Here is a 72,089-nt window from a genome sequence, read left to right as displayed (position 1 = left end):
GATAGATGTTGGTAGGACTCGGGGGTACACTATGGGCCCTCGAAACCGATGCCCTCATCTTCAAGGGGTACTCCTTAGGTCATAAAAGAAAGAAAAAGGGTCTGTCGCCCTTGAGATACTTAGCGGTCTTTAGATTCTCTTGGCGGAGGTCTCTTGGCCATTGCTCGGGTCTCATGGGGATAGAAACTTAATCTTTATCACCTTCTACACACATATTTAAAAATAATAATATAAAAAAGAAAAAAAGAAAAAAAGAAAAAAAAAACAACAAGAGAGAGCTCCAATCACCTTTGCTCATATTTAGGAGTAGGTTTGCCACTTAGGAATAACTTAAGTACTGGAAGGACATTGAGACTGCGGTCATAACCGGCGGTGTACTAAGCACATTTGCCTTTGCATAGCATTATCTACTACCTAAGTCTCACTTTGACTAGTTTTTACTCACCTTTTTTAGTATTCATTAAAACTTTAATCAGCCTTGCACTTGTATGCTCACGTGTGTAATTATTATTGCTGATTTTGCTTTTCTTTTCTTTTTATCAATAAAGGACTTTACTCGTATCAATTGTTTTTTGTTGCAGCTCTTGCTACTACCGCGCTCGAGGACGTGCGCAAAATAGGAAGGGGGGAGTGTTGCTTGCAAATGAAGATCAATACCAGGATGCAACAAAAACGATACACTTAGGGCTCTTGAAAAGAGTTCCACTTTGTAGATGAATGTGGGAGAGGGTTTGATAATAATCCCACATGGGGACTTATGGGAGTCCTAGAATTTTTGTATAAAAGGTGGCTCATTTGAGAGCTTAGACACACTTTGGGCTTAGTTCATGCAAGAGCTCCTTTGAGAGACCTACTCTCCCTCTTCTCCATAGAGGTGAAGACTCTTCTCTCACCCCATCTACATCATTGTATGAGGTTAATCTCTTCATTGAATCATTAGCAATGTCATGAGTCTTTCTCATCCTCTTCTCTAATCATTTTACTCTTATGCATGCTTTTAGTATTTCATTTTTGAGTACATGGATTGATTTGAAGCTTTCATGGAAGCTTGATGCTTGAATGTATGCATGCTTGTAGGAAGATAGGAGTGGAGTGAGGTCTTTCTCTTTGCTTGAGTGCATAGTGATTGTATTCCTCTTGCTAGTATTTGTGAATGAATGGGTGTGTAGGAATGAGGACAAGTTGAGCTTGTGTGCATGCTTAGTCTAGTGTCAAGTGATGGTAGCCATGAGCATTCTCTCCATTTGTGGATAAGCTTTTGTGCACCGGTACGGGTCGAATCCCTAGCTCCGAAAGGGATGCAAATCCCATTGGATTGAGCTTAGTGTGGATCGTACTCCTCTTGCTACAAGAGAGAGGGTTTTCCGTCTCTCCAGTGCTCGATGCTGAGTTTACTGATGACACGGGCTTATTTTTGCATGGCCAGGAGGCCAATCTTCATCGGGCAGAGCAGTCGCTTCAGGTTTTTAGTGCAGCTTCAGAAGCATTGATCAATTGGTGCAACACAATGGCCTTTTGGATCAGTAGCGCTCCCACTCCGGCATGGAGTCCAGACCCAGGATTTAGATGGATTCCTCCTGGCACAACAGTGCGATATTTGGGATGCCAGATTGGACTAGATTTGTCACCTGAGCAACAGATCACCCCGCTTCTTCTGAGAATTCGGAAAAAGATTTTGTATTGGAGTACAGCTCGGCTATCCTTGGCAGGGAGGGTAGTGGTGTGCTTTTAGGGACCATGTCGTATATTACGTCCTGTTGGATCTTCTTGAGCTCTTGCATCAGCCAAGTACAGAGGCTGATCAGGAACTTTCTTTGGTCTGGGCGCGATGGTCAGCCAGCCCGGGCGAAGGTTGCTTGGGTAGTCATTACAGTTTCGCTGGCCCAGGGAGGCTTGGGCATTATAGATCCAGTCGATCAGAGTAGAGCCTTATTGGGGAAGTTTATTATTCGGGGGCTGCTTCCAGGCACTGAGCCTTAGAAAGAGCTTCTTTTGCAGCGGCTGCAGGCTCGGGCTCCCCCAGCAGGGGGCACTTGGGCACCGGGGATCTTCATAGAGATGAGGAGGACAGGCCTTAGTAGAGGATGGGAGGACAGATTTGCCTTGAGTATCCTGAGAGCTTGGGAGTTTCTGAGACCGGGGCTCTCTCAGAGACCTCCTGCTTGTGTTGAGGAGCGGGCCAGAGAGCCGCTCAGCACCATGGTGGATGGGAGCCTTTACACAGATGGAGATCCTGATTGCTATCCGAGCTTGTACACTGAGGATGGCAGATGCCTCTACTATGAGATCCAGGATGAGGGCAGACTTCAGAGAGTGGAGGTGGAGTCGCCTTTGGTTGCAGAGTGCATCTTTTAGAGGATACGGGTGGCCGCCGCTTCTCAGAAGTGGCATATTGACCCAGACCCTGCAGATGTGCTTCCTGATTGGCGCATATGGGAATATGCAGCAAGCCCTAGTGGGGCCCTGGTGAGTACGAGTGGCATGATCCTTATGCATCCCAAGGCCACGGAGATCACCTTTTCCTAGTATACTGTTCGGTTGGGGCAACATATTTTGACGGCCGAGGAGGATGGTCTCTCCAGCTGCATCGGGGCACTGGCGGCTCTACAGGGACTCTCACAGGAGTTCCTGGAGGATTTTTGGACTCAGCTCTAGGCTAGTCGATAGGCATGCAGGATCTCGACTTTCCAGGCTGGCCGCCCACCCCACAGAGGGGCTCGCAATTGGCACCTGGCTTGTCTACAGCGGTCTTCCGACGGCCTGCGTCCGATGCGGCCACCCTCTAGAGACACAGAGACATTGCCTTTGGGACTGCTACCCTTAGGCGCAGCAGATTTGGCTGTGGATGCTACACATTCTGGCCCTCCTCTCTCTAGAGGGTATGTATACGTGGGGAGCCGCTGCTTGGTCGACTTTGTCAGGGCCTGCTATAGGCTATGAGATGGAGCAGGACAGCCAGGCCATCAGATTCATTAGGAGCCAGCCTCGCCTTGTTCCTTCACCGGATTTCTCGTCCGCCCACAGCTGGACACAAGAGAGGGATTTACGATGGGAGCTCCTCTTCAGCAGCCTCACCATCTGGTTCACCTGGAGGGCCCAGTTTTGAGGGGAGACTGGAGCCACCAGCAGAGACTGTTCGGGGGATTTGGCAAGAGTTGATCCACACCCTGCGAGGACAGTATGACCGCATCCGCCGGGGCGGATGAGGCAATCTTGCAGCGCCAGGCTTTTCACACCACTTGGCGCAGCGGCCCCTTCTACACCCTGCATGCGGGGTCCCCCCGTTGGCATTACAGGCCACCTGTTTGGCTCTTTCCCCCTCCTATTGAATGATATAGCCCCTCAGTTTTTTGTACTATTACTTGTACTTTTCAGCACCTAGGGAGAGTCTCCCTGGCTGCCTTGTTTTGTTCTCTGCTCTGCTCTCTTATGAGCAGGAGAGGATCTTTTGTAGCCCTACGGGCGTTTTTATATAACTAAATGAAAGGATCTTTTTTTGAAAAAAAAAGTCATGAACTGCACAACGCGGCTAGTTCACGACATGAAAGGTCCTTCGACAAAAAAAGGGGCTCTGGAAAACACCCTTGCTCGGAGGCTCATATCTCCTAAACTGTGAATCCGATGAAGGCACTTTAGGACTCATCGAAAAGTTAACATCGAGCTCTTCAACTTTGGTCTTGGTCGTCCGAAGTCAAAATCGATCGTTTTGACCTCCGACTAGCAGCCTCAAAATTCGACCCAAAAATCGAGGTAAAAAAACAACTCGAAAAGCACGCAAAATCGTACAAAACAACACGAAAATGACTTTGAACTATATTCAAGCTACTTTTTGAGGGTCTAAATGACAAAAGCATGAATGACTCAAGGAGACAAAGTTATAGAACTCCAAAAATACTACAACTCTCTCATATAGAGTTTTTTCAAATTCCTTTTGGAACACCCTCAAAAACGTGCTACAAAACAAGAAAAAATTATGAGATTTTTTTTGTCTCAGAGTGATGGAAAATAGGTTTTAGGACCTCCTCTTCCATCTAGGAAGTTACTAGTGTGCAATTTTTTTGGAAAAATTGGTCACGTGCATGTAGCATCTAAGCTAATTAGGACAAATTGACACTCGTTTAACCCAAAAAAGAGTACGCCAGGCCTTTTGAGGCTATGTGTTGTGAGAAAATATAAAATGCAAAAATAATATTTAAAAAAAACACCTGTGCTTGCTCATAAGGAGCAATTAGGCAACTAGACATGGCAACGATAGAGGGACTACGTGGGCCGACACCCTCACTGAACCCAATGACTAATATCTTCAAGCCATTGAGATCTATGTCCTAAATGCACCTCCTAATACCATTGGCCATGCCTATAACAAGCGTGTCATCAGGTTTTACACTCCTTGTCACTTCAATCCCACCGACCTTTGGTCCTTTCCTAACGTGCCCACCAATCTTATAGGTACCAACCCTTCGTAACCCCTAGATTCCCACACCTTAGACATATTGACTACTCTAAGAAAGGGGGTTGCCAAAGGACTCACTGAGTCCCTACCCCCACAAAAGCACTCACATATGGCCTCAGCAACTCATATAGAAATGCGAACGTAAAGATGTCCACAATCATGGGCAAATACGACGGAACAACAAATCCTATTCAATTCATTCAAATGTTCGAATAGAGATGTGAAGCCTTAGGAAATCCAAACTACCCCACCAAGGTATATGCGTTGAACTTATGCTTAGAGGGAAAAGCTAGTCGATGGCTCATCACATTGATGTCAATGACATCAAAACCAGCTTCTTCAGATCCTTGAAAACAGCCTTTATCCACGGTTTTTCAAGACAAGGTGATCGATGGAGTGCAGCAAAAGAACTCTATTCCAAAACCATTAGAGACTTTATCTTTCAGATAAAACTCTTGGACTCACGATGTGTCATGGTAAAAATTAAATGATTCTCAGTTGAAGAGATGTTTCATGATGGGCTTAAAGAATAACAACTTATAGAACTTGATCATTGTATCCAACCTGGAAACACATTAATCAATGTTGTAAAGAAGCAGTACGTTTAGATAACATGCTAGAAGATGATCATGCTATGAGATGTTCCTCATCTAAATCAAGTGAAGCAATGGAAAAAGAAATATTAATCTCAGAATTTTCATTCCCTGAATTCTATGCAGCCTTGCTTAAAAGCTTACAACCAACATCTCTAAGAGAGGATGTGATCCTTCAAAATCAGCCATCCTTAATGCCCCTATAAGTGAGGAGCGAAATGCCTTATGTTCAATGCAATTACTAAGACCATCCCAATCCACATTGTGCATACAAGGCACTTTCTATACTACATATATTGTAAATCCTTTGGTCAAGTGTCCCGATTCATCAACAATTGGCTCAAAACCCCCATCTCCCATGCACCAAACAGAAATAGTCCAAAGGGTAGAAACTGCTCAAGAAGAAGTCAATTGAACCTTTGCAGCCCATGTGTGAACAATGTGGCATTGATCACATGTTCCAAGATTGCCCACCAAGACCAGTTTCTTCAATGCAACTTGTCTCACAAAATACTACTCTTAACCTCCTTAGTGTTGTACAAAACGGACAATTGTCCATGGTACCCTTGAATGTGCTTACACATTTACAAGCTAAGGCACGAGAAACAGTAAAAAAGAACACAAAAGACAATACCTCAACATGGATAGAAGAACCTGCTTTAAAGAAGAACCCAAAAGAGAAAACAAAACCTTCTAAACCCAAGAAAAACAAGGGACAAGAAACTATCGAAACTAAGGTTGAATTAAAGGACGAGGAAAAGGATCCGGTGGTGTTGTGGACATAAACCTAAAAGAGCCAAAAGATACACATAATGCAGAAGCATCCACCTCAAAGGCCACAACATAAATAATAACACCCACATGTGCGACACCAGATACAAAAACCAAAATTTGATCTTGTTGCATAGGCAAACATAATGAAAAACTGATCATCCAATGAAAGTCAAAAAATGAAACAATTCTAGTATGACACTAAGTGGGGATGAAACAAGTTTTGATTCATCACTAAGTGCACTAAATAGAGCAATCAAGAAACTAGAACCCTCCCAACCACCCCAAATTGAAAATCATGATCATACGACATATGTAAAACGCAAAAAACAAGCTCAAGAGAGCATGCTTAGCATGGTTGAGTGTCTTACAGGAGCACTAGTTGTGATTGAAGCTCATAATGCCAATCCTAAAAAAGAAACCAAAATACAAAACCAAGAGGAGTACCACTTCCCCTTTCAAGAGGAAGACATACTCTCTACAGAAGAGTCATTAGAGACAGATTGCACGAATTATGCGATTCGGAAAGCACATGAGGAATTTGATGAATCCCTTACAAAATTAAAGCAATCTCTCAAAACCTCATTTGGAGGAATGATCTTCTCTCATGGTGAAGCCAACATAACATCAGCACTTGCATCTTTAAGGGCTCAACATGAGTTACACAAAGACATAAAGAGCTCCATAGAATGAGACTGTGAGGATTCACATGTTTCCAAATAGAACTCATTTACAATTGTCAGAGGACCAAGTGTGCCATTGAAAAAGATGAGAGCCAAAAAGAGGATGAAAGCGAATGGGAATATGAAACTGAAACATCCATGGCTCCTCTTGAAGATTCTATCATGATATGGTTGGATTTCTCTACAGGCAATGATGTTAAGTAAAAATGCGCATTTATTAGCCCTCAAGCTACTCATAACACCATGATAATAGGCACTTGGGTGTCATTTAGGACAACCTAAACTAATCCCTACAGACAATGGTCTTGCAAAAGGAGCCAATGGATAAAATATTAAAGTTCCCGGTTACTTTAGCTATGCTACTTAAACAATCAGTGGTGGAGATGTGGAATTTAACTTCCATGTTACCCTAGATTCCCTTGAGTATAATGTCTTCCTTGGGTGTAACTTGGATATGTGACTCATTGTATTCAATAGATGAATCCATGCAAACAGTAACCCTAAACACTCTTGCAGGCATTGTACAATTGCTATTATGGGAGGAACAGACCTTGAAGGAGCTAGAACTTCCAACATATCTTACTGAAACTCTACACAATGACCTACCATCTGCATCAATGGACTGACTCCAAAAAAGCATCTACTTCTTCAACCCCATCCTCACCAACGAAGTTCAATGCCAATACCTCGCAATCAATAGCTATTCCTGTGAAGAAGTTCCCACAGTGCAACCATCTATATCTAACAAGGAACTCAAAGGAAAAGCCCCGGAGCTTATGCCTCTTCATCGACAAATCTAACCAAAGGAGAAAATTGCATGCTCGAAAGCCTCATCATTGACAGCAGTCCACAAGAGACTCTACCCTCATCATCTTCAAAAATATCCATGAGTGTCAAACCTACAACAACCTGAGTGTGCCAACCAATGTCAAGGAGGGCCCCAAATTTTTTGCATCAACCAAAAGGAAAAGTCTACCAAGACAACTAAAATCAAGGTATCTTAATGGTATCAAGATGTGGGTGGAGAAGTAGCTACTCTCAAAAGGTGCCAATCAAATTTGGGTGCCACCACAATCAAAGCCTCTTCCTCAATGCAGCACTCAGAGGCCAAAGAAAAATAAAAGTACTCCACAAACTCGTCCACAAAAGCCTATGCAAGTTCCTCAAAGAACTCTATTAAGTCAACAAGTTTTGGTTGTTGATAGAGAGAGAGAGACGAGACAAGAGACACCACATATGCTCCACAAGAATAAATCATATTAGTCACAAGTCACATATATATAGGCAAGACCTAGAGTGATTTAGGGCTAGCTATATATAGCTCCAACACCCCCACTCAAATAAAGGTCTCCAGCTACGAGTAAAAAAACCCTTGGGAGCACAAGGGAAAAACCCGAGCTCCTACATATAAATGTACAATTCCACCTTAAAGTCCATGTGCAATGTGCTTCTATATACAAAGTACAAATAATAAATGTGCATGATGTGAAGTAATGTATGAAGTGTCCAAAAGTCTATAGGCTATGTACAAGTCTAGACAAAATTGACATGATGTGAGATGTGCTAATCTCCAAAATTGACATGATGTGAGATGTGCTAATCTCCAAAAAGAGAGGCCGCCGCAACTCCAAGTTCTGATCCGCAAAAGTCTAAACCGAGCTTCTTGGAGTCCTTTGGTGAGAATGTCTACAATCATTTGATCAGTTGGACAATTTTCTACCATTATTTCTCCTTTCCATACTTCATGTCGAACATAGTGATAATGAACTGCAATATGCTTGGACTTGCTATGTTGCACGTAGTCCTTGGTTAGACTAATAGCACTTTGGTTGTCACATCTAAGAGGAGTGCTTGAGGAAGGAGAATTGTAAGATTCCTCCCTAGCCTCTCAAGATGTCCATCATCTTCCCTTGTAATCAAATCCCTCTTCAGAAATATAAAAGATCTTGTTTCTACCTATTTTGGCCTAGAGTGAGAAAATATTCTAGAGAGAGATTATTTAGATTTTAAATATTTTTGGACACAAAAATATCTCTTCTTATTAAAATAAGTTCCCCCGAAATAGAAGTTCAAAAAGATTTTCATAAGGTGCATTAGAAATCAAGTATAATCTGTTCAAGAGGCCTTACCCTAGGGGTCTAGATTTTCAAAAAAATTAAATTAAGTATAATCTGTTCAAGAGGCCTTACCCTAGGGGTCTAGATTTTCAAATCAAGTATAATATGTTCAAGAGGCCTTACCCTAGGGGTCTAGATTTTCAAAAAAAATTAAATTAAGGTTTTGAGGGGCCAATCGGATTCATCCAAATGTGTGGAGAAGATAAATAGAAGAAATAAAGAAAATCCCCTCCAAAGATGAGTAAATGCTCACATAAGATGAAGAGTGGAATAAGGACCAAAGGAAGTCTAAAAAAAATAGATTTTTGACACCTCACAATAGGGATTCCCCCCCTCATCAATGAGGCACCTACTTCACACATGTGGTGGAGTTTTAAATAATAAAAAATTGAGATATTTCATCTCTCCTCTCTCCTAATTCAAGTCTAGTTCCAAAAAGTAAGCTAAACGGACCTAAAAATGGTCAAAAATTGACCAAACTAAACTGGAAAATTCTAGAATCAGTTTGCTTGGTTAGGAGCTCACTTTTTCCTACAAATAGAAGCCTCCCTCTTTATTGAAGCTTAATAGTGTTTTATGCAATGTTACTCTACTCCTCCCAAGAGCCAAGAACTGTGAATTTCTTATTCACTAGTTTTTGACCATTCCCTCTTCTAAAGATTTGGTGGCCACTCTTGTTGCAAACAAGAGTAGAACCCTCAAACCATCAAGCCAAAGGAAAGCTCCCAAAATTCATGTAAGTTAGAAATCTTATATTTTTCTTTGCTCTTTTAATGGTTTTCTAATTTTTGTTTTGTTGAAATGATAATCTGATGCTATGCCTTCTTGGAAAGGCTTTCCCCCTCTCTCATTCTTAAAATCAGCCCTTCTTTATCCTAGTTAGGTGATCTAATAATTGGAGTTAAACTTTTCATATTATTTCTCTCTTAAAAGTGAAAATTGATTAGTTTAGAATGCCTTGGGGATAATTCCTAAGTAAATTAAGATTAGAAAAATTAAAAAATAGTCAGCCATACAAAGGAGATTATGGTAAAATTTTTTACAAATTTGTGAGATAAATTTCATCTTTTATTAATAAAAAAGAGTAATCCCCATCGTTTGTGTATTCTAAAAGTGTCATTTTCATTCATGCATAGAAAGATGCATATTGATTTTTTTTTATAAAAGAGTGATTTTTAATAGAATTAAGTTCTATGCATAGAAAGATGCATATTGATTATTTTTTTTTATAAAAGAGTGATTTTTAATAGAATTAATTTCTATGCATAGAAAGATGCATATTTATTATTTTGTTATAAAAGAGTGATTTTTATTAGATTTATTATCTATGCATAAAAAGATGCATATTGATTTTTTGTTTTATTTTAAAAGAGTGACTTTCATCAATATTGATTTTTATGCCTAAATAGATGCATAAAAGAATATTTTTTATTATAAAAGTGTTACTTTCATCAATATTAATTTTTATGCATAAATAGATGCATAAAATATTATTTTTTTATTATAAAAGTGTTACTTTCATCAATATTGATTTTTATCCATAAATAAATACACAAAAGGATATTTTTTTATTATAAAAGTGTTACTTTCATCAATATTGATTTTTATGCATAAATAGATACATAAAATCATATTTTTTTATTATAAAAGTGTTACTTTCATCAATATTGATTTTTATGCATAAATAGATGCATATAAGAGTCTTTTTTAATTATTGAAGTGTTACTTTCATCAATACTGATTTTTATGCATAAATAGTTGCATAAAAGAATATTTTTTTATTATAAAAGTGTTACTTTTATCATTATGGATTTTTATGCATAAATAGTTGCATAAAAGAATATTTTTTTAATTATAAAAGTGTTACTTTTATCATTATGGTTTTTTATGCATAAATAGTTACATAAAAGAATATTTTTTTAATTATAAAAGTGTTACTTTTATCATTATGGTTTTTTATGCATAAATAGTTGCATAAAAGAATTTTTTTTAAATTACAAAAGTGTTACTTTTATCATTATGGATGTTTATGCATAAATAGCTGCATAAAAGAATATTTTTTTATTATAAAAGTGTTACTTTTATCATTATGGATTTTTATGCATAAATAGTTGCATAGAAGAATATTTTTTATATTATAAAAGTGTTACTTTTATTGTTATGGATTTTTATGCATAAATAGTTGCATAGAAGAATTTTTTTAAATTATAAAAGTGTTACTTTTATCATTATGGATTTTTATGCATAAATAGTTGCATAAAGATATTTTTTATAATTATAAAAGTGTTACTTTTATCATTATGGATTTTTATGCATAAAATGATGCATAAAAGAATTTTTTATCAAAATAAAAGTTCACTTTAATCCTATGTTTAAATCCCATGAATATTAGAAAAATGAATAAGTAAATACTCAGTGAAGGAAAATTATACCGTTTCATATTCTATAGGATGGTAATGAAAAAAAAATTTTGAAAAAAAAACTATCGAAGTTGGAATTTTAGAAAAATGACTAATTTATTCCTCATAGGAATTCATGTTTAGTTATGAATTAAGTAAAGTGGTAATTGAAATATTACTATTACCTTCGAGAAAGATAGTTCAGAGAGAACCTTTCCAGACTCAAACCGTGAATCAAACTATGACGAAGACGTAACTCCTTCGTCAGTTTCAAGAAATGACGATGTGACCAGTTCAGTAATCTACACTAAGATCATCCACCGACGAAAATTGAAATTAAGTTGAGATCTTTGATTTTGATTTGAGGATCAAGAATTCAGAGTTCGAGAAATTCTGCTTCGGAATCCAGACCTGTGATCTAGAAGTCTTGGGATACGGAATTAAGATATACTCATTGTATTCAATAGAAAATCAAAACTGAAAACTTGCATAGAAACCTTGCTTTCTTAAAGAACTGTCTTACGCCAGAATCCTAGAGGGAGCATTTGGTATATGTGTGTTCTAAGGGAAGTTTGGTTGCAACAGCTGGCGAGGAGTGTTCAAAGGACGGCTCACGCGGCAAAGCCAGGTCTTGACCAGCCTCGGTATGGTAAAAATGGTGTGCTTTCGGTGGTACGATGGATGAGGGCAGACGTAGCGGTGTCTGAGTGAAGTACCAGGACACCTAGGGAGGATCCTAGACGGTTCTGACCAAGCGATGCACGGGCTCGCGGTGCCGAGGACACCCATGTGTATGTCGTGGAAGATATATATATATGGTGACGAGAAACTTATTGTAATCTGTTTACTGGATCTCGTTGTTGACCTACTGGTCTCAATGGAGAGTCCAGAGTGATACTGTTTTGTGAGAAACAAGGATTGAATGGAAATTTTGAGTTGTGACATCTGTACCCAGTAATTGTTTGTCAATGGATTGCTTTATAAATTAAAGTTTAAAGAGGAGTGTGTGAGTATCTGTTTTCTACAGCAAAAGTTAAGAAAGGCTTTCAATTATGGGTGGGTGAGTACTTGTCTGGTTCTACTATTCCAGTGGTTGGGTGGTGGCTAACCCATGGGCTGGATGGGGTTAGGCTAGAATCAGTAGAGTTTTAATAATAAAATTGATTAATAGGATTATGCTTAGAACTCGACTAGTTACTTAAAGGCTTGAAGACTTCTCAAATGAATAGATCAACGGTTGTGCCTAGTTCAATTAGGAAAAAAACGTTGATTCCTTCAAGTGAAGTCTGTTATAGTTTCCCTTCTATCTGGTTTATTCAGATCAAGGTTAGATCAGCCTTGACTTCGTTATAAAAATTCGTTAAGAAATTCAAATTGATGGAATCGTCCCCGCTTTTCAGGCATGGGAAATTTTCCCGGTTTTGGTTTTTGGAATGACCACCAGCTTAGTCTCGTGCCCGGACATTCGAAGGCGAGCCCGCGAAAGAGGGAGCTGCTTCCGCTGCTACCATCCGAGAATCCGTGCGCAGAGGGGGCAGTGGGATCTCACAAGAATGACCAATATCAGCAAGCAATTGTGGAAGCCAAACCAATTCATGAGCACTGGTGGATCGCATGGACAAGTTAGAGCTTGCCCAATCAGCATTTGAATAACCCAAAAGATTAAGAGAAGTTGATGAAGATATGTCTTCTTAACGGCGATATACAAGTCCGAAATCTGCAGTGCCCTTCAAGTACTTCAAGACACATTTAGCTTGAGACCAATGTCTTGTAGATGGAGAAGACAAGTATTGTCAAAAGAGATTTGCTACAAACAGAATATCAAGACGAGTGCTCATGCCCACAAATTGAAGACAACTAACAAGATTAGCATAGGGTTGATTTAAAGCTAATGATTCAGCCTCAATATTTTCAGAAGTACTCTTAGTAGAGCTTGCAAGACAAGGAGTGTTTGCCGAATGTGCAGTATAGCCAATCCAAACTTTTGAACAATATCTTGGATAAACATTGTTTGACGAAGAAGCAAAATACCATTGTGATGATACCTTTGAACTTAAATACCAAGGCATGAATGGATGTCGCCAAGATCCACCATATCAAAGGCTGAGGATAAAACCTTTTTTACTTATTGCATGAAAGATAGATTATTAGACACAAGTATAGTGTCATCAAGGGCCAATATCACAAAATTGTTATCCACATTGCGCTTGATATAAAGATTTGGATCAGAGAACCAAGAAACAAACCCCTGAGATGTGAGAAATTGATCAATCTTGATGTACCATGATCGTGAAGCTTGTTTTAGTCCATACAAAGCACGGTGGTGTTGGCATACAAGATGTTCCTTTCCGAGAATTGTAATTCCTTTAGGTTGCTCCATATATATTTCCTCCTTTAAGTCTCCATTAAGAAAAACCGTTGTCAGGTAAAAATCTGAGAGGTGTTTTGGGTCTGTGTACATATGGTGTGCGTGGTGTGTGAATAAACTTTGCTCTGAATGCCCTAGCAATTGTACAGAGCGGGTGGTTTTGCAGTGAGCTCGTATATGCACGTGTTTTTTTTGGAAACAGATGCTGGAGATTTGGAAGTTTTTATTGCAACAGTATGGTGTGCGGGTGGTTGCTAAATGCAGGGCACCGACTAGGAAATGGTCAGGTTTTGGTAAGTTATGAAGACTGATGGAAGGCCGTGGGTAGCTCTGGCACTGGAAGGAAGGTTATGGGTGCGGCGTGATGATCCGAAGCATAAGGCAGGAGGGGCTCTTTTAGCATTAGTGTGTGGCCATCATTGAGGCTTGGGGAAAAAATAAAAAAATATCATTAAATAGTATGGCAAGATTACGTGGAGGCCTTATTGGGGCTGCCAGCGTGCAACATCTCGAAGGTTGGTGAAGGCATGGAAGATGGGTGAGCGAGTGGAAAAGGAAGAGGTGGCCGCCTAGAGGAAGCGGCCCCGAGTTCTGCAGACAGGCGAACAGTGAGAAGTGTTGCCACCTTGTGTTGCTGGTGGCTGGCAAGAGAGAGGCGTTGCTGGTGGGGTGCCCTTTGGAGAGTGCAGAGACCGAGAGATAGAGTCTTGGTTGTCAGACGCAAGGGTGAATTCCCTTGGCAGTAAATCCTGGCCAGAGTCCTGGTTTTTGGTGTAAATGTTGTCTATCGTGGTTTTGAGCTATCTTTCTGGTGTGGGTGGGTGGTGAATTGTGGAAAGTGTTCCAGCCGGTGGTGGCTGGTGGTGCCTCCATTGTGTTTGTATTTCCAAGTTTGGGAGGTGAAGGGCTATAGAGGCAGTGGTTCTTTTTTCTTTTTTTCACCTCACATTCTTCTGGTGCCCCCACTGAGGATAGCTCAGGGATTTCTCTTACGAGGGTTTATGCCCCAAAGTGAGAGATTGAAGGAAGGTGTTTCTGGTTTTTCTTCGGATTTGAGCTGAAGCTTGGGGATCAAGATGATGTCGTATCCAGAGTTTTTTGGTGGTCCAAATGAAGATGTGGCAGATTTTCTTGAAAGGATGGAGGTTGCATGCATAAGCAACCACATCAATGAGCCGGCGCACAGGTATTACAGTTGTTGCTGAATATCTGCTTGAAGGGGGATGCAAGGATTTGGTAGAGAGCTTATGAGGAGTCGTTAAAGGATGCTGAGCCACGCATTCCAATGATTGAGGATGGATTGAAGAGACTGCACTTTTGAACAGGTTCAAGAAGATTGAGGATCCAGATAGAGTTTGGCATGAAGTGCAGGGATTGATACAGGGTGAATTGGAGCCAATTGATGATTATGTGAAGAAATTCTCTTTGTTGTGGGAGACCTTATGCAGGGCTTTGGAAGATGATCAGGTACCTCCGGACATGATGAAGAAGGATCGTTTTATTGCACGATTGAAGGGAGGCATTCGCTGGAAGGTTAAATTAAAGAAGCCCAGATCTTATAAGGATGTAGTGGAGATAGCCAAATCAAAGGATTGGAAATTGCAACGGATGAACCAGCTGGGGATGGTTCCAGTGGGGCAGTGAGGCCTGAAATGAGAAGGGTAGAAGCGGTACCGATGAGAACCGTGCTGGAAAGAGTGCAACTGACAGAAGCTCAGGTGAATAATGCCATACCACAGGGGACAAAGGTAGCACCCACAGCTGTTACAGCTTCTGATGAAGGGCTTAAACACGATATGAGGCAAATGGTGGATTGTATGAAGAATCTGAGTTTGAAGATGATGGGGAACACAGGTGGTGGATGTGGCCGAGGTAGAGGATATAACCAAGAAGGGGTTGAAGGTCAGACAAGCTATGGAAGTGGCCGTGGTTTTGGTAAAGGCAGACGGTTTATTCCTACATGTTGAAATTGTGGTGAACTTGGACATCTAAGTACATGACTGTGATAAGCCTCAGCGAATGGGGGGTGATATGTACCCCTTACCCTCTCAGATTCCCAACAGGGCAAATGATTATGGAATTGAAATTAAAGATGAAGCAGGGACCAGTGGATTAACAAATGAGGAGAATGGTAAAACCTTAGGTGATAGATGTGGTTACCCTTGAGAAGACAAAGGAAACAGAAGCTGATGTGATGCCTTTGGGGAAACGGATGCCACAGGAAAGGGAAAGCAGGGATGCTGCAGGGCCTAGCAAGAAGAAAGGTAAAGTGAAGGAAGGAGGGGATGTAAAGGTCAAGCAGAAGCGGAAGTCTCGTAGGAAGTTTCAGGTGACTGATTTTCCTTTGGGGGTTGGGCAGGATAGCTATAATTTACAGGAGAACATGGCTGGAAGGAAAGCTAATATTACTTTTGGGCAATTGATAGAGTTAGCTCCCAAATTGAAGCGTCAGTGGAAAAGACTTGTGAATCCGAGAGAGAAGGAGCCTGCTAAAGGGATAGTGACTATTTTATCTATTCAGGAGTTGCCTGATATATGTCCTGTGGTGGTGAATGTATGGTACAAAGGGAAGAATCTGGGAGAGGCATACATAGATGGTGGTGCACAAGTTTGTGTAATCACATTAGCAGCTGTGGAGAGGCTTGGTCTTAATTTTACTGAAGCATCTAGTTTCCGTATTCTGTTGGCCAATCACCAGAAGGTCAAATGCTTAGGTATGATCAAGGAGTTAGAACTGCAGGCTTTTGATGTAAAGGTGCTTGTGGACTGTCATGTTATGCCGACAGGAATGGGTGCATTCCCCATCATTTTGGGAAGACCATGGCTGAGAGCGATGAAGGCTGTTCAGGATTGGAGGAAAGGGGTCATTACTCTGTATGATAGGAGAGGGGATAAAAAGCAGTTTAATATGGATAACTAGAAGCCTGTTGATGACTAAGAGAAAAGTGAAGCTGATTCGAGTGTTGATGATACGACTAGTAGCACTACTACTAGTGAGGGAACAGAAGACACTTCATCCAGTGAGGAGGATGCAGAAATGGATGCCCTAGTTATTGATGAGAAAGTGCTTGGTGATGAGGTTGCCCAACAAGAAGAGGCCATACAGGAAGAATGCGAGGAAGTACAAGTGAATCATGAGCAAAGGTATGCATGTGATGTGAAAGAGTTTGCTTTAAAGTCTTTGGATAATGAACCTTTGTGTGATGAATGGGATATAGAAAGTCTGCAGGATGATGAACCTGAGTTGGAGTTGGATGATCAGATGTGCATTAATGTTAAGAAAGCCACAAGTAGAATTAATGCTATGAAGAAGGAGCAACACCAACAGACTCTGAATGATGTTGATGCTATGGATGAGACTATGGATGCTGTGATAGATGAATTTCTTATTGGCCTTGATGAAGATGAGCATACAGGAATTGAGTTGGATGCTTTGGCAATGGTGCCCGTGGAAAGGGAGTTTTTTTTGCCTGTAGTAACTGGCTTTGATGGTGATGCTTCTTATGTTGATGGACAAGAAAATGTTATGGTACAGCAGGTATTTCTTGATGAAGCTTTCATCAGTTTTTACCCTTAGCAAGAATTGCTTCACTGGTTCTCCAATATTAGTATTGACCGCATCAGTGATTTTGGAATAGAAATGAGGCAGGATGGTATGTATGTGAGAAGCTTTGTTTCCAGAAGTTCTAATGTTTTGTGGTGGGATGTGGGATGGAAAATTATGTCTGGGGAAGATGATAGTGTTTCATTGATCACATGGAATAGAGATGTTTTGGTTACATTGTATGATGCTCAAAGAATTAACGGAGGGAAACGTGGTGCTGTTGATCATAAATGATTCAGCAGGCTAGGGGTTGGGCAAAGTATGTCAGGTAAAAATTTGAGAGGTGTTTTGGGTCTGTGTACATATGGTGTGCGTGGTGTGTGAATAAACTTTGCTCTGAATGCCCTAGCAATTGTACAGAGCGGGTGGTTTTGCAGTGAGCTGGTATATGCACGTGTTTTTTTTGGAAACAGAAGATTTGGAAGTTTTTATTGTAATAGTATGGTGTGAGGGTGGTTGCTAAATGTAGGGCACCGACTGGGAAATGGTCAGGTTTTGGTAAGTTATGAAGACTGATGGAAGGCCGTGGGTAGCTCTGGCACTAGAGGTTATGGGCACGGTGTGATGATCCGAAGCATAAGGAAGGAGGGGCTCTTTTAGCATTAGTGTGTGGCCATCATTGAGGCTTGGGGAAAAAATAAAAAAATATATATATACATTAAATAGTATGGCAAGCTTACGTGGAGGCCTTATTGGCTGCCAGCGTGCAACATCTCGAAGGTTGGCGAAGGCGTGAAAGGTGGGTGAGCGAGTGGAAAAGGAAGAGGTGGCCGCCTAGAGGAAGCGGCCTCGGGTTCTGCAGACAGGCAATGAGAAGTGTTGCCGCTTTGTGTTGCTGGTGAGGCTGGCAGGAGAGAGGCAGAGCTGGTGGAGGTGCTGTGCAGACCCAGACGGTGAAGAGGACGGCCGCCTTGTAAGCTGGAGGAGATCGCTTGTGGAGGCGCTCGAGAGACAGCAGGCGCAAGGGTAGACGCTGGTGAGCGTGGGACAGTCGCGTGGAAAGGAGCCGCCTAGAGAGGAAGTCGCGGGTGTGGATTCTGCAGGCGACAGCTGGAAGTGAAGTAAGGGCCGCCAGGTATTTGTGGAACGCCTTACAGAGGCGCTACAGCAAGCGGTGAAGAGGAGGGTTGCCCTTGAGGTGACAGTGCAGGTGAGTGCTGAGAAGAGCCACCTTGGTCAAGGACGACAGGCTGGTGTGGGCCTTGGGTGATGTGGCTTGGGCTGGATGCAAGAGGAAGAGGTGCTGCGTTGAGCAGTTGATGTTGGTGCTGAAGAGATTGTGCAGAGGCTCTTTGGTTGGCGAAGCTACTGGTCTCGACACACAGAGAGTGAGAGCTGCTGAGTTGAGGGTTAGCTGGTGTGGGCGCCCTCTGGAAAGAGAAGTGGCTTGTTTTGTATGGGCGATGATTGTAGGCAGAGAGTGGATGCTGAATAGAGAGAGAGCCTAGAGCGCAGTGCAGAGTTGGAAGCCGTCTCAAGTGTCATGGGCATGTAAAGCAGCTGCAGAGGTGGCTGGTAGTGCGCAGAGACAGGTGAGAAGGGCTGGTACCATAAGGGTCGAGGGCTGATGGCAGAGGAAGTGAAGTGAGGGTTGCTGGTGGGGTGCCCTCTGGAGAGTGCAGAGACCGAGAGACAGAGGCTTGGTTGTCAGACGCAAGGGTGAATTCCCTTGGCAGTAAATCCTGGCCAGAGTCCTGGTTTTTGGTGTAATTGCTGAGTTTGTACATGGTGTTTGGTGCTCTGTATGTTTATGTGAATGATCAGTTGTCTATCGTGGTTTTGAGCTATCTTTCTGGTGTGGGTGGGTGGTGAATTGTGGAAAGTGTTCTAGCCGGTGGTTTGTGGTGCCTCCATTGTGTTTGTATTTCCAAGTTTGGGAGGTGAAGGGCTATAGAGGCAATGGTTCTTTTTTCTTTTTTTCACCTCACACTGTCTTAACATCCATTTGATGTATTTCCAAATCAAACTGAGTTGCAAAAGCTAGTAGTACTCAAATGCTTGTACTACGAGCTATGGGTGAAAAAGTGTCATGATAGTCAATCCCTGTGATTTGTGAGTATCCCTTTGCAACTAAACGAGTCTGCCTTTGTTTTAGTCTTGTAAACCCACTTACATTTGATAGGAGTTTGATCAGAAGATAGATTGATAAGAACCCATGTACCTTTCGAGATCAAAGACTCATATTCAACTTCCATGGCTTCCTTCCATTGTTCCTTTTATGGAGAGGACATAGCTTCTGCATAAGTTGAAGGATCTTTACAAACAACCAATAAATGATCAAAGGTTTCAAGATCATCATCATATACATGATTTGCACCGTGCTCAAGTTCAATAGGAAGATCAACATAGATATCAAGATCTGTAGGAGTCTCCTTTGAAACAATAGGATGAACATCAATAGACTTGTCTCCAATATCCATCAAAAGAGTGTTGTAATCATGCAAATCATTGTCGGAAAGTAGAAAAGGAAAATAAGTGAGTAATGTTTTTGTATCATCAGTATCATCTGTGGACCACGAACCTCACATCAATTACTCAATATAGCATCTCGACTAACAATTGCCTTTTGAGAACTTGGATCGTAAAACTTGTAACCCTTTGAGTTGTAAGAATGACCAATAAAAATAACCTTCAAGCCTGAAGGTTCTAGCTTGTGTCGTGTCTCTTTTGGGACATGAATATAAGCAATACACCCAAAGACTTTGAAATGTGCAACAGAAGGAGTTTGGCCTGTCCAAGCTATCATTGGAATCTTACTAGAAGGTGCAGTAGCTGAAACATGATTTTGAACAAAAATGGCTATCAATACTACTTCTTCCCAAAAAGAGCGAGATAATCTAGAATGAATAAGCATGCATCTGATTGCATTCAAAATTGTACAATTCTTTCCCTCTGCAACTCCATTCTCTTTGGGGAGAATATGGAATGGTATACTCATGGTGGATGCCATGGTTGGTGCAACGATCATGAAATAAGTTGGAAATATACACCACCATTATCACTTCGAAGAATTTTGACTCTTCAACCAGTGTGATTCTCCACAGATATTTGGTACCTCTTAAATGTGTCCAATGCTTCTAATTTATGTCGTAGCAAAAAGACATTTGTATACTATGAATAGTCATCAATAAAAGTAATGAAGTAATGGTAGCAAGACTTGGATGGAGGAAAGTGTCCACAAATATCAGTATGAATGAGATCCAAAAGATTATTTGAATGAGATCCAAAAAGATTATTTGAATGAATATTTGTAGACATTAGAAATGGCTTCAGATGATGTTTGCTTAGAGCACAATATTCACATATCCCCATATGCGGGTGAGATTTGAGGTCCATACCTCTCACAAGATCATGACGATGAATATCAAGAAGCTTTGAGAAATCTGAGTGAGCAAACTGATGATGCCATAGCTTACAATCCAGATCTCCTAGAGCTATAACAACATTTGCAACATCCTCATTCAATGAAAGTTCAAAGAGATTACCATGTCGAGGAGCAACCACAATAGTGGTGCCATCCTTTTTTATGCGACACTTTGTATTATCAAATCCAACAAATAGACCAAGATCCACAAGCCGCATAGCAGAAAGTAAGTTTCTTTGTAAATCAGGAACATATAAAACTCCTCGCAGTATTTTGGTTGAGGAAGAAGCTCCCAAATACAAGTTGCCAATACCCATTACTTGTTGGCAAGTTGTATTATCAGCAAGATAAACCACTTTCTTTATAGGAATTGGATGATAATTGTGTAACCATTGCAATTGATATGTCATGTTGCAAGTAGCACCAAAATCAACAATAAAGAGAGAACCATCACGAACATGTAGTACCTTTTTTGGAGAGACAATATAATGAACCAAATTAGTCTCTTGATGAACATTGTCTTCATCACATGAGGATTTTGTTGAGTAGCATAAGCTTGATTTCGAGTTTCATCATAACGCCTCTTGATGCATCGACTGGATGAATGCCTTGTGCTCCCACAATATTCACAAGTTGTAGAAGAGGAAGAACCCCTTGATAAACGAGGTTGCTTATTTGTAATACCGTGTCCTTCATCATACTCTCGTGCCCAACATTCAGATACCAAGTGACTAGTTTTGTCACAATAAGAACAACGCTTTTGAGGAAATCTCAAACGAGAAGACTTACCTCCTCTTTGGAAGCCACGAGATGTAAATTGGGAGGAGGAAGAAGGGCATTTCTGAAATGGACGTCTCCAGATAGCAAAGGCTGTTTCTGATTGTGTGTACTCTTGGGAAATCATGACCATTTCATGAGTTATCGACGTCTGATGAGATCATGACGTTGAGAATATTCAATCAAAGAAATACATGTATACTTGTTTAATGGTTACACAACCAAGCAGTTAAGCAGATACAATATCACCACAACAAACATGTTGATTAGGCAAAAACAGAGATTCAGACAGAGCAGAAATGTAATGCACAGATAGAACTTTGACAGAGCAAGGTCACACAAGAGATAAAACCCTAAAAATCTGCTTCATTCTCCTCTTTTTTCTCCTCTCTCTCTCTCTTCCCCCTTCTTTTCTACGTTGCTCAAAAAACGTTTCTCTTTCCCCAAAACGTTATTCTTGAATAACTGTTACATATTGTAACTTCCAAGATCCCAAGAAATTCATCATACATTCCTACCACCTTATAATTCCGACTTACTAAATATCTGACTCAGCAAATATCCAACTTAGCACATATCCGACTTAGCACATATCTGACTCAGCACATATCCGCCGACTCAGCAACATTCAACCTTAGAGAACTATGCCTTCAACACATGGCATGTCCCGGTAAAGAAATCTAACTCGGATCCACATATCCCTTTTGTCTGACATTTTGATCAGATCAAAATGTCAGACAGAAGTAAAATCATGGTGCTTCATCAAATAGTCTGGTCCACCACCTTCATAAAATCAGGTTCAGCAACCTGAACATCCTCCTTGTCTGTTGCTGCTACATCCACACTTTGTAATGAAACTGGTTCCTTGAACTGCTCAGCAACCTGCAACTTGTGTCTTGAAACTTTGGTTCTTCTCCAGGTCCTGCACTTAGGTCCTGCACTTTCTGCATTGAAGGTGCTCTCCATAAAGTAATCATTACTCTTAGTGGGCATGCAGTCCCCAACTTAAAAACTCTGAGCTAGTAAAGTCCGATTAAGCAACTTCCAACACAAGAGAATTCAGTCAAACAAACCCTGACAAAAGCTTCAACAAATTTCAAGCTCTGCAACAACTGATCAAAACACCCTGTGCCATCAATTAAGCTTCTTGCCATCATCTCAACATCTATGTTCTGCCTTACGAACATCCATCGCTGTGTTGTGTTCACTTCTGGTGAGTCGGATCTGACTTCCTCTTCAGCAAATCTGATTTTAGGGAATTCCTCCTGAGTTGATTCTTTATCTGTAATTCCACACACATCATCCATTAAACCTAGAAACAACTGAATCACATCCTCCTCTTCATTCAACTTGGTATCTGTCTCTTCAAAAGCGCTTTAAATGACATGATCAACATCATTTCTTTGTATGATCTGCTTCTCCTCACAACATTCCTCATCAATTGAAAGTAAAAACTTCTCAATGTCATCATGCTCATCACAATCATGCATTTGATGCATATGATTATTATACAAGATACCCACTATGGAATCAACATCATCACAAAAATGAAGAAAACTATGCATGACATCATCTTCATCATGAACATCAACCTCAACATCAAAAACAACATCAAACACTTCATCAACATGCACATCCACCTTGTCATGATCTGCTGATTTGCATAAAATTTGAATTCTGGGACATTCAGAGTTACTTCTCTGATTTGAAATCTGATGCATTTCAGCCCCATCTTCATGATCTTGGGCATCATTTGAGACCTGCCCTTCACCTTGCAGCACTAGGTGAAGGAAACTTGCAGAAAACATGGAATTCTCAAATTCAAAGTACTCTCTTTGAGACCTTTGAACTGAAATCTGATTTGATTCCGGTTTTGAAAATTCAGAGTTGGAGTTTTGTGATGCAAAAACATTTCTCATGCACATGATTTCATCATCATCTTGGTTGTTGGGATGTGTGTGGTGAAGACTTTCTCCATTTGGTTGAATGCCTGATGTTGGCTTGGGGGTATCTATGGGTTCTTGGTGGCATCTTTGGCTCACTCCCACTTGTACTCCCTTTCCCTCAATCATCGACACTCCCATTGGGTATCCCCACTCATCATCGTCGTCATCACTTGATTCACTCTCAAACTCATCTTCATAACTCTCATGCAATGCTTCATATGCTTTTTGCAATCTAGCTACCCACTTAAGGCTTGAACAAGTTCTCTTCTTCCTACACCCTCATGCTTTTCACAATATACATATGCATCATGAAGAACCTCTTCAAAGGCTTCTAGCTCTCTCCATCTTCTCACAAGACTCATTTTTGGATGCATATTTGAACTTTGAAATGATTTTGTGAAGTTTGGCGCTCAAACCAACCATGAAAAATTTCATGCATTGATCTCCTTTTGAACATGGCTCACACATGTATGAGCATTCATTTGTTGCATGGTTATCACTCATGCAAATCAAACACTTCTTTTTCTTCTTTTTACCCATATTTGAAGTTAAAAATTAGATAGCTATGTGAGCTCTCATATTCAATGCACCACACCAAATAGAGCCCACATGTATGCATGGAATGGAGAGCTGCGGTGCTATACCGAGATCCACCCCACTCATGATAAATAGGTGCTCAAACATTGCTGAAAACTTTCTAAAATCAAAATTTAAGGTGTTTATTATGCAAAATTTGAATGATGGCTTACTTGGAACACGTCAACCTCCAATGTGAAGTAGCACTTTGAATGAGGAATTCCACCATCCCATCCAAGGATATGCAGATTCTGATTCTGCTGCACTTGTAGATTTTGATTCTGCTCCACCTACAGGTTCTGAGTAGTCTGCTGTAAGATCAAAGCAGTCTGCAAAGCAGGTTCAGAGGTGGAACTCTGATTTCTGGAAAGGCTTAAACTGAATCTGATTTCGCCTTCTGAATCTGATTTCGCCTCCTGAATCCAATTTCACCTCCTGAATCAGATTTTGCCTTTTGAATCTGATTTCGCCTCTTGAATCTGATTTCGCCTCCTAAATCTGATTTCACCTCTGAATCTGCAGCAGTGCCCCTGAATCTACAGCACTTTCTTTGGATGCTCCTACTGTAGGCTCCATCCCAATCAACCATTGTGGTTGAAACAACTGTAATTGCCAGTGTTTAATGGTTACACAGCCAAGCAGTTAAGCAGATACAATATCTCCACAAGAAACATGTTGATTAGGCAAAAACAGAGATTCAGACATAGCAAAAACGTAATGCACAGATAGAACTTTGAAAGAGCAAGGTCACACAAGAGATAAAACCCTAAAAATTTGCTTCATTCTCCTCTTTTTTCTCCTCTCTCTCTCTCTCTTCCCCCTTCTTTTCTACGTTGCTCAAAAAACGTGGGCAAAAAGTATATACCGAGACAAGCAGCCTTATCACCTTATCACATGAACGAATCCACTGTGCATGATCAGTTTTCCACTGTTCAAAAATAGGACCTTCGGTAATAATAACATCATTCTAAAGTGGATCAATAGGTTGAGGGGGGCATGCAATAATACCAAGAACAATATCTACCAATTTGTCTCCTTCCAAAATTAATAGCATCTTGTATTTCCAACCAGGAAATCCTTGGCCTTGGAAAAGAGGAACAGAACGCTGCCCAAAAGGAAATCCGTTAACAAGTATGGTGTTTGCCATGTTGGGTTGTGAGAACACATATAAGATAAGATCGCAGAACTTGCACACCATGTACGAGATATGAGAAACGTAGCCAAAAGAAGGCATGCACCAGACGACGAGCATAAAGTGATCGTGTAAAGAATAGAACGTGAACCAAAATTAGAACTCTAAAAGTGGAGACCCGTGTCTCATGCATGTAATTAAACTTAGAGGTCCATAAAAGACGAAAATAATAACAAGAAAAAGCACCGCGTTATGACGCAACTTGCATGGCAAGTTTTGTATCTAATTGTAGCTTGTACAGCAAGCAATATTCGTCTGAAGCTTTCACAGAAAGCTTTGACGATCGAATCCTGCTTACGACTCAAAGACAACTACGTGTTTGCTCTCACAGAGAACTTGTTTTACTGTTTTAGATGCAGTTTGCCTGTTCTAACTTTTGACTCAGAACTCCGATTGACAAACCGTTTTGATAGGATTCACTAGCACTGTACCATCTATGCACCAGCACTAGTTTTGGTTTTAAGGACACGATTAAGAAACAATTCTAATTACAACAAGTGGAGCTATAAAATCATGTAGGCAACATATAATCAAAGAACCAATCAACCCTACAAAAAACTGTTACCAAAGATCAATCTTGTAAGACATGAAATCATAATCATAAATTGAACAAGAAGACGTAGATGCCATTAGGAAAAGGAATCTTCTAGGTATCTATCTTGTCCCTTCTCCGAACCCTATCGTGTTATATATCAATGGATAGCTTTTGAAGAGTAGAATCTAAATATGTGAGGTCCGACAAATTTGGAGTTCGTTTGCAAAAATTTTATCCAGTGCCCCTTTTTGGAGGGAATATTCCGGTCAAACTTCCTTACAGGGCCCCAAAATGAGCTCAAAAATTTCCTAATGTTCCCTTATGATTAGAATCGCTCTGATACCATGTTGAGAGAGGGAGAGAGACGAGACAAGAGACACCACATACGCTCCACAGGAATGAATCATATTAGTCACAAGTCACATAATATAGGCAAGACCTAGAGTGAGTTAGGGCTAGCTATATATAGCTCCAACATTGGTACCCAAAAGATTACTACAAGCATAAGATACTACCAAGGAAATTCCAACGCTTGGATTTCCAAGTGCATCAAAAATTCCCCTAAGCTTGCACAAAAAAAGAAACCTCATCACCATAAGCATTAGCCCACCACATTCATAATGTTCATTAAAGATGGGTGCCTGTGGACATGCTTCAATAACAAAGATCGTTATGATGGTCATCCCATCATATGGTTTCCAAAATCGAACAACGTGAAGAAGGAAGCCTCACCACCGACTTCAACCCCAACAGTTTCACCTAAAGTTTCACAAGAATGGAGACCCAAACAACACCAAGCAAGTCACTCAACCACTCTCATCGATTCAACACCTGCATAAGAGCTTGTGTGTTCAAGAAACCCCAATGGTAACCAACCAACATTCTTACCTACCGCCTTCATAACATTTGAGCCAAAAATTCAAGAATCAATTCCCACATCTGTAAACAAAGACTTATAAGCGAATCAAAGACAAACTCACAATTCTCTTTTCACTCCTCTGGATGTGAAATGTTAGTGCAAAAGCTACACGGCAGACATAAGAATCTATTCACTCCAAAATGAGAGTAGGGACTCTTCTTTGAACTCTGGCCATCCATTCTCAATGTGACCCCAAGCCGGTAAGTTGGTGAAAATCCTTATCGTGCCATCGGTTGAACGATGGTTCACATGCCATGTCGTTAACTTAGCAATGGATTGACACCACAACATATGTTGAATGCAAGATATAATAGGAAAGTGCCTCAATACCTTTTGTGGAATTTTGCCACCTTGTAAATCCTTCCTGACGATCCTCTCCAAAAATTGGACATTGCATGACATTGGCAAAGGCACCCTGTTAATCCTTCCTGTAACGATCCTCTCCAAAAATTAGACATTGGAAAAGGTACCCCTAAATAGTACACAATCATTATGGCATGCATGAATTTGAATGTCATCGATACCAAGCATGGAAAGTATTTTTCAAGCATTACAAATTGTTTGTTGGGCGCATCTTCTTTAATAATCAATCGGAGTAGGCTTTTTACACTATTATCTCTCCATCCATATGTTGTTTGCAAGTTGAGGATTTTCATACATGCCCATAAAGTTAAGTACTTTGTACCCTCATACAATGGTTTGTTAGCCTCCTTGTGTAACACATCCTCTCCTTCATGTGTTTCAAAGTTAGGTGTCTCTTCCTCATGCTCGCTTTGAAAAAAGTGAGTGATCACCTTTCATGGCATTTTGGATGTAACTCGCCTTTTATGGCATTCTGGATTCAATACAAATAAGATTTTGGGAGTTACTATGTTTCAAATGTATTTTCATATGTCGATACACAAATGCATTTTAATACATCGACATGTTTGTTTATACAAATTAGAGCTGTCTTGAAGAGTGCCACTCTGCGGTGGTGGAAATAGCGGCACTGCTATTTTTTCTTAGCGCTGCTAAGCGACAGAAATAGTGATGCTATTGTTTTTTATCAGCGTCGCTATAAGTGATGGAAATAGCAATGATATCATTTTTCATTAGTGCCGCTCTCAACGGGCGAAAACAACGTAGGAAATATCGATGCTTATATCGTGGGATATAGCGACGGTTATACTGTGGGATATAGCAGCACTTATAGCGTCAACAAAATAGTGTTGCTTACACCACGCTTATGCCCCAACACTTTTCGCGATCCTTTTATAAAACAACCATACTATAAATGCTGCTAGATCGTACGTAGGACCCACCATGGGATGGGGGGGCATAGCTTGAAGAGAACCACACCTAGGTGTAATAGATAGCACGAAGATAGGATCCGTAAACAGAGAGCACCTAAGTTCACTACTAGTAGTGGAGCATGAGATTATAGTTTACAGCAAGAAGTGAGTAAGGAATTTATAGTAAACGATGGATAAGGTATTTGTTCTCTTGATCATATGCAATGATTAATAGCAAAGTAAATTGCGTAGATGGGTACCAAGACCCCATGTCCTTTATTGCCGAGATGGGTATGGGTAACTAGGACCCCATGATTTATAGGGAAGTAAATTGTGTAGATGGGTACCGGGAGCCCACGCACTACAAGGGATCGGGCTCATACCCGCGCTCCTAGCCGCTAAAAATGACGTGAAAAAAAGTAGCGGGCCCGTGTATCAGCGCGTGTATCATCGCGGCCAGAGACATGCGTGTAAAAGCACGTGTATAGGACTCCTCAGACGCGCTCATACACGGGTGTATACACGCGTCCTGTCAATTCAGATGCATTTAGACGCGTTGATACAAGCGTCTATACACGCGTTTTGTTACTTTAGATGTGCTTATACATGCGTATTTCTCAAGTTTGACGCGTTTATACACGCGTGTTTTACAGATTATCCACGTATATACATGCGACTTTTAGCAGTTCTGACGCGTTTATACACGCGAACAGAGCAAAAAAAAAATCCAAAGAGTGCTATTTGGTGCCTGAATGCTGTTCCAGCATTCGAGCACCCAATAACACTCTCTGGATTTTTTTTTTTGGTGCATTAGACCATCCACGAAGAACATATCCACGAGCAAGATTAAGATAAGAACGACATGAATGCATACATTGTCAATACACGATTCAAGACAGACATGAATGTAATACTATCGATTCACGATTCAATATTACTATCAAAATTTCACACATATATACAAGGGAGTCCATATCTCGAAGTAGCCCATGGCTTCAGTTTACAAAAAAATATATACAACCACATCCTCAATATGGAATGTGATACTATAAGTCTGAGTACTACTCAGGCCCAGATGATGACTCGGTGCTCCCTCCATGCTCAGATGAGCTCACATCGGTCGGAATGTCCGATGAGTAGTGCTCACATCCACCCTCTGCAGTGACGACGGGTGGATCATCAGCAGCTTGTGCCTGTTCAAGTAATATATAGTATATAAGTATACATATATGTAATTCAATAAACCAAAATCATTCGTTTAGAATTTTCAAGTACCTGTCGACCATATGATCTCATGGCCATCTCAAACTGTGCGTCTGTAATACGTCCCTCGGCTCTGAAGATGGCCCACGTGTCACGTCTGCTATGCTGGCGAGCATACGTAGTATTGTGAGTTGTGGGCTTCCTTCCCGTAACCCGTCTCGCTGTATCATAATCAACACAATTTATAAGATTAAAACAATCATAGAATCAATGAATTAAGTAAACAATCAAATAAAGTGGCAAGATACTTACGAACTCTGCCTCCCATGACTCGACGCCGCCAGATCCGAAATGCGAAGATCCAATGGTCTCCATCTGGATCCGTCGTGCCTCCACATGCTGCCTACTCTTCACGCCACCCTCTGCTCGTTTCTTTGCCTCCTTCCACTTGCGTTTGTGCGCAGTGGTGGCAGGTTTCTCGGCAGGATAGCCACCCCCAGCTACATTTAGCCGGTCATTGTACACGAGTTTTTTAAGGTGAGATCTTTTATTACTTAAGATCTCCCTTATTCGCGTCCTTCCCCATACATCCGAGAATGTAGCATGTGGGGGATTGGGGTACCGACTATGTACAGCCTCTATCACCTCCCCAACTAATCGGCTATTTTGATCTTTAAATTTAATAAAACAATTTCTATATAAGTTTGATACTACCCCACGCATGTACTCCATTACCTCCCTCCCCCTCGCATCCATCACTATCCCGCCCCTATCCGTCACATCATAGCAGATCACTCTCTCCACCTCTCTCATCTCCTCCTCTTCCAAACTGTCTCCTCTAACTCTTCTCCCTCTATCTCCTCTCTCACCACGTGCCGCTGCATCCTCCACTCCCACTCGTCCTACTGCTGTGCGGGTGGAGTCATGACTAGGGGATTGTCTACGTGACGGTGGTTGTGAGCCCTGACGTGACGGTGGCTCTGAGGGAGCACGTGATGGTGGCTGTGAGGGTGTGCATGAGTGTGTCTGGGACGAGGTATGTCTCCTCGGTGGACGTGGAAGAGGAGAAGCTGCATGCCATCTCGTCGGACTCGTAGGCATAGACGGCACTGGAGTGCCCTGGATACTCGCGGTAGGGGTATAGACACCAGGCATGGAAGGAGGGGGATGGGCATACATGTACTCTGTAAGCTCAACTGGACCAGGATGGTGCCCAAAATGATTTAGCATCTCCATCAGCCAATTGCTGTACGTAAATGGATTGGATGAAGAACCTGGAATATCCATAAAGAACCTGCAAAAATAATCCTCATGTACATCATAGGCTGTCTCTTGACTCACAAAAATATCATCATTCAAGTCACCTATCAGCCTGCAAACCATAGAAACAGGAAACATAGTCTCGTGTATACACCCGTCCAGAAACGCGTGTATACACCCGTCAAAAAACGTGTGTATACACCCGTCCAGAAATGCGTGTATATTCGCGTGAACAGACTGTGCAGATAGGATACACGCGCTTTTACACGCGTTTCTACAGGCGACCTGCGTAATTTTTTTTTTTGAAAGGGACCGACCTCCGACAATGTATCCTTATAAAAGGCCCACTGTCGCCCCTGTCAGAATCGTTCACCCAAAATCGTGTGCACAGAAGCAAAAGGATGGATACAAACCCAAAAAGCAAAGAGAAAATAGCATAAACAAATCTGAGAAAGGAGACAAGGCAAAGGACAAACTGACTCACCTCTGAAAAAGTGAGTCTTCTTTCTGGGTCGGCTTCCTCCCGTGTGTGCTCCTTCTCTACTCCCTCCTTGCACTTAGGTTTCGTTTCTGTTGGAAGAGGCAAAAACGAAAAAGAACAGATATGTTAGTTCAAAATCTTTATTTGGGGAAGGCGGGCTATTTTTAGTTTAAACAGATCGTCGCGTTTATAAACACATGTATGTTCACGTGTATGATAATTTAGCTGCGTTTATACACGCGTTTTGCAGGAATTACCCGCGTTAATACACGCGATTTTTAGGAAATAGCCGCGTTAATACACGTAATTTTTTAGAAATAGCCGCGTTAATACATGCAATTTTTTTATACTTTCATTAAAAACATATTATGATTTTGTGTTTTTTGGTTTGTACATAGGATGTCATCAACCTCCTCAAGCAGTTCTAGGGAAGATGAGACAATGCGTCATCGTAATCGTGATGTGTGGTTGGGACAACAGATCAAATGTATGTGTAATCGATGTCAAGGATGCATTGTACGAGCACGTCGAATTACCTTGAATCACATCTCTATGTATGGAGAATGGAATCAAACAGGTTTAGAGGTGAGTAGATGTAAATTGATGGTATTCAAATGACTCATGGTATCCAAATTAAATTAATAGAGTTGTAATATATAAACTCTAATTGAAGCAAGATGCAGTACCACACCCTAACATGGTGCCCTACGCACGACGAGAGCACGCAAAGCGTCGACGAGATGATGCTGGAGCTTCGGGATCTATTGTCAGAGATGAGTGGGAAAGGGATGACAATAGCCCTGCACCCCACGAAGTTGTGGAAGAGGAAGTGTTTGATGATATGGTGCAGAATCTTTTTAAGGATGATCCCAAAGGTATGGACGACGATGATATGGAACAAGAGCATCTTTACAAGGCTTCATCGACACCGGTTTTTGAAGAGTGCACATTATCTATTTTACGTGCTTCACTTGACTATTCAATATACAAACAGTTTATGGATGGAGAAATGCAAGTCTTGACGCATTATTGAAGTAAGCATTCTAACTTACAAATTTGAATTAGTGGTTTAAGGTTTAGGATTTAAGACTAATTATAATTGATGATATTGGATGCAGGCTATTATCAAACATGCTTCCAAAGGAAAATAGACTACCCACCTCAAGAGACATAGCGAGGCGCTATGTGACATCTCTTGGAGGATTGGATTATGATCGCATACATGGATGCATGCGTCAATGATTGCATTCTCTTTCGTGGGACGCATAAGGAGGCTCGGCATTGTCCCACTTGTGGTGAAGCAAGGTATAGAACAGATATGAAGAGTTTTGATGTACCTCGTAAAGTCTTGCGACACTTTCCTATAATTCCTCGCATCAAACACATGTTCAAGTGCAAATCCATATAGCAGAGCTCATGTCATGGCATTCCTCACATCGATCGGATGATGGCATGTGGAGAATTCCCGTAGACACTCCTGCTTGGAAGCATATTGAAGATGAGTGGCGCAGCTTTAAAACAGAGCCCAGAAACTTGAGACTTGGCCTAGGTATGGATGGAGTGAATCCATTTGGTTTCAAAAGCACCGCATGCAGCGTGTGGCCAGTTGTGTTGGTGAACTACAACCTTCCACCATCAATGGCGATCAAGAAGAGACATCTTATGTTATCCCTTCTAATTCCAGGGAAACATAAAGTCAAGCATAAGGATGTTTATCTTGAACCGTTGATTGATGAGTTGGAGGAACTATGGAGAGGTGTTGCGGTGGTGGACATTAGTAGGCCTCCCTCCTCTCGACACTTCGAGTTAAAAGCAGTGTTGATGTGGACAATGCATGAATTTCCAGGATACATCGATTGTTATGGTAAGAATTCTAATTACCTCCCTACTCTAATACTATTGGCTATATATATTAATTATACATATTGACTTTATTATTCTAACTTTTATTTATATTTTAACAGGTTTGAAAACATCGGGTAAACATGCATGTCCTGTTTGTGGCCCTTCGTTAGTACATGAGTATGCTAACGGTTTGTGTAAGACCGTATTCAATAATCATCATCGATTTCTCCCCTCAGATCATCCTAAATATGCTGCTAGTAAGAGTAACATTCCTCCACAAACACTTCGTGCAAAAGATTGGAAGCGTATTTGGGAGTCTACAAATATTCTTCCTCCAGATGGCATGAATAGGTATAGTAATGTTTTTTCAATCTTGTTTTGTGTAGTCTCTAATTGGATTAAAGGTCACATAGAGCAATCCCTTGTGTAGGTACTCCATTTTTTTTCGGCTACCATATTGGACCCATCTTAAGATCAACCATCTTCTTGATCCCATGCACATCTTCAAGAATGTGGGATCTGGTATTTGGGAACATATTATTGGTAAACGAGACAATGTTAGCGTGCGTGAGGACTTGCGGGTCGCAGGACGTATGCGTCAAGCTTGGCCACGAGAGGTGGGTGGGCACGTTCGTCTTCCGCCTGCACCATGGATTATATCAAAGAAAGAGGAGAAGCAGGTAAAGCAGGCCATCACCACTTTGCGTACTCCCACTGGATGCATGAGATCATTGAAGGGAGCCTTTACAACCACTAAGAAAAGAGGCGTTGAGCAACTATATGGGTTGAAGTCCCACGATTGGCACAAGATGCTTCAAGTAAGTGTTTTCCAAGTCTTGTACGTTGAAATTAAATTTTGTAATGCCATAAACCATACATACATGTGCTCTTATGTGCGCAGTTCATACTACCTACTAGCATCGACCATTGTGCAAATAAGGGTTTGAAAAAATGTATTTATAAGATGGGCGAGCTTGTGAGGTATGTAAAACCCATGTCAGATCACCCTTCATTATACCTTGCAAAATGAACGTGCATGAGGTATAACGTACTATTTATTTATTTTTCAGATATGTTAGTTCCAAAGCAATTGATCCAGCCACGTTGGATGATGCGCGTGTTATGGCAGTGGAGGTGGTTTGTTTGGTAGAGGAGACTTTTCCGCGAACCATTCTCACAAGTCAACTACATCTCATTGTGCATTTTTTAGTGGACAAAATCGCTTTATGTGGTACTGTGCATGCACGTTGGATGTTCTTCCTAGAGCGCTTCATGAAGACCTTAAAAGACTTTGTGAGGCAAAGTGCAAGGCCTGAAGGAAGCATGGCCGAGGGTTGGTTGATACAAGAGTCTCTTGTATATATTTCAGAATTTCTTGGTCAGGGGGACAGCTCTTTGCCCCACGACTATGGAGCAATGAAGAGGACTTGAGGATGACCTCTATTGTGCCTCAAGGAAAAGGACAGAGTAAAGTAATTGACAGAACATTGATTGATGATCTCAATTTCACTTGCATCCTTAATAGTGATGTGATGAGTAGATGGGTTACAAGATATGAGGATGCAAAGACAAAAAGGCAAGCAGAAAGAGCTCTCTTTCGGAGACAACATGGCTCTCGTAAGGCGTACCCTAAGCATCTAGAAACACTTCCGAATGATATCCATGTTGATTGGTTGCATGAGGAAATGAAGAGAGAAGAGAGCGACGAGGGGCTGCATATCACGGCGGAAGAATGGGAGTATGCACGAGGATGCATGTTAAAGATACATAGAACTAATGTTTTGCATTAGTTGTAAGTGATTTGCTTTTAATATTTATTCACATTGCTTACACAAATATTGCTTCTATTTTGGTCCAGTGCACTATGTTCAATGCTATATGGTGTGAAGGCAAGCATTTTCGAACACAAAGAATTGATGAAAAGAGGAATACACAAGATTGCGGTGTCTTTAGTAGCTTTGAGGAAGCTAATGGAAAAATGGATGATTATTGTGGCATAATCCAAGACATATTTAGGCTTGACTTTCGTCGCTTCTTTGTGTATGTTTTGGATGTCAAATGGCAAATGAACGTGGTGGAAAAAGGGCCTGATGCAATGATAAAACGCCATGCAAGTGGCTATGTAACTATTGACTCTACAAAGTTTTGGCAAACAAAGAAAGATACGCTCGTATTGCCACAACAATGTGAGCAGGTATGCATTTTTTTACTAATGTGTTTCATGTACATATATATCTAAGCTCGCGTACCCCTTGACTTTTGATATGCTAATTAATTACTGTAGTATGTGTATTTGAGTAGGTTATCTATCTACCACTGGTGCATGACATTAAATGGTGGTACGTCATCCCTATTACACCATGTTCCAAAGTGATGTATAATACATTCACTGATATGGAGCATATGGAGGATGTAACAAGCCGCAATGAAGATGATGTCGAACATGCCAATGAAGATGTTGTGATCAATGATCAAGAAATAAGAGATGATCATGATAATGAGAATGAGCGTGCCATTTCTCATGATCATGAGAATGACCCTACCATTGAGGATGATGGTGATGTTGATGAGGATGATCAGGACATCGATACCATTATCAATGGAGTACAGAATATCGATAGTAGAATAAATTTAATCGTAGCCTTACAAATTGATCAAATGGATATTGATGTTGATCGTTTGGCAAGGATGGATCTTATTGAAGATGAGATCGAACCCTAACCAATCCGTCTAATTGATGACATTTCTATTGTATGTGTTGTCTTTTAATTATCATCTCATATGCATGATTTATTTTTGAATATATTTTATTGTTGTAAATGCATGTAGTGGGATTGTGTAATGATGTATACTGTAATGTACTATGAGATGGTTTAAAGAAAATGGTTCTTAATTTTGTAAAGGAATTCATTTTTTCTTCAGTTTTTTTTACCAAGCGTGTATTAATGCATGTATGGCAGCGTGTATTGATGCGTGTATATAAACGCGCTTATACACGCGTTGATAAATGTAAATATACACGCGAATTTAAATGCCAAAATACACGCGTCCGATTCTATTCAAATACATGCGTGACCATACACGCGCTCGTAATTTATCGCGTGTATAAAACGCGCGTATGGCAGCATTGTCTTGTAGTGACGTAGTTTATTGTGGATTCCGACACTTGACAGGCCATATAAATGTTGTTTTTCTCTTTCCAAAGCACATTGACGTAGCCTTTCGGCAAGAGTGAGTGCAAATAGAACATGCAATCACTGCTGCCACCTAAGTGTAGTAGTCTGCGCCTCGAAGTCAACATGAGAGAGAGAGGGCAGAGGGGAGAGAATACTGTGGTTGCTGCTTAAGGGAAAATGTTGTTACTCCACCCGAAATTGTAGTGGTGGTTTATTCCTTAGAAAACTAGGGCGCCTACCATTTTAGGCGCGTGGACTATGAATTTATGGACCTCTAGTAGTGGGTGGGGGGGCGGTGAAGGGGACTTGTAAGCGGGCGAGGAAGGTGGCGGGGGGTAGACGGGAGGGGATTTGTACACTGGGGAAGGAGATTTGTAAACCGGGGGAGGAGGGGAGGGTGAGGGAGGTGGGGGGTACGTCACAGGAGAAGGGGACTTGTAAGCGGGTGGTGAAGGTGGGGGGTACACCGGGGGAGAGGTGTACACAGGAGGAGGAGGAGGAGGAGGAGGAGAAGGGGACTTGTAAGCGGGTGGGGAAGGTGGGGGGTACACAGGAGGAGGTGTCTTGCATGGGCGGGCAGGAGCGAAGGCAAAAGGTCCCACAGAGTAGAGGAGCTTATCGGGGTCTGACTTTTCCAGGCGGAGAGGGGCTCCGGATTTGCCATAGTTGATGTTGGTGCAAGTGCTGCACTTCTTGTCTGGGGAGGAGACCAAGTAGACCTTGCAGTTCTTGATCAGAGGCAGGAACTGCTTGAAGTCGAAGCGGATACAACAGTCCACCTTTTACATATGCCACATGTATAGTTCAGATCCGAACAAAAACAACACTAGTATAACTCTTCACTATTAACAACCCACAAATCTGGTCCCACCTCTCATCTTGCCAGACAAAAGACGATTGATCCCATCTGATATGGTATGCCAAGCTCAGTGGTGAAGCCCTTGGGGCTCTGCTCCTCCATAGCCTCCTTGTTTCATATCTTCACAACAGGCCTCTATCCAGTTGGGTTCTCTATCAATGCAAAGAATGTATGGACTAGTTGTTTCTCCTTCAAATACCACCTCTGTATTTTAGGCCCAACTTTGGCAAGCCAACTCTCCCATTATTATATGTCCCCAACTCCTGCACATCCTTCCCTACATATACACGCAAAGCAATGAATTTGTTAGGTTCCCCTAGTATGTGCACAACTATCCCAACATCTTATGAGTGGCTCATCCTATTCCACTTTGTTATGACTGCACCAACTCCACAAATGTGTTATTATTCATTTTATTCACATAGTATACATACCAACAATAGTGTACACAAATATACATAACTCAATAGCATCGAGTCTCACTACCTTAAACCCTTTTGAAAATACCAGATAGTTCCTAGAAATCTATATTTCCCACAAACAAGTATATCTAACCATGCTGAAAATCATACCAATTGTCCCCTCTGCTTCAATCAATTTTCCCATTAACCAGTCCCCCCAAGAACCCCTTAGAGCTATGTTAGCAAACACCCAATTGTATATCTTTCTCCACAACCCCCTGATGGAAAAACATCCCCAAAAAGCATGTTTACCATCCTCTACTACTGATCCACACCTAGGACGACAAACCCGTGAGGTAAAGTGTCTATCAACCAACTTGCAGCCCAGAGGGAAAGCCCACATGCATACTCTCCACAGAAAGGTTTGGGCTTTCGAAGGTATTCTCAGACCCCATAGCAATTTCCACCTCTTCTCCCAAGTACCCTTACTCCAGCTTACCCTCCAAATTTTGTTACAGTAGGCCGCATTCAACTCACTCTTTATCATCTCTATATATGCCTTTGGATTTTCAATAGAAACCAATATATTATCTTTCCATAGATCAATCAAACTTCTTACACAAGTATCCTTCTCTTCAGTACCTTTATGTGGTGAGAATACTTATCATCAACTTTAGAGAGTAGAGAGAGAGAGAGAGAGAGAGAATGAGAATGTGGAAGATGACACAATATTGGGTCAGAATACCCACTGAAAGGGACCCCTCCAAGCAGGAGTATTTGCTTATATTATTCTTTGGAGAAATGTTGTATGATACAAATGCCCAATGTAAGAACAAGGAAGACTATACATCAATTGAGTATCTAGCTATCGCGAGGCTCTGCTAAAGACTCTCCTTGGCCACTAATGCAAGTCCACATAGCAAGAAAACTGCACATATGCTGGCTGAATGTGAAGAGTATCTTCCTCATTAGTAGCCTAGAGTGCTTGGATGGTGCAAAGTGAGTATGCTTTGCTGAGAATACTTGAATGATTGAATGAGAATTGATGCGCCTATATTGATATGTCTCCTTGCTATACTGGCTAGCTAGCATAGGGTTGTCGGCCAATTCACCATGGCCACAAATTACCCAATAAAAAGAATTAAATGCTACTAATTGTTGCGCATGGGAAAACATGATTTTTATAATGTTGTCCAACCTGTTATGACCTTGCCACCTAGAGTATTATACCCCACATTTTGCAAGCCTACAACAACAGATGCTGGGTGACTGGGTATAGACCCACTCCCATGCTGGTCGTTGAAGGCTAAGCTTAGCCCTTGAACATGCCAAATAAGCCCACGAACATACCAAAACACTTCTACATGCCTGCTCATGCTTGACCTAATGCTAGGGCTGACTTCTACATGCACTAACTAACACATTCTCCAAGTGGGTTAAGAGGACTAACAATAGAGGACTAACAGACCTCTAAAGCTCAGAGAGACTAACCTATGTAGCTTGTGCCTGATTGTCCCTGGACTAAGGGATCAAAATGGGGTCACGACGTACGATAAAAAATCCTAGAAAGGTTCTATTTCTATACAAATGTTGCACTGATGATCATGCCAATGTGTCATTCTGTACCCCAGTGTAGGGTGCATGTGACCATCCCTCCTACTTAACTTGGTGGTAGGTTCATGGCTTCCAAGTTGTCTGCCAACAAGTAGGGGTACTCTTGAAATAACTCTTCATCAATCCACCCAAACTGCTTCATGGGTTCCACGGTCTTTAAACTTCATGTAGAACTGTCGTATTCATCGACCGGATCCATGCTTCCATCTGTGGAGGAGAAGTTATTCTTGCCTATAACTTAAGCTTCGTCAATCATATTTTGGTTCTTTCTCTTCTGATATATTCTGCAATTATGGACCTACATATGGCTTCCACCAAGAAACATGAGAGACAATGTGCATAGTCCAACTTTCTGACAACTTTTACTTTAAAGACACATCACTTAACCTCTGAATGATTGCAAATGGGCTGAAACTTCTGAATGATATTTTGGGACAATGATTTTCCACTTGCTTTAGCCATTGTTTCATGATGCGAAGATATATTCAATCGTCTTCCTTAAAGTTGACATCTTGCTTGGATTTGTTGGCTTGTCGGGTATATGCTTCCTTAGCCTTGGTGGGAAGGTGCTCCTTAACTAACTCCATGATTTCTGAGAATGTCTCGGTGGTTTTATTGGCCTCAAGAGATGGTGACACCTGTCTCGTCAACAGAGATGATAACCGCCAAATGCTACCTCATACGACATGCGGCCAATACTCAGGGATTGAGTATCATTTAGGATTGCCTAAACCAAAGGAAGATATTGTTCCAATTTCGATTGCTTGTCATGGTAGTATGATTTGAGAACATCAAAGGCCAATTGATTGTAAATTTCTATTTGGCCATCTATTTGAGGATGGAATACACATTAGGGAAAATTTGGACTATGAAATGGGCCCTGTAAGAAATCCAAATTTTTAGTAATCTTTTGATTAAAAATGCTAATTTTGACCCCATAGTGGGAGATAAAGCAAATGATTCCCCTGACTTTTTGATACTTTTAACATTTTAGTGTATTTTTATTTAAAACTTTTCTCCCAAATATATATATATTGAAAAGTTTATTTTTAAATATCATTTTCAAATCCTTATCTCATTTAATGTCACCCCACTCCTTTCATTCTTTTCATTTTCAAATCCTTATCTCATTTAATGTCATTTAATGCCACCCCACTCCTTTCATTCTTTTCATCTCTCCTAATCATGACTTAAATCTTTATTTTTGGAATATCAAAAATGGTTTTTTTAGAGAGATATATTCTTAATATATATTTCTCTATGATCATTCCAAATGTTAGAATATTTTCATCTAATATAAGTCTCTTTTCTAATCTTCTATTAATCTTATTTTTCTGTCATCTTGAATTAGACATGGCTTTAGATGATATTACGAATTATAGAAATCGTAAAGTAGACAATCACATTCGTATAGATGAAGATTATACACTAGCAAAACATCCATATGTTAGACAATCATTACCTAATTCAACCATGTCTACATGAAGAAATGAGGGGAAGAAGAATGTTGATCTTTGGGTGGATGGGAATCTCTTTCCCTATTATCCTTTGACCTTGTACAGTCCACCATTTTGTGATTTCACTAGTTTTGTTCAATATGTAGGTGATGGGAAAAATGGGCTCTAAGGTTATTGTAAAAAACTTTCTATTAGTGGTGGTCTTCATATCCAATACTTACACTCAATTAATTCGTCTTCAATCAAGTATTGAAGATTTGAAAAAACATTCACATGACCTAGATATGAAAAATAGGGAACAAGAAGCACTCATAAATAATCAAAGAGAGAAATTATCCAAGAGGTTGAAGCACACACCAATTGGTGCAAGTGAGCGTAAACGAAAGCTTTCTAATATTCAAAATCTTTTGGTGCAAGGAAACGGAGGGTCATGGCATGCAACAAGGTATGTTTCCATGGATTTTTTATTTGTATTTTTTATGTCTGTGTTAATTTAAAGGTTTTTTCTGATAGATTTAATGGTGGTTTCGTTATGTCCCAGGAATTTCTTAGCTGATGCATTAGGAATTTTTTGGACCCAAAAAGGGCCTCCTATAAGGATTCCTAATTTTAAGTTAGAGCTTAAAAAGCTGGGCTTAAGGGAGACAAAGGCTATAATGACCCCTATTTTTTGCCTTGCCACATTAGCCATACTCGCCTAGTTTCACTTTTTAAAGGGAATATTCTTATACTCTCTCTCTTACTTTATGACTTTTCTCATAATTTCTCTCTTACTTTTTGAATTTTTTATCTTCACTCTCTACAAATTGAATCTTTCTTGTCAATTTGAAATCTTCTTTCTCATTAACTCCCACCATATCTCCCTTCCGCATCAGTAAAACATTCTCGTATTTAGGTGGGCCCCAGAAAGTGAAAATTTTTAATTTTTAAATTTTTTACATTTTGAGGGGGAAAAAACACCACCCAACCAATATGTATGAATTTTTTATCTTCACTCTCTACAAATTGAATCTTTCTTGTCAGTTTGAAATCTCCTTTCTCATTAACTCCCACCATATCTCCCTTCCACATCAGCAAAACATTCTCGTATTTAGGTGGGCTCCCAAAAGTGATTTTTTTATTTTTTTATTTTTTTACATTTTGAGGTGGAAAAAATATCACCCAACCAATATGTATGATGAAAAAAAAATTCCCTCCAAAAAGCTTGTAATTCAAGGGTCATGTCAGAAGCTTGCTCACAGGAGCCAATACATCCATAACTAACTGTCATGAAACCACAACCCCATAAACATAACTAACTCTAAGGAACCACTACATCCATGAGATCCCGAAATTATGGGGACCCTAAAAAATATTATTTTTTAATTTGTCTCATAAATGTAATTTATTGATGAAAAACTCCGTGTTAGTATATTTGTATATCAAGAATATCATTTTCTACTTAGAAAAATGGATTTGTGTTAAAACTCCAACAACAAAGTTTTAACAGTCTCTCTCACTCACTCTATCTCTCTCTCCCTCTCTGAGGATCTCTTTGCTTAGGTATGGAGCCTTTGCAAGCTGTGTGTGTAGCCCCTTGTGAAGCTAGAAAATGGAAGGTTTATTTACACATCTGTATTCCTGAAGAGTATGGCAGCTCTAAAAAAACCCATCCTACTAATGCACAATCTGTCCAAGCTCTTAGGATGGATAATTAATTATTCATTTTTCAAGATTTTTAAATATTAGGATAAAAATTAAAAAATCGTTTAAAAAGCAGCCAAGTTATGGCAAAATTTTTCTAGATGTAATTATCTTTGAAGTAAGATGGTTGATGACGTAGTTCAATGGCCATGAGTTAAGAGATGAGTAGAAATAATAGATAAAGAGCACTTAGTCGTCTCACAAGGTGTAGACCTATCACAAGGTGTAGACCTGTGACACATAAGAACCTTTCCTTGTTTTGAAGAAAAGGGGAAAGAAATGATCCTAGTGAATATAATCAAACTCGAAGGTTAGATCCTCGAGCGAAAAGGCTTCCTTGATGGGAAAGATCCCTAATAAGAAGTGAACTCGCCCAACGTCTGTGACTATAAATGAAGTCGTATAGAGAACCATCCTATAAATGTTGGTCTTGAAGAAAGGATCAAGGATCAATGAAACAACGAGGTGGTCATCCTCAGAATGGCCAAGAATCGTACTGGGATAAAGGCCGTGTTGTTATCCTCGTGCTGAAGGATCGAGAGAAGAATAGATGTTTATGATGTTATGTGGATAAAGGAAAGTTGCAGGATTATATTTAGATTTTCTTTCTGTATTATAGGACCCGAATAAGTTCTTTCTGTGTTGTTATCCTCGTGCTGAAGGATCGAGAGAAGAATAGATGTTTATGATGTTATGTGGATAAAGGAAAGTTGCAGGATTATATTTAGATTTTCTTTCTGTATTATAGGACCCGAATAAGTCCTTGTTTTAGGGGAAGGATTCAACGATTGTGCCTCGCTTTTGATGGGGAAAAAAAGCATTGATTCTGTGAACCAAGTGCGAGTCTTTTTCCACTGTGGAGTTTGACCATTGAACTTAGAATGAATGGGAACGTGAGAAATTTATTCAATTCTCGAGATCATTTCAGAAAGGATTAAGTTGTCAGAATCAAAGGAAATGATTATGAGAACTATCCCAAGGTTGTGATCAAGCTCAGAACGATGAGGTTCAAATTTAAGAAATTATTTGACGGATAGAAAGGAAATATGATTGCAAAAAATGTATCGATGAATAACCTCAAAAAGGACTGACCTTATCAAAAGAGAAACGTCGTGGTTGGATAAGCATATACTTGACTTATTTGCTTAGAATTCTGTTTTACACCAAGATCGCCGGTGGGCATTTGGTTATGTTTCGAAGGTGAAGAAAGTGATGTTCAAATAACAAAGGGCCGAAGAGAGTAGGAAATGAGAAACAACAATATGAGGAATGGAACTCCCCCTGGTGGTGGATCATTAAGAGAGTATCCAAAATAGTGATCATTAAATAAGAGGTAACACCCCCTAGCGGATCGTTAAGATAGTACCCAAAGAGTAAAAAATTGGTATGAAATCAGGAATATGGGATGGCTTACCCTGGCGAATCGGTAAGAGAGCATCCAAATAGAAATGAGGATTGAAGGCCCCTCCTGGCGGATCGTTAAGAGAGCTAATTGAAGGGATAAGTAACATAAGAGTCAAGAAAGAAGAAAATATTTCATTATCAACTCAGAATTGACGGTTCACTGATGATCAGGATAAAGGTTCAGTTATGTTGGATAGATTATTTGAATAAATACTATTTGAATTTTAAGATATGATTGTTCTCTATGCATGTGATGGTCCTTACACTGTGTCGACGATGGGGCTCAGAGGGAAGACCTCTCTCTAAGTATCCGGACACAAACCCTATTTAATACTTTGGATTTAATGTAAACTCGAAAGTGGGTGGCAGGGTGGACCCGAGCAGTACGGGTGCTTTCCAACATTAAGACTGAAAATTGTTAAGCTAGATAAAGATACATGTAATAAGTCAGACCTTAGAGAATTTCAAAAGAAAACTCTTAATTTATGGTCTTTATACTCGAGGGGGGTAAGCTGTCGGCATGAGCACGAGGAAGCCACCGATATATCTTTAACTCCTGAGAAGTATGAAAGAGATATTCCGAGGAGTTGTATACCGATAAAATTTTAGATGATTCGGGAAACCGTTGGCTAGACCTTAAGATGTTGAAAATTCATGGAGGAATTGCCTATGTCTTCCGACGAGAAAATTTTCCAAGTATGGTTTCAAGTTGAGCCGCCAGACTAGTCTCTTGCCCGAACATTCGTGGGCAAGGCCCCGAGTGAGATGCTATGCCCTACGTAGTTGCTATTCCGCTACTAGCATTCCAATGGACTATAGAGGGAGGGATCCCACACTAGTATATTAGTTAATTGATGGTTTTTATTTTCTAAGGGTGTAGAGGCCATCTCTAAAAAAAATGCAGCCATTAGTTTGGTGTCCTCAATGAGGATAGAATTTATATCTTTCTCCAAGGCTATTTCTTATCTTTATTTACTGCTACAAAGACAAGAACAATGGGATCTTTACCAATCTTTCATGGAGGATCAAGTGAAAGTGTTTGCGACTTTTTCGATGAACTAGAACTCTTCTATTTTTAGTCAATAAGGGAAATGTTTGAATACAATCTGAGGACTATACACTTATTTTTGAAGGATAGTGCTAAAGTATAGTTTAGAGCCTTGCCAGTTGATACTCAAAATAGATGGCCTCTTTTTTTGAAAGCCTTTATGTGACAAAGTATGGCATAGGAGAAACTTTAGAAGCTATTTGGCCTCATCTCCAAAAACTTAAACAAAAGACTTTAGAGGAATATTACACGTATGAAGCTCAATTTTAGGACCTATGGGGAAAGTGGAAAGTCTCACTACAAGGAGTTGAGCCTATTTTTTTGAAAAAAGATAGATTCATAGGACTACATCTACGAAGACGGTAATCTTATGCCAATGTAAAAGAGGAAATTCAAATCAAATCAAAAAGAAGGAGAAAGAATTGGATGTTTTGAAGACTTTATAAGAAGAAAAAGGGGAAAAGATAGAGTCTTCATCCTCTGAATTTTCCTCCTCCTTGAGAGGAAATCTTACTGGTGGGTGGGACTCATGGTGGACTGTTTCTCTGGCTGATGATAGAGTGGATGGATCTCCTTCCTCCCCACTAAGTGTGGTTGTTTTGCAAATAGCACATCTTGGCTAACCAAAATCTTATTTTCCTCTAACTATATCCAAGAAAGATACACTTCTTGCTTTTAGCGTCTAGCTTGGTTCTGGATGCATCTAGAATATGCACATAACATTCACAAACAAATGTTCTGAAATAAGAAACCGACGGTTTCTTACTAGAGTAGGCCTCTTGAGGTGTAACATCCTTGAGTGCCTTTGTGTAGTTCCTATTGAGGACACAAACTACTGTGTTGTGACTGCTTCAGTCCAAAATGTATTGGGAAAAACTCCTTTGCCTTCCACATGCATTGAGCCATCTCCATGAAAGTTAGGAATTCTACAACACTTTTTTGGTGAGGTTTGTGAGCAGTGGGTGCCTGATACCATTCTCCTTGTAGTAGCTATCAAATTACATGAAAGGAATTCTCCTCCTCAATCTGTACAAAACTTCTTCACATTATTTCCTGACTCACTTTCCACAAGCTTATGCCAGTGTTTGAACTTTCCAAAATCTTCAACCTTATCCCAAAGGAAATAAACCCACATCTTCCTACTATAATCGTCAACTAAGAGCATAAAGTAAGAAGATCCCCCTAATGCAGAAGTAGACATTTCACCACAAAGATCAACATGTACCAACTCCAGAGGAGTCTTTTTTTATTGTTTCTATCCTTTGGAAACGCCTTACATTGTTGCTTGTCCATCATGCAAGCTTCACATGGTTCCTACAATTCTAAAAAAGCAGGCAAATTAGCTACCATGGCCTTTTTCTACATCTCCTTTAGCATTATAAATCTAATGTCACCAAATCGCTCATGACAAAGTGTGCTTGTGCTCTTATCTGCAGAGCAGATACTGTAAGGGCACTCAAGTCATAGAGATTTTTGCGCCTTACTCCTTTACCAACTACCTTTCCAGCTGCATCTAGAATTTTTGCTTTAATTTTCTTGAAGTGTACTTCAAGCCCACAATCTGTCATCTTCACAAACAACTAATACTAGATTTTTCTTTATTTAGGATACATAGAGCTTATCTACCAGCTTCTTCTCTTCACCTATGGATTCCACAAAAGATATCGTTCCAGACCCTTTGGCTAGACATTTAGCATTATTTCCAATAACGGCACTGATGGGTTCCTATGGAGGCTTCTAGGTAGTATACCAGGCCTTCTTACTAGTCATGTATCACGATCCTTCACTATCAAAAATCCATGAATCATCAACTCGAGACTGAGTAGAAGACCATACCTCTTCAATGGTGACCCAAAGTTTAAGCTCGGTCTTGAAATTGCTGATTGATCCCTTTCATGAAGACTTCAGGGTGCCATTGTTCTCATCAGCCTTTGTCTTTCTACAGTCTTTGACAGCGTGACCTTTCTTGTTCACAGTAATAGCATCACCCTTGAAACTTCTTCTTCTTGTCACATTAGAAGATGGTGCACCTTTGCCTTTAACATTGGCCAAAAATGCAGCATCACCACCATTGTGGGTCTTCAGCCGCATCTGCTCCTCAAGTAACATAGCACTAAAATTTTCAAATGATAAAGGTGGTACTCTAACCTATGTGTTTAGTGATGTAGCAAGCCATCATACTTATGTGGGAGAATTCGGATGCACCTCAATGCATCTCTAGGCCAACTCCTTGTTGGGTGTTGGACTCACACACTCACACACACAAACCTGCACATTAGGGTTAGGTGCAGGGTAGAGAAGCTCACACACAGAAATGAGAGAGAGAGAGAGAGAGAGAGCCAAAAGTGTGGTATCCACAAAATGCAAGTCAACCCTTGCATGTGTGCCACATCCATATAATATAGAACTACAAAATATTATATGTGTCCTTTCACACTTGATGTCCAAGGGGAAAAACCACATGGGAAAAAGTGCCCTTGGTTAAGCCCTGTTCACACATAGCACTACCATAAGTGAGCATATGCCTACAAATCCCCCCTGTAGTGGAAGTGTGAACCTGTACAAGGTAGCAGATCACTCTCTGTATGAGAGTAAGCCCAAAGCTTTGCGGAAAGCTTCAAACTTTTCTCGAGGTAAAGCCTTTGTGAATAGATCTGCAACATTATCCTGTGTAGGGCAATAAGATAAACTGATCTCCCCTGCATGTAGCCTCTCTCTGACATAGTGATAATGAATCTCTATGTGCTTGGTACGTGCATGAAATACTGGATTTCGTGCCACGGCCATAGCACTCTGGCTATCAGTGAGAATGGTGGTGGGTGTCTGCTGACACTCACGAAGATCAGCCAATAGTCTCCTCAACCATACACAATCTACTGTAGCTGTAAAGACTGCCCTGTACTCAGCCTCACAAGTAGATGTAGCAACAGTGGGTTGCTTTTTACTCAACCAAGATATGCATGAACTGCCAAGAAAAAAACAATTCCCACTGGTGGATTGTCTGGTATCGTAATCACCAGCCCAATCTGAATCACTGTATGCATAAAGCTGCAAGCTGCCCCCCTTGGGATAGAACAAACCAAGATCCAGGGTACCCTTAAGATAACGAAAAATGCGTTTGACTGCTTGCCAATGCTTTGTGCCTGGGCTGTGCATGAATTTGCTCAACAAAGACACCCCAAAAGATATGTCTGGCCTCGTGTTACACAAGTAAATGAGGCATCCCACTGCCTGGCTATAAAGGCCGGCCTCAAAAGGCTCTCCAATATCATGCATAGTAAGCCGTACACCTGGTTCTACCGGAGTAGAAATGGGCTTACATTCATCCATGTGAAACCTTTTTAGCAAATTTTTTATGTACTTAGTTTGCTGCATAACAATGCCATCATCTGTATGCATAAACTGTATGCCGAGATAGTAGTGTAAAGGCCCTAAATCTGACATATCAAATTCAGCTTTCAAATCAGCTTTGAAATCTGAAATTTGTGCTTTGCTTGTACCTGTAATGAGCATGTCATCTACATACAAGATGACTATGAGAATATCAGCATCAGTTTTCGTCACATACAATGTGCTTTCAGCTGAACTATTCTCAAAACCTTGGCTGGTTAGATGAGCATGTATCTTATCATACCAAGCTCTTGGAGCTTGTTTTAACCCATACAATGCTTTGTGCAACCTGCATACTTTATGTTCCTCACCAGGAACTACAAAACCAATGGGCTGATTTACATATACTTCCTCCTGTAAATCCCCATTTAAGAATGCAGTTTTGATATCCAATTGATGCACTTTCCATCCTTTATGGGCAGCCAATGCAATCACAGATCTTATTGTGGTCATTCTCGAAGTAGGAGCAAAAGTCTCTTCATAATCTATTCCCTTTTTCTGGGAGTAGCCTTTAGCCACAAGTCTTGCTTTGTACCTGTCAATAGTACCATCAGACTTTCTTTTGACTTTGTACACCCACTTTGTGCCAATTACATGCTTGCCTTTAGGCAATTCCACAAGATCCCATGTATTATTCTTCATGATAGAAGAAATTTCAGCTTGCATAGCTTGCAACCAATGCTCATTCTCATGTGCTTCTTCATAAGAAGAAGGCTCTTCTGAATCAAAGAGACCACCCATTGCGAATGCAGACTCCTCACGATGTACATTCAAGGCATGGCTGGAACTAGCCCTTGTTCTACCTGTGAGTGGAGCTGCAAGTTTGCTTTCTTGCAAAGTTTTCAGCAACCATCTTGGCACTGACTTGGCTGTGTCTATGGCTGTTTGCTCTTCCCTGACAAGATCTTCCACTTTTCACCACTAGAAGAGGGCTGTCCATGACCAGCCTTGCTAGACTGTTGTCCCCCATGCTTAAAGCTCTTTGCTTTACCCTTATCCTTGGCTATAAATGCCTTTTCTCCACCACGGTTGCTCGATATGTTTGCTCTTGTTTGCTCTTCCTGCAAGAGTAAACCCACGAGCTCTTTAAAAGTGACGGGATCACCACCTCCTCTCATCGAGAGGTTGAGAGAGGTATGAAAGCCCAAGTAGGAAGGCGGTAAAGAATGAAGAGTGTTGGTGACCATCTGTCTGTCTGGGATAACCTCATCAATGTTGAGCAATTGTTCCTGCAAATCTTTCACTTTGGTGAGATGATCTGCCATAGAGTCACCCTCATCCATAGAAAGAAGATCCAATTGCCTCTTCAAGTAGGCAACCCTTGCCTCGTTGCGTACCTGATACATTGCTTCCAATGTGTCCCATGCAAGCTTCGATGTCTTGCATGAACGAATGTGCGGAATAATAGTCCTTTTCACTGAAAGGGCTATCAATGACATGGCCTGTGCATCTCTAGAGTCCCATCTCTTCTGCTCTTGTGTGGGAGCAGGATCTACATCAGGAGCTCTTTGAGCACCTCCCCTTTGAGGCGTGGCTGGCTGAATGGTATGTGGGCGTGTGTCATCACCACACACGATGCCCCAAAGCCCTTTGGCTACCAGCAAATTACGGATCATAAAACTCCAGAGGGAGTAGTTAGATCCATCCAGCTTGTCCTCCTGGGTGAGCACACCAAATACATCCGTAGCATTTTGTGCCATGTCAACAAAATATAACTGCAAGCAAACCAAGCACCAATGTGCACTGCCAGGCAACCAAATGTCCTGCGCAAATGTATGCCTGCAAACCAAAGCAAGTGTAAACCTGCACCAAATTGTCCAATTACACTCAATGTGTATACATACGCGACAAATCGCAGCTGTAATGCTCAATTACATGCTCCAATCAGAAAATCCCCAATTTTTATGCACTCCAATCGCTTCAATGTGCATCTAATTTGCCAATTTCCTCAAAAGCCCCAAATTTCTGCAAATGTATGAGCTTCAATTTTGCCAATTTTGACCTCAATTTTGAAAAACCCCCAAATTTCTGCAAATAAGAGAGGTTCAATTTGCTGATTTTGACCTCAATTTCAAAACCCCCCAAATTTCTGCAAATAAGAGAGGTTCAATTTGCTGATTTTGACCTCAATTTCAAAAACCCCCAAATTGCAGGCAAAGCAGCATGCCCAATTTTCAATTTGTCCTGAAATTGGTAAATTCCCCAAATTCCACCTGCAATTTCTTTTCAATCTGATTGCACAGTATTTATTGTCTGCAAAATCGGCATATGTCCTGCACTGCAATGGCTGCAGATTTTGTATTTGGATTTGATAAAAAATTTTGACAGAGAAATACCTCCAGGCAAGGGCAGCAGGCTTGGAGCAGACAAAATAGGAGGAAGTCGTTGCAGGTGGCGAGCAGGCGGAATGTTGAGTCAAGCAATGTTGGGTAGTCGAGGTGGTTTGCAGGTGTCGTGCGGGCAGAACGGTGGAAGCAGCACGGCACTTAGGCGACGGGAAATCAGCACGACGTTGATGGTGACGGGGCCCAGCTGCAGGTGTCGAGCGAGCAAACACCCGCCTGCAGCTTGTCAAGGCTGGTGCGAACAGCAGAGTCGACTGGAGTCGGGCAGGGTGTGCCGGCTAGCTGGGACCAGCGCGGATGCCTGAAGTCGACTGTTGGAGGATGGACGGCGGCCGGAGCAGAAACGTCGAGCGCTGGGGAAACGCCGGTGCCTTGAGTCGACGATGGAGCAGACGGGCGCTGAAACGGAGTCGGCCTAGACGAGACGTCGGACGGAAGCAGACAGCGACTGGAACGGAGTCGGTGTCGGACGGAAGCAGACGGCGACTGGAACGGAGTCGGCGTCGGACGGAATAGAACGCCAGGTTGGGACGACGTTGGCCGACGGGTGGAGCGCTGACAGGGAGACGGAGGGCACCGTGGACGGAGCAGCTGTCGGACGTCGCTGTGGACAGTACAGCCGCCGACTGGGAAGGGCGGTGCCGCCCGTCAGCTGGGCGGTGGTGGTGGGCTCCCCACTAGTGCCGCCCGATTGTGGTGGCTGGAGGGAGGAGCGTCGACGGAAACCTCTGACGGACGGCGACGGAAATTTGCAGTCGACGGAAAAACACAGCGTCGACGGAATTTTGCAGTTTTTTCTGCAGTTTCTGCACAGCCACCACTCCAGGGCCAGCTCCCAGCTCTGATACCAAATGTTGGGTGTTGGACTCACACACTCACACACACAAACCTGCACATTAGGGTTAGGTGCAGGGTAGAGAAGCTCACACACAGAAATGAGAGAGAGAGAGAGAGAGAGAGCCAAAAGTGTGGTATCCACAAAATGCAAGTCAACCCTTGCATGTGTGCCACATCCATATAATATAGAACTACAAAATATTATATGTGTCCTTTCACACTTGATGTCCAAGGGGAAAAACCACATGGGAAAAAGTGCCCTTGGTTAAGCCCTGTTCACACATAGCACTACCATAAGTGAGCATATGCCTACACTCCTCACTAGTGTGTGTAATCCCTATATCAGCCTTTTGATCATGTAGACTTTGGATCCATGAGATAAATGCTTCAACAACTTCTCCTTTTAGCAAACTTTTCAGTAGTAAGCTGATTCTCTAGGTTTTAAATCATGGTTTAATTCCGAGTCTCATACTAATTTCTCAGTATGATCCAAGCCTTTTTTGTGTTAGTAGTATGTTGAATTCGAGTGAGAAGAGAATAACTTAAGCTGGTGAGAAGATGGCACAAAGTGCTTTAGCATTGCACCTTCTCCATTCCCGAGGAAGTGTAGCATCTGGTGGAAGCATGTTTGCAAAGTTGTGGGTTAGGACTTCCCACTTGCTCTTTATCCATTTCCACTACAATTTTTAGGAGCTCATAAGAATCTAGAATGGCATTTATTATAGAGATTGTAGTTTGTCCCATCTGCCTTCGATGAAGGTAGGTGGACAAATGCACAAGATTGGTGCAGCAGCAACAACAAGAGAGATAGAAGCCATCACTCCTAGGATTCTATGCAAAGAATAGACTAAACTTTATGCACTTTTCTTGCTAAGAGCACCTAAGCTCGAATACCATATAAGAATATGGCACATCGGAGAGAGAGAGCAAGAAAAAGCACAATAGACAATGAAATAGATACACAATGGACATAATTTAAAAAATTTTGATTATACCAATGAGGTAGAAGTGATGGTGCTATATCCACCCATGAGCTCTCAAGTACATCTTAGATGGTGATCTAGACAAACTCTGGATTGAGGATGTACAAAGTGTATAAGGGAGTAGATAGTCACAGGCATTGGATGCCTTAGCTCATGGCAACCATGTCCATATATAGTATTGTAGGTAGTATGGTAGACGCGTATACAAAGAGGGCGGTTACAATCCATAGATACGGTCGCCACCACTTGCATATCAAGAATCTGGCCCACTGACCACCAACCAACGACCACCACTAATGATGTACCTAGTATCTGAGCACTGCCCTGGCCCCCGCTAATGCTTGTACCCCTTACCATCTCCTAACTATCATCAATGGTCACAATAATGACCCCATCGGCATACAACCCAGGGATCCCACTACAGATATACATAAGGGAAAATTTTGGACTATGAAATGTGCCCTGTACAAATCCTAATTTTGACTAATCTTTTGATTAAAAATGCTAATTTTGACCTCTATGATTTATAGACTTTTTAGGTCCTACCATCTACATTTTATCCACTATCTCACTAGTTTTCATACTTTTATTTAATATAAAAATATATATTTTATGCATATGTTTATGCATACAAATCATTTATGATAAAAATCATTTTTTTAATATTAAAGAATTTCTTTTATGCATCCATTTATGCATAAAAATAATTTATGATGAAAATCACTCTTTTAATATTAAAAAAATCTTTTATGCATATATTTATGCATAGAAATCATTTATGATGAAAATAACACTTTTGTAATCAAAATAAAAATTTCAATATGCTCCCTTCTATGCATAGAATTTAATTCTAAATAAAGTAACATTTTTTTAATAAAATATTTTTAGTATACATTTTTCTATACTTAGGATGAAAAACAACACTTTAAGAATACATATACGATGGGAATTACTCTTTTTGAATAAAAAAAAGTAAACTTTTTTTTCACAATTTTAAAAAATTTTGCCATAACCTCCTTTGTATGGCTGACCATTTTTCAAATTTTAACTCTCTAAAATTAATTAGAAGTTCACCAAGAGTATTTAAATCATTCTAATGTAAACATTTTCTACTTATCAAAGAGAAACATTATGAAAAACTTGATTTTATCCATTAATCATTCATCTAGGATAAAGAATGGTTGGATTTACTAGAGAAGAGAGGGGAATGCCTTTTTTTAATGAGGCATAACATCATATTCAATTTAGAGAAGACAAAAATCATTAAAAAACCATAAAAAACCATAAAATGAATAGAAAAGAGAAGAATCTCCAACTTACGAAGGAATTTGAGAGCTTTCCTTTGGCTTGATGGTTTGAGGGTTCTACTCTTGTTTGAAACAAGAGTGGCTACCAGTCTTTAGAAGAGGGAAGGTCAAAAAACTAATGAATTATGAGTAAATTCACAGTTTTCTGGCTCTTGCGAGAAGTAGGGTAACAGTGCCAAAACACTATTAAGCTTCAACAAAGGGGAAGGCGTCTATTTATAGGAAAAAGTGAGCTTCTAACCAAGCCAACTGATTCTAGATTTTTCTAGATCAGTTTGGTCAATTTTTGACCATTTTTGGGTCAGTTTAGTCCACTTTTTGGATCTAGTTGAAATAGGAGGGAGGAGAGATAAAAATATCTCATTATTTGGGAGTTTAAAACTCTCCCACACATGTAAAATAGGCACCTCCTTCATGAGGGGAATTTCCCCATACTGAGGTGTCAAAAATGCATCATTTCATCTAAATATCTCTCTTTTTTAACTATTAACCTTGTCCTTAGTCAACTCTTCATCTTATGTGAGAATTTACTCATTTTTGGGAGATTTTCCTTTTATTTCTCCATTTATCTCCTCCCTACATTTGGATGAATCTTATTGGTCCATGGGAACCTTAATTTAAAATTTTAAAAAAATCTTGACCCCTAAGATAATGCCTCTTGAACAGATTATACTTAATTTCTAATGCACCTTCTTAAAATCTTTTTGAACTTCTATTTCAGGGGAACTTATTTTAATAAGATGAGATATTTTTCCATCCAAAAATATTTAAAAACTGAATTACCACTCTCTAGAAGATTTTCTCTCTCTAGGCCAAAACTTGTAGAAACAAGATCTGTTATATTTTTGAAGAGGGATTTGATTACAGGACAAGATGCTGGACATCTTGAGAGGCTGGGGAGGAATCTTACATTCTCTCCCACTTGAAAAACGTGAGATGCCCTCATCTCGCAAACTGGGGGTAATCCCGTAATAACAGATCGGCTTCATTCTCCCAGGTGGCATCTTCAAAAGGATAGAACTTCCATTTTATCAATAACTCTCTGAGAATTTTGTTCCTGAGAATCTTTTCTCGAACATCAGGAATTTCTTCATTTTGGAGTTCCATCTGCCCTTGGGTTGAAGAGGTTAGGATTTCATCATCAAGTACATGATTTGGGCTTGGCACATATTTCTTTAAAAGGCTTACATGAAATACATTATCAACTTTGAGATGAGTCTGCCCCACAGCATGACTAAAGTATATCTTTGATTGCTTGGTTTACCCTTTCAGTTTGACCATCGGTCTCAGGGTGATAAGCTGTGCTGAGATCTAAGAAAGTTCCCACTGCTTCGAAAAATGCAGTCGAGAACCTTGAAGTAAACTTGGGATCTCGATCACTTACTATTCTCCTGGGTAGGCCATGCCATCTGAAGATTTCTTTGAGGAACACTCTGGCCACATCCACTGCAGTGTAGGTTTCTTTTACTAGGATCAGATGGGCAACTTTGGTTAGTCTGTCAACTACCACAAAAATGGAGTTGTAACCTGATTGCACTGAAGGAGGTAAGCCAGTAATAAAGTCCATACTGATACATTCCCACTTCATCTGGGGGATGTCCAATGGATGTAACTTCCCAGGCATTTTTACTCTCTTAGCTTTGATATTCTGGCATGTCAGACATTGACGTACATGATTCAGTACATCCTTTTTCAAACCATGCCAAAAGAAGCTTTTCTTTACAGACATGTAGGTTTTGATGAAACCTGGATGTCCTGCTACTATAAGGCTATCATGGGCTTCATTCAAAATTTGACCCTTGGTTTACTCATCATTGGGAATGCATAGCCTGTGATTATAATACATAATGCCATCATCCAGGCTATACCCTTGAACTCTGTTCAACTCGTGTGGAGTTTTGATTTCCTACATAAGTAGGGCAGCAATAGGACCAAAGAATCTATCCTATATGATCTTCTCTCTTGCTTCAATAATCAAAGCATTTGATACTACAGTAATTGCAAGGCAAGGAGGCTTTTCTGCTCTAAGGGCATCTGCTACCACATTTTCTTTGCTTGGGCGGTACTTGATTTCAAAATCAAACTCCTGTAAGGTCTGCATCCACCTTCTTTGGCGCATGTTGATGTCCTTCTGAGTGAAGATCATTTTTAAGCTCTGATGATCTGTCATCAAAGTGAATCTTTTTCCCAGTAGGTAATGTGTCCATAACTTTAAGGTTTAGACTACTAAAAGTAATTCCAGGTCCTGGGATAGCATAATTCCTCTCATGCGTTCTGAGCTTTTGGGATTCATAGGCAACTGCATGACCTTCCTGCATGAATGCACCTCCCAGGGCAAAACCACTTGCATCAAGGGTAGAGAGAAATCTGGCAGCTTCAGAACGGGACTGGTTACCGAGGCGGTCTTCAGCTTATCAAAAGCACTTTGGCACCTGGTAGACCATTGAAATGGGGTATTCTTTTTGAGAAGGTTAGTCAGGGGGAGGCTATGAGAGCATACTTTGGTATAAAAATTCTATACCAACTACTCAATCCCAAGAATCCTATGACTTCTTTCACTGTCTTTGGTTCAGGCCAATCTATGACTGCTTGGACTTTTGTGAAATCCGGAGAAATTCCATCTTTGGATACCAGAAAGCCCAAGTATTCAATGTAGTCAGCAGAGAAAGTGCATTTGCTCTTTTTGGCAAAGAGTTGGTGCTTCCTTAGAATCTCAAGAACTTTTCGGACATGAGTCTCATGGTCAGCTGCATTCTTTGAGTAAATCAGAATGTCATCAAAGAAAACTAGAACAAAATCATCCAAGTATTCTCTGAGGATGTCCTACATTAGACGATTGAATGTAGCTGGGGCATTAGTTAATCCGAACGGCATGACAGTAAATTCATAATGCCCATAGCGAATATTGATGGTTGTTTTTGGTATATCTTGATCATTGATCCTGATCTCGTAATACTCAGATTTGAGATCTATCTTTGTGAAGATCTGGGCTCCATTTAGCTTGTCCAGAAGCTCATCAATTCTTGGGATAGGATACTTATTCTTCACTGTGTCACGCTGATTTAGACCTCTGTAGTCCACACAGAGTCTAAGCGTTCCATCTTTCTTTATCTGAAAGAGAACTGGCGCACCCCAAGGTGAAACATTGGGTCTTACAAACCCTTGTTAAGAGCTGTCTAAGCTGTTCCTTGAGTTTGATGGCTTCAGGAACTGGCATTTTGATCTACTTCCCAGATTGGAGGCATTTTGGTTAGCTCTGCTGGGAATAGATCATCAAATTCATTTTACCATTCTGGTTCTTTAACCTTAAGCTTTGAATCTACTAGGTTGATTTTGACAACATAAATTTGCTGCTTCTTTCTAAGTCCTTTCAACAACCTAGAAGCTTTTACTAACTAAAGGTCTGGGGATCCGAAAACTCTAGTTCCTTGAACTTTGTTCCCGTGAAGGTCATGGAAGGAAATGGTTCCATTATGACAGTGTATGTCAGCTTGATTTTTATGGAGCTAATCCATTCCAAGGAGTATGGATGACTGAGAACTGACGGTTAGGTCCTTGGTTTTCAATTGCAGCAAAGATCTGCCCTCTTTCCTCTTCTACTACATCTGAAACTGTGACTATTCTGGCTGGTGCAGTCTGTGGTGGAACTCTTTCTCTTTGGTTGCCCTAGTTCTGGGAAGGAGTTCTGAGGTTACTGTGGACAGAGTCAGATGCCTGAGCTGGAGTTCTTTTGGGGTTTCCCTGGCTTGGGCGAGGCTGGTATGAAGGGGCTGGTCTCTGAACTCGGGGTCCGTGACTTCCCTGTCCCCTTGACATGGCAGGAGTCGGGTAGTCTTTCAGCTGGTGACCAGAACCTTGGCATCCAAAACATCGGTTTTCAATTTTGAGCTCATCCCTCTGATTTCTTGAAAGCGGTGGGGCTCTTGAGAAAGTATTCTGGGGAAAGGGTATTCCTTCAACTTCCCTGGGCTTGGAATCTTTTAAAGTTAGAGGGTGTAGGCTTTGGCGGGACCTTTACTACAAAGGCTTTGGCAAAATCCTTTGCCATTCTTACTGCTTCAGCCATGGACACTGGTTTGGCATTTTTGACCAATGTGTCCAAGGGTTCGTTCATTCCCCGAATGAACCTGGCCATGAGTTGTTCTTCATCTAGACGTGGTGAATATTTGAGTAGAAGAGCAAAGGCCTGGTGATATTCCTCGATGGTTTTGCTCCCCGGCTTTAGCTCTAAGAATTCATTCATTTCGATTTCCAAAAATCTAGGGGGACAAAATCTCTTTCTTAGATAGGTTTTTAGGTCATTCCAGGATTGAGTATTTATGTCCAGACTGTTGGTGTCACAGTGGTTTCTCCATGCTACCCTGGCTGTTTCCACTATTTTCAGCCGGGCAAGAGCCATTTTGCTCCGCTCATTGTAGCCTGTGACGTCAAAATATTAATCACTGCCTCAGTCGTAATCGTATAAAGAAGCAAAACTGCGAAGAAGACATACCATGGTACACACGATACATTACACAAAGAGGTGCTGTAATTCTATTCCTAGGGATAAAGCAGCTAAGAAGTCTAAAAAGTCGACATGAAGTTCTGAAGTTCCTGGGTGAATGATCAAAGAGTTGAACATGTTGGACGAGAGCCCTAGTCTTATCAAAATCAAAGAGTTGAACATGTTGGACGAGAGCCCTAGTCTTATCAAAATCATGGCCAAGGAAATATTTTGCCTGAGCCTCTGACGCTGGCTGATACTGACATTAATGCACCGCCCTCCATTGAACCACATATACCGACGTTGCTCAAGAGGATCAGGAAAGTAGAGACTCTCAAAATGGCGAGCGAGTCTCACTCTGCTCATCCGGGATGTAGCAGAGTTGATGAGGTGATCAAATGCAAAAGCTATCATATCCTGACTCTCAGAGAGTCCAGGAATTCCAGATAGGTTCGGGGTGTCCATCTATAAATTTCTAATTCAATTTATAAGTTTTCAATTTTTGAAGTTCATTCACATAGTATTAACAAGTGAAAAACATTTCTTTCCTAGATTTCTATTAAAAATTTAGGCAATTTTTGCTCTGATACCAACTGTGAGATCCCTCAACCGCCTCCACGCAGGGGGGTAGGGTTTCTCACTCGGGGCCTCGCCCATGAATGTCCGGGCACGAGACTAGGCTGGTGGTCCCTCCGAAAACCGAAATCGGGAAACTTTCCCATGCCCGAAAAGCGGGGACGATTTCACCTTTTTGAATTTTCTTAACGAATTTTTCTAACAAGATCAAATCTAAACTATCCTTCACTTGAATAAACCAGATAGAAGGAAACTATGACCGATATAATTTGATCATCTGAGCCATTCAACGCTTTTTTCCTAATCAAGATCAGGTACAGCCGTTGATCCACTCAATTGAGAAATTTATCAGGAAATTAACTAACTACTCGAATCCTAGCGTATTCCTAAGATTTTTCACTTTGATTATTAAAACTCCACTGATTCCAGCCTAACCCCATCCGGCACATGGGTTAGCCACCACCCTACCACTCGAATCAGTAGAACCAAACAAGTACTCACCCACCCATAATTGAAATGCCTTTCTTAACTTTAGCTTTAGAAAACAGATATGCACACACTCCTCTTTAAAACTTTATTATAAAAATAATCCATTGACAAAACAGATATGGTCGCAGATTTCATAATTAAAAATTTTCATTCAATCCCTTGTTTCACCAAAACAGTACCACTCTGGACTCTCCGTTGGGATCAGCTGGTCAGCACAACGAGATCCACTAAACAGATTACAATAATCATTTCGTCAACATATATATATATATATCTTCCATGACATACGCATGGGTGTCCTAAGCACCGCGAGCCCATGCATCGTGTGGTCAGAACCTACCAAGATCCTCCTTAGGTGTCCTGGTACTTCACTCAGGGACCACATCGTTGGCCCTCGCCCATCGTACCGGAAGCACACCATTTTTCACCATACCCAGGCTGGTCAAGGCCTAGGCAGGTTTTTGCTGCATGAGCTATCCCTAGAACACTTCCCGCCAACTGTTGTTGCAACCGAACTTCCCTTCGATAAACATATATGCCAAATGCTCCCTCCCCAGCATTATTTTGGCGTAAGACAGTCCTTTAAGAAAACAGGGTTTGATTTTCAGTTTTGATTTTATTTGAATACCATGAATAAATCTTAAATCCGTATCCCAATACTTCTAGATCCTGGTCTCAATTTCAAACAAAATTCCTTGAATTCTGTTAACTTGATCCTCAGATCAAAATCAAAAGTCTTAACTTAGTTTCAAATTTGATGGGGGATTTGAGTGCATTTTTCTTGAATTGGCCACATCGTTTGATTGAAACTGACCAAGGAATTAGGTCTTGGTCAATAGTCTGAATCAGAGTTTGCGTCTGTAAAGGTTCTTCCTAAACTATCTTTCTTGAATGGTACTATTTCAATTTCTCTTTTTCTAAATTTCGTTCGTCAAATATTCGCTTACAGATTTCTAAAACATGAATTTCCTATGAGGAATAAAATAATCATTTATCTTGATTCCCGACTTCGATAGTTTAATTGAATTTTCTCATTACCATCTTAGTGAATATGAAACGGTAGCATTTCTTCTCACAGATTATCTACTTATTCATTTTTCCAATTTTTACGAAAATTAAACAGAGGATTAAGAGAACCCTTATTTAAATATAAAAATTCTATATGCATCTATTTATGCATAAAATCTAATTCTGATGAAGGGTCACACTTTTATCGTCATAAAAATCATTTATGATGAACATCACACTTTTCATATTAAAAAAAATATCTTTTATGCATATGTTTAAGCATACCAATCATTTATGATGAAAATCACTGTTTTAATATAATAGAATTTCTTTTATGCATCCATTTAGGCATAAAAATCATTTATGATGACAATCACACTTTTACTATAAAAAAATATCTTTTATGCATATGTTTATGCATACAAATCAATTATGACGAAAATCACTCTTTTAATATAAAAGAATTTTTTTTATGCATCCATTTATGCATAAAAATCATTTATGATGACAATCACACTTTTACTATAAAAAAATATCTTTTATGCATATGTTTCTGCATACAAATCATTTATGATGAAAATCACTCTTTTAATATAAAAGAATTGCTTTTATGCATTCATTTATGCATAAAATCATTTATGATGAAAATCACACTTTTAATATAAAAACATATCTTTTATGTATATGTTTATGCATACAAATCAATTATGATGAAAATCACTCTTTTATTATGAAATAATTTCTTGTATGCATCCATTTATGCATAAAAATCATTTATGATGAAAATCACACTTTTAATATAAAAAAATATCTTTTATGCATACAAATCATTTATGATGAAAATTACTCTTTTAATATAAAAGAAATTCTTTAATGCATCCATTTATGTGCATAAAAATTATTTATGATGAAAATCACACTTTTAATATAAAAAAATATCTTTCATGCATACAAATCATTTATGATGAAAATCACTCTTTTAATATAAAAGAATTTCTTTTATGCATTCATTTAAGCATAAAAATCATTTATGATGAAAATCACACTTTTAATTAAAAAAAATATATTTTATGCATATAAATCATTTATGATGAAAATCACTCTTTTAATATAAAAGAATTTCTTTTATGCATCCATAAAAGAATTTCTTTTGATGCATCCATTTATGCATAAAAATCATTTATGATAAAAATCACACTTTTAATATAAAAAAATATCTTTTATGCATATGTTTATGCATACAAATCATTTATGATGAAAATCACTCTTTTAATATAAAAGAATTTCTTTTATGCATCCATTTAAGCATAAAAATCATTTATGATGAAAATCACACTTTTAATATAAAAAAATATCTTTTATGTATACACATCATTTATGAAATGAAAATCACTCTTTTAATATAAAAGAATTTCTTTTATGCATTCATTTATGCCTAAAAATCATTTATGATGAAAATCACACTTTTAATATAAAAAAGTATCTTTTATGCATATGTTTATGCATATAAATCATTTATGATTAAAATCACTCTTTTAATATAAAAGAATTTCTTTTATGCATCCATTTATGCATAAAAATTATTTATGATAAAAATCACACTTTTAATATAAAAAAAATCTTTTATTCATATGTTTATGCATACAAATCATTTATGATGAAAATCACTCTTTTAATATAAAAGAAATTTTTTTATGCATCCATTTATGCATAAAAATGATTTATGAGATGAAAATCACTCTTTTAATATATATAAAAAATCTTTTATGCATAGAAATCATTTATGATGAAAATAACACTTTTATAATCAAAATAAAAATTTCAATATGCTCCCTTCTATGCATAGAATTTAATTCTAAAGAAAGTATAATTTTTTTAATAAAATATTTTTAGTATACATTTTTCTATACTTAGGATAGAAAATAATACTTTAAGAATACATATACGATGGGAATTACTCTTTTTGAATTAAAAAAAGTAAAACTTATTTTTCACAATTTTAGAAAATTTTTCCATAACCTCCTTTGTATGGCTGACCATTTTTAAAATTTTAACTCTCTAAAATTAGTTAGAAGTTCACCAAGAGTATTCTGAATCATTCTAATGTAAACATTTTCTACTTATCAAAGAGAAACATTATGAAAAACTTGATTTTATCCATTAATCATTCATCTAGGATGAAGAATGGTTGAATTTACTAAAGAAGAGAGGGGAATGCCTTTTTTTAATGAGGCATAACATCATATTCAATTTAGAGAAGACAAAAATCATTTAAAAAATCATTAAAAAATCATAAAATGAATAGAAAAGAGAAGAATCTCCAACTTATGAAGGAATTTGAGAGCTTTCCTTTGGCTTGATGGTTTGAGGATTCTACTCTTGTTTGAAACAAGAGTGGCCACCAGTCTTTAGAAGAAGGAAGGTCAAAAAACTAATGAATTATGAGTAAATTCACAGTTTTCTGGCTCGTGCGAGAAGTAGGGTAATAGTGCAAAAACACTATTAAGCTTCAACAAAGGGGAAGGCTTCTATTTATAGGAAAAAGTGAGCTTCTAACCAAGCCAACTGATTGTAGAAATTTCTAACCAAGCCAACTGATTCTAGAAATTTCCAGATCAGTTTGGTCAATTTTTGACCATTTTTGGGTCACTTTAGTCCACTTTTGGGATCTAGTTGAAACAGGAGAGAGGAGATATAAAAATATCTCATTATTTGGGAGTTTAAAACTCTCCCACACGTGTGAAATAGGTGCCTCCTTCATGAGCGGAATTCTTGTTGGAATTAGGGTTGTAGGAAAGCACACAAAGCTTGGAGAAGAAGAAGCAAGAATGCACACAATACAATTAGATTGTGTGGGCGTATATACAAGCCGGGGAAAAAAACCTCCTAAAGAGGAAAAAAGTACCCCGGTGGTCCTAAGTGTGTTCACACACATCACTGCCTATATATATGGCAACAAATCCCCCCTGGGAGTGATGGTGTGAACGAGAGCTGGCACTCGTGTATAGGGGAGTTCCATGCCCGAAGTAGATCAATCCACAAAGGGGAGCAAGCCCAAAGCTTTGCGGAAAGCTTCGAACTTCTCACGAGGAAGCGCCTTTGTGAAAAGATCGGCGAGGTTGTCCTGTGTTGGCACATAGGCCAAGCTGATCTCTCCTGCTGAGAGTCTCTCCCTGACATAGTGATAATGCACCTCAATGTGCTTTGTGCGAGCATGAAAAACTGGGTTTCTCGTAACTGCCCCCAATGCGCTCTGACTGTCAGTGAAGATAGAGGTGGCAGACTCCTGTCCAACACCCAAGTTAGCCATAAGCCATCTGAGCCACACACACTCAACCGTAGCTGTGAAAGCTGTCCTATACTCAGTTTCACAACTAGAAGTGGCCACAGTAGGTTGCTTCTTGCTCAACCAAGATATGCATGAGCTACCGAGCATGAAACAAAAACCACTTGTGGACGCTCTTGTGTCATGGAGCAACCAGCCCAATCTGAGTCCGAAAAAGCATGTAAATCTGGCGGCAATGATCCCCCCTTGGGATAAAACAACCCAAGATGTATGGTGCCACTCAAGTAGCGAAAGATGCGTTTAACTGCCTTCTTCCAATGCTGAGACCCTGGGCTATGCATAAACCTGATCACCTGTGAGACTGCAAACTCAATGTCCGGCCTCGTAATGCATACATAAACCTGCTCACCTGTGAGGCAACCAACAACTGTCTGATAGAGTGTGACATCAAAGTGATCTCCAGCATCATGAAGACTCAACTTCAAACCTATGTCCATTGGAGTAGCAATAGGCTTGCAGTCTTCAAGGCCAAATCTCCGCAACAATGTCTCAATATACTTTGTCTGACACAAAGCAATACCTCCATCGCACTGCTTAAATTGTATCCCCAAACAATGATGCAAATGCCCCAAATCTGACATCTCAAAAGAGGCATTCAAATCAGCCTTAAAATCAGCAATATGACTCTCATTTGGTCCTGTGAGCAGCATGTCATCGACATAGAGAGCAATGATTAGATGTACACCATCCACACGTTTAACATACAAAGTGCTTTCTGTTGGACTATTTTGAAACCCATGTGCAGTCAAATATGCATGTATCTTTTCATACCAAGCTCGTGGAGCTTGCTTTAAACCATATAAAGCCTTTTTCAACCTGCACACTTTGTTTTCCTGCCCTCTTTGAACAAAACCACGAGGCTGCGATACCTACACCTCCTCATGCAAATCTCCATTCAAGAACGCAGTCTTTATGTCTAGCTGATGTACATTCCAACCATTATGAGCTGCCAATGCACAAATGCTACGAATGGTAGTCGTACGACAAGTGGGAGCAAAGGTCTCATCAAAATCAATGCCCTTTTCTTGAGCATAACCCTTTGCAACAAGTCTAGCCTTATAGCGATCAACACTGCCATCTGGCTTTTGTTTCAACTTAAAAACCCACTTACATCCAATGGCCTTTTTACCAATAGGCAAATCACACAAAGACCATGTACCATTCTTCATTATAGCATCATATTCACTTTGCATTGCAGCCAACCAATTTTCTGAATTTTGTGCCTCATCAAATGAAAGAGGTTCTTCCTCTTCACACATACTAGACACAGCCAAAGCATAACAATCTGATGTATAAGAGGCATGCTGAAAACCTAAACGAGTATGACTAGTCATAGGTGCATCAATCTTACTATCACGCAAGGTTTGCACTAGCCATTTAGGCATATCTCTAGCCTACTCATTTTCAGCCCTATCCTCATGAATTACATCCTGTAAATCTGCATCAGAAATAGGCTGATCTATGATGTCGTTTGAAATCTGCATAGGCTGAATATCTGCCTCATTAGGACTTACATTTGAATTCCCACCTGTAAAGAGAGGCAACAACGTATCAAATACATCCCGTGAGCTCACTCCTTTCTCTTTGGTACATGATAACAAGGGCTGCACAGCATCTTCCACAAAAACAACATCTCGACTAATCAAGATACGCTTTGACTGAGCGGATGATACAATCTGTAACCCTTGCTTTTAGCACTATAACCAACAAAAATGCATTTGACAGCCTTGTCATCCAATTTTCTGCGTTGTTGCACAGGCACTAAAGCATAGGCCAAGCAACCAAAGACACACAAGTGACCAATAGAAGGTTTCTTGCCATGCCAAGCTTCGTATGGAGTAATAGACTGCAAGGCCTTAGTGGGACACCTGTTGAGTACATATGTAGCACACATGACAGCCTTAAGCCAAAACGCATGTGCAAAGCTTGGCTCTTGACCATACATCGTGCCATCTCCATAAGTGACCTGTTCTTCCTCTCAGCAACACCATTTTGCTGAGGGGTATACGGCACTGTACATTGGTGTTTTATCCCACGACTAGCCAGAAATGCATCAAACTCTTTAGACATGTACTCCCTCCCTCGATCAGAACAGAGGGTGCCCACAGTACAATTGGATACATTTTCAACCATAAGCATAAACTGTTTGAAGCACAAAAACACTTCGGACTTTGCCTTCAATGGATATACCCATGCATGCCTTGAGTAATCATCAATGAAAGTCACGAAGTGCAAGTGTTTACCAAATGATGGAGTTTGCATAGGCCCACATACATCACTATGTACAAGCTGCAATTTGCGCGAGTGGCCCGCACAGAACCATCCTTTAGAAACGCAGAACGCTGCATTTTGCCCAAAATACAGCCTTCACAAACATGTTTCAATGGTGCCTCAAGAGGGGGCAATGAAGCAACCATATCAAATTTCTGCAAACGCAGCAAACTAGCAAAGTTCAGATGACCAAAACGAGCATGCCATAGTTTTGCATCTGAAACTGCCTTTTCATCAGAAACTGCATTTGCTAAATCTTCCACACACTTGTCATAAGGTCTGAAATCTATTCATTTAGCCAGAGAACTAGTATGCAAAGTTTTCTTTATCAAGTCACATGTTGATAAGGACTATCTAAAATGACTACAAAATGCATATGGCACTGTGGCATAGGTTATTTATAGATTTATAGTAAATTGTTTTGATTATTAGCATGTTTTTAAACAACTAAAAGATTTTTGAAACGAGTAGTTTATTTAGTACAAATGCTAATTGAATCATCTTGACTAAAAGATTTTTGCAACGGTTATTTAGGAAAACAAATACTACTTGAATCGTCTCGATTCTCGGGTACTAGAGTTTCATGTTTTTTATCTACTCACGAAGTTTCATGTTTTTTATCTACTCACGAAGTTTCATGTTTTTTTCAAGTTACGGTGTTTATGAACATTGCCAAGGTTCACGAGATGATGGTCACTCAATTGAGTTTGGGAGTTGGTATAACTCTCCCTCAGATATGAGCCTCAAAGTAATTGGTGCAAATTGCCTTAAATCCATGATTATATTTATTGTGAAAACCTTTGTAAATATAAATTTTTCATAGTTTAATGAATGAGAATGTAGTTTATTTTCCCTATTTCTCTTGTTATTTAATGGAAAAAGGCCACAATTTCTCCTAACAAGGTCATTCTAGGAATTGGGATTTTCCTGAATTATCTAACATTGTCTTGCTTTTACTTGACATGATTTTTGTGCTATTTTTCACCACACTTATAGCATAGTCTTCTATTCCTCAACTTATTTATGCAATTTTCTCTTTAAAAACTCTATTCTTGTTAGCACCCTGGGAGGCTTTCAACCATCACCACTAGAAGGCTTATGAGAAGCACTACCAAATCTAAAATTTGACTTCCCTCATAACTATCATAAACCATAGGAAACTTGGGTATGGTAGGGGTAGATCTCACATTTCTTGTAGACTTCCCATAAGCATTAGAGGGAAAATTAGTTCGATAACTACCTGTGTTTGGCCATATGTGTGCATACATGGCCTCTTTGTGAGAGTAGTTGGCCTTTGTGCTTTCACATTAGCCCCAATGGTCAATCTCAGCCTTTGATGTACTTAACATTCTTGAAGCTCTCACTAAACCCATCATGTTGCATGAATTTTAAAACTTTTTATGTGTGTGCAATCATAGTCCTAAAAACTATTTTACCTTGGCCCTTTATTCTAAACCATCCCAATTGCATAGTAGCTTGTCCTTATGCAATCTGAGAGATAAAATCCTCTCTCATTTCATATTTAAAGGCATTCCAAGTTGTAATGTCATATTCTTGAGATTGTAGATTCCTCTAGATATTCCTCCAAATGTAAAGTACCAAAGTAGACCTTTGCTTTTTCACTTCTTGGATTCATTTCAAAGTAGAAATCCAATTTATTTACCCACTCTTCAAATTCCTCATTTCGGGTGGTTTCACCCTCGAACTTTGGAAAAACAACTTTGTCCTTTACTCCTTTAAGCTCATCTCTTCTGTCACGTGCGTTTTCCTCAAACAATCTATCATCATATACACCATCCCCATGAAACCTTTAGAAATGTGCTTTTTGACCTTACTTGCCATGGTAAGGAAGGAGCATCAAAGGTAATACCTTTGTCCTTAGCATAGCCTAGAGATGAACAATACATTTGTGGTGATGTAAATTTCCCATGTATGACAACAAATGTGTTAGTTTTCCTTACCGTCTCGTAAATCAACTCATACATGTCTCCAAACACTAAGCTTTTTGATGGCTTTTATTTATTGCCATAACCAACCTCATGCATTCATGCTATGGACTTTTGAAACGTTTTCAAGAAATCATCACATAGCATCAAATCTAATGCTAATCAAGAAATTGGAGCTTAATCTTGCAAGATATAACCATTAATCATAGCCAATAATCTTATAAAATCTCTTTGATTAAACTCTCCAAATGACCATAGCCATAAATCTTTGCAAGAACTTCATGCATTTTTTAAAATCCCCTTCCTAATAGTTTCATACATAATGCATAGGTAGGGTTTGTGCAAGAGATATCAAGGCAAGAAATAAATAAGTGAATCTTGGCCAAATATTTAAAGAATCACATGGCTTAATCTCCCAATCTTGCAAGGGAGACTCACATGGCTGGGGTTTATAAGAAGTAGAGAGAAACCTCAATAAAATTACAAAGGTTCTTCAAATGCCTTTAGATCACTTACCAATGATTAGTCAAGCCTTGACTAGTAGTTCCTTCTGCTCATCTTGTACGTGACCAAAAATAGACTTTCCTTGATTTTGAAAATCACTACCTAAGGCTATCCATTGTTGCCCTCTTGATTTCTTGGTTGTTGGATATCATATATAGCTTAACAATGATCTAAAATTCACACTACTTCATGTCCAAGCTTGTGGGAAGCCTATGGTTTGTGAAAGGTCCTAAAATATGCATAAAAATTTTAACAATTTAGGGAAAGAAGAGAGAATCATTTTTGACTAATATAGGTAAAAATAGGCTCAATAGTGCTCATAAGAAATATCTACTAAGCTTGTGGAGAGATAGGGCTAGCAAATCATTCAAAAAAATCTCAAAAATTAGGTAAAATCTAAAAATTCCAAAATTTGGGTTTAATGTGTGTGGAATGGATCAAGAACCATGTTCTGATACCACTGCAAGAAAGGGGATTGGGAAATAACTTACATGGAGTTAGAGATGGGTGAAGATCACATTAAATCTTGCTTGAGCAAGATAATTGATTACTAAAAATGTTTAGTCATAATTTGGTAATTATAATTAAACCTATGTCCCCAAAGTGATAGCCTAGTGGATAAGACCTTGGAATTTCTACGGGAGGTCTTGGGTTCAAATCCTCTTGGGGACATCTTATACTAAGGGTGTGTTCACATGAAGGTGGGCATGTAGGTAGCCATCCACACTCCTTAGGCCGTCATCATTCAATCGTCATGGTGCTTGCTTCCACCTTCCTCTTTGGTGATCTTACAACGAAAAAAGTGTGCAATGCTTGCCCTTCAATATCACGCTCTGAATCAGGGACGATGGTTGCCATTGACATCCAAGATCGTGGTGACTGTTAACAAGAGATACCGCCATTATCTGACATCAAGGAGTCATGGTAGATACACTAAAGGGTCATACATTCAAGATATGAAGCAATGGTGTGCAAAGTTGTAACTTAGACGGGCACCCGTAATGGTCCGTGGAATACTTAAGGCGATTCTTGCTTCAAGAGCACGTGGTATGAAGCTAGAATGAATTTCCAAAGTGATGTACTTCATGGATATATTATGAGAGTAGTCACTGTAATAGCATAAGGTCTCTTATGAGCCTAAAGTACTTGATCAGCCATAGTTTAAGTGAGTGTGAACACTTATGGCCATGTATATAAGTGAATATCTCTCATAATACAAGGGACTCTCCCATTGTGGAAATGAGTCTTACTCTTGCTGATCCTCTTACTAATGTCTCTCCCTAATGCATGCTAGTGAGTGTGTATGAGTGAAGTGAGGTGAGAGGAGGGACGAGCACCCATAGTGCAACACGACGGTGTGACAATGCTTTGCTAGAGGCACGGTGAAATTGCTTCTCAAGGAGTTGTAGAGCTTGGAGACCTCAAGGGTTATGAGCTTGGCCATTGGAAAGATCCTCATGACAATTGTAGCTCACCAGGTAATCTCTTGTTGGATGTGTTTCAAGAGGGGTTATGGTGAGCCATAACATTTTTGGCGTTGCTGGTCGAGGAGACATCCCTTGACTTTTGCCATTTTTCCTCTAGTCTACGCATTACCCTTTGCTCATTATCTTGATTAATGGTTTCCCATGAAAAAGATGTGGATTTAATGGTGATATGTGTGTGATTTGGTGTAGAATAGTGCTCTTATTTGTTTTTGTAAAGAATGCTTTTTGCTTAATTTTTAGCTTAATTTGTTGTTTTTATCGCTGCCTTCAAAAAAATTCTTAAAACCATTAAAAACCCTTGAATTTGACTAATTTCTCTTAATGGAATGGTTTTTGTCATTAAGGGTGATTAATCTTGTTCAAGAGGTAAAAATTTTAGAAAATGTATTAATTGGAGTCTAAATTGATCAATGTGAGTAGTCAAAATTAGTGTTTTTGAGTGTTGATGCACATAGATTAGCATTCCTTTGCTCTATCGAATGATGTACTCAACTGTGTGAATTAATTAGGGATTAGTGGTTAATTGTGTAAACCATTTTTTGCACTTTCACGTCTTAAGGTTTCACGGCCTAAAGGTTCACGCCTAAAAATAAATAAATCATGAAGTCCGGTTCACGACGTTAAACACTATGTTTCACGATGTGAAACACGAGCCATTTCAAGATGTGAAAAAAAACAAATTTAATTTTTTCGTGAAGTCCACTCCACGAGTGAAACACTTGCCATTTCACAACATGAAAAAAAAAATCAAAATTGATAAAATTTGTGAAGTCGGCCTCAAGTCGTGAACTGCACGGATAGCTTGCTGAAGCTCCTGCCATCCCCCTGCTGCCTGCACGCCATTCACCCTCGCATCCTCTCCCTCCTGCCTGCCCTTGTTTATGCGCCCCCATCCGCCTTGCTCTCTTGCATTGAAGCGCCTCGCCTTCGCCCCCCCCCATTTCAGTGCCCCCTTCTCCTCGCCTTCGCACCCCCCCACTTCAGCGCCCCGTCCCCCCCCTTCGCCTCTTTTTCCCCTGCCCCTCTTTCGCGCTGCTTCCGCCCTCCTCCCCCTAGGGTTTGCTTCACCACCTATCCACCTCCCCCCCAAGGGTTTGCTTTGCCGCCTTTCCCTTCCCTCCCCCGTTTTTTTTTTAAAAAAAAAATCCTTCCGCCTTCTCCCTCCGCCCTCCGTGTGCAGCTCGGCTTCCTGCAGGTCTCTCCGCATTTGCTCCGCCTTCGCCATCGCTTTAGACTCCGATGGAGGCTCCTCCCGCCCCACCTCAGAGGGAATCTTCCGTAGCCCCCTCGCCCGAGGATACCCCCATCAGGCTTTCTCTTTCACCAGAAGAGGAAGCGAGCCTCGCCGCTGCAGAGGTGGAACACCTCCAGGCACATTCCACCATCTGCCGTATAGTCGGCACTCGCCCTAGCAGAGGGGAGATCCGGGGTCTTCTTCCGGCCTGCCTGCTTTTGCAGATGTGGGCAAGATCATGGACGTTCACCTACTAGGCCGTGGACACTATCAGATCGAGTTTGAGATAGCCTAGAGCGTGGCCCATGTCCTTGCCATGAGCCCCCTCGACATCAAGGGCGCTCGGGCATTCTTCAGACCTTGGTAGCATGGCTTTGACCCAGCAGTGGGGCTGAGCAGGGAGAGCGGCTTTTCCATGTTACAGTTTGCTTCCCTGGACTCTACCGCGAGTACCTGCCGTTCCGCTCGAGGCTAGGAGCACTAGTGGGCTCGGTGGGGTCGAGACTGGCCCCACAGCAGCTTTAGTGGTGGCTAGAGCAGCAGGGCTACCTTTAGTCAGAGTTTTGGTTTCTGACATCTCCTCCCTTCCAAAGGGGTCATTCAGCTACCTAGGATAGGGGGGGATGGATTGATCAGAGAGTGGAGTTCTTGGGGCTCTCGAACCAGTGCTTTATTTGTAGGCAGGTCGGCCACTTGGCCAAGGCCTGCTGCACTTGTAGGAGACCTCGACCTTCACCGCAGCAGCAGCAGGCCCCTGATGGCCCGGCCGCCCACCACAGACGTGGCTCGGCAGGCAGCCTCGAGGACACCTGCTCAGCCCACAGAGACCTCAGAGTGGTAGCCTGGGCAGGGGCGCCGTCGAGGGAGACAGTCACAACAGCATGCCCATAGACCGATGCAATAGCAACCACAGTCTCAGCACCACTCGGTTCCTGTGTGACGAACAGCTTTGCTCCCCTCCAGGAGGAGACCCCAGCGCCGACTGAGGACCAGGAGATGCCAGCACCCCCTCCTTCGCCCCCACCCCCTCCTCCCCCGTCCTCCCCTCCCACCTCGCTTCCAGCTTCGCCTCCTCCCGTCCCCGCTCCGGTTTCGGCAGCAGCTCCTTCTCCACCCCCTTCTCCCCCCTCCTCCCCCCCGCCCGCCTTCAGCTCCCTGGGAGGCCCTGGCAGTCCCCTGGCGTTCACCTGCAGTCCGGAGGGCTCTGAGCACCGACCTTGCTCGAGCACCGTAGAGGAGACTCACCATGCCGATTCGGGCTTCACGGATATCATCTATCCGCAGTCGGCTGAGTCGTCTCAGCACTAGACAGTGCTCGGAGGCTTTTGATTACTCCTTCACTCCGCTTTTTGGAGCAGAGTGCCCCCATCAGCCAGCACCCCCATCAGAGTGCATGTAGTGATACCTCCGGCCCGCGGGGAGGAGGCACTTGATTCAGTAGTGGCCTTCTCTTTCCCTCTCTGTGGCCCATGCGATCAGGAGTGGACTCTGGAGCTCGCTCTTAGTACTTTGAAGACTCAAGCAGTTGAGTTTTCTCACCATGTGAGCGATCTGGAGGTGACAGATGTGATAGGCCGACTATGGGAGTTGGCTCATTTTTTCTTGGATTCCGGGAGTGTGGACGCCTCAAGGATTTGTCATTTGGTCATTCGCATAGTGGCAGACTTAGTGCGCGACCCTAGATATGTATGCATTCACAAGGTTGCTCTGGCTGAGCGGCAGGTAGTCGCCATGGGACAGCCACACAGGTGCCTGATCCGTGATTCTTGCAGCACACCGGGTGGGCAAATTCGTAGCCGCTCGAATGGGGACTATTCTCCATCCAAGCCGCTAGCAAAGGCCCGTCGTACGGCTGAGACAGCATCCACATCAGCAGGTCGT

Source organism: Cibotium barometz, unplaced genomic scaffold, assembly GCF_041138505.1.
Source record: "Cibotium barometz isolate CiBa-2024 unplaced genomic scaffold, ASM4113850v1 ctg368, whole genome shotgun sequence".
Classification (NCBI taxonomy): Eukaryota; Viridiplantae; Streptophyta; class Polypodiopsida; order Cyatheales; family Cibotiaceae; genus Cibotium; species Cibotium barometz.
Note: the sequence above shows the minus strand (reverse complement) of the source record.